Raw genomic sequence first — 72089 nt, 5'->3', positions numbered from 1 at the left:
AGGTGAAGTACTCATGAAGGGAGTATAGAGCAGTGAATTAACCAGAGGTCCCTTGACATGATGCAACGTGTCCTGAACTCAGAAGAAGTCCTAGCTCTCTGTAAGCAACAGCTATTTGTTCTTGGACAAGTTGCTTCTCTCAGGCTCACTGCCTTCTAAAAATAAGGATTTTACTGCCTTAGTTCACTGGGCTCTAAAACAACATTTAATGAGAGAACATTTTTACAAGGCTCAGAAAGATAGGGAATCAATGGAATAATTTGTCCTTGAACTTTATGGCTGAAATGATTTTGGAATCCCAAACAAAACACAATTGTATTTTTCCATAGGTACTAATACTCAAATGATACAGTTTTCAAAAATGTTACTAAGTCCCACCCTTGTTTATTCCTTGTTCTACTGTTTGTGGCTTGTAATTCAGGGAATCTCACCTGTTTCATAATTTTAACAAAATTTATTATAAATGTTACTTCAGTAAATGGGATAACATAATTGTCCACTGTTACTGAGCTACTTAATCACAGCAAGGGCAGAAAATTAATGGATGTCATAACCTAACCTGGACTACTACTGTTCCTCCTCTACCTGCTCAAACTCTGAATCAGCAGATCTTTGCTAGAATGATGCTTAATCTCCATGCCCGTCTCCAACTGACGTAGAAGGCAAAACCCTATTTTTATTTAAGTTGAACAAAGGCAATGCAAGTTGACATTTTCTCATTTCTAAGTACTAACAACATATTTGCACACAACATTCCACACTACTGAGCTCCATTGACATTTCATAGATCATATTACGGGACTATTTCTGTACTGAAAGTCCCAACACAATTTTAATATTGGGTGTCACCTGTTTTTGCCTTGACACACACTGTTACCTTGGAGCTAGTCAGCAAATGGGCAAATGATGTTTCAGGGACTGCATAAAACACGGAACGCTTCACCGATGTTCATGTCTCCCTTGGGCAGGGACCATGCTAATCTTCTCTGCAGGGTTCCAATTTTAGTGTATATGCTGCCGGAGCAAACACAAAGCCCTACTTTTCTTTGTGGATACTGATGACTCATGGATGAAGCTTGGCTCTGTTAAATTCAACTATTCTACTTTAGATTCAGAGAATTCTGTTGAATGGCTTTCTTGCTAGGAAGAATCTGAAAATAATTTTAGAACATGACACACACACGCAAGTGGCTTGGGAGGTTTTCATTGCTAACAGTAAACAGGTCACTTGCCAGGCCAACTGTGAGTTGGTGACCACTACTCTGGGGAAGGACAATATGGGAACTTCTACTACCTAAGAAAAGGTGCTACACGGGATAGAAAGGGCCCTCAGGATACAGATGTGGTAGCAAAGAAGTAAGGAAATTCTCATCTCTTCCTGTAACATTCTTTGAACCTCTCTGACACTTTAGAACAATCCCAACTACTACTTGCTGTAGAAAAGACAGACAAAGGCCTCAAAGGGTAACCGACCATTACCTTTGAGACCTTGTTCAAAGGTCTAGGCTAAGTCTAGGCTAACATGAGTACTCCACAGACAGTTCTGAGTGTGAGGGAAAGGTCAACTTGCTCACTATGTGTGTGGCTAAAGCTATGAGGCCCGACTGCCAGAGCAGAGTACTGGTGTTTTGGGAATGATGGCTGAGCAATTAAGCATTTGAATGTGATCTAAAAAAAAATAACTTTGAAATCTAAGTACGTATCACCATGAAGACTGCGGGATCTGGGTCAGTGAGGGCACCCTGGTAGCAAAGGTCAATCCTTCCCAGACTGCAGGACCAGTCTCAATAGCAACAAGGCAGCACCAGAACCGACAGAATGATTGAAAGGTCCTTTAATTCCCTTCCCTTTTTTAGATTTTACCAAATTTTTTAGAGACATGGTCTCACTCTGTCACCCAAGCTGGGATGCAGTGGCACAATCATAGCTTACTGGTGCTTCAAACGCCTGGGATTAAGTGATCCTCCTGCCTCAGCCCCTTGACTACCTAGGAATACAGGCAGGCACCACCACCCAATGGCTACTTTTTCTTTTTTTAAGAGATGAGGTCTACCTATGCCGCCCAGGCTGTTCTTGAACACCTAGCCTCAAGTAGTCATCCTGCCTAACCCTCCCAAAGTGCTGGGATTATCCGTGTGAGCCTTCACACCTAGTTTTCCCCTCCTTCTAACGTGTAATTAGAACTGTCTTCCTTGTACTTAGGGAACCCCTTCGTTTCTTGAAAAATTCAAGCAGGAGGGTAGAGGACATAATGCCCAAAGGATAGTAGAAGATTTTCCTCTAAAATAGCCATTTCAAGACCCAAATAACAAATTAGCAATATCAAACATGTGCAATCATTTTTCTCCCCAGGAATACAAGTTATACATGGAGTGGAAAGTACGACATTGGGATGCCTAAGGATAAAGGTCTTAAAAGTCATGGGAAAAAGAATGCTGTACCCTTTGGTCCTTCTAACTAGTTAGTCTTTTGTTTGAATTCTGGCTGATGAAGTGGACTAACTCTCTGCCATTCCAAAACTACCTGAACCAGATTATGAAATCTCACTCACCTTATGTATAAGATATAATACTTCTAATTATGTTAAACCTCCATTTAGTGTTAACTAGTCTTTTCATGTAAACACTTACCTATTAAAACCAAGAGCAAAAGTGTCATCTAGATTCTGTCCTAAGGCCATCCTATCAATGTGGTCCTGAAGAAGACTGAGTACACGTGTTGACTGAGACTCTTTCGCCAGCATGAAAGCATTTCTAAAATAACAGAGAGATAACTTCAACCTTCGGAGCTTTAGTAAAGTTACATCAAAGGCTAGGTTGTTAGGCTTTACCCATTTAATACCTTGACTGTTAGTACAGAATTAACCATTTACATGTACTAACAAACTTAAGCATCTTGGGTACTCAAGCGTTCATCTTTGTAAATTAGCACCAAGGCTAAAACGAAGGGACAAAAAGGAAGCCTCTTGTCTGATGCACAGGGATATGACAGTAGAAGTTGCTAATTCTTTGCTGAGATCACTTCTCTAAAGTAGGCATAAAATTAAATGAGGAATTCTCTATGTCTTCCTCAGTCTGATATAATATATTGTATTATGCACAACCACCCTGAAAGGATATATTATTATTACTATTTTCATATCAGAAACCATATATGGTGATAAGTCATGTTCCCAAGATCATAAGCCTAGCGAGTGAGGAAGCCAGGAATTAAACCATCTGTATGACTCTAAAGCCTCTCTCTTTTCTCTTTGTCACCCACATATGGTTTGCCTTCATTAAAAGAAAAGTTTGTCCAATTTAAGCTTTCTTCCCTCTGCCCATAACAATTAAAAAGAAAAGCATCAAAGTACCACTAGAAATGAAAAAGAAAAACACTTGATGAACCCATACTATCTGGTAACAGCAATCAAGTCTTTTAGGGATTAACCTAACATCAATATTCTTCAAAGACAGCAACTTAAAGCAGAGTCATCGAAACGACAAAAATGACTTTCAACTCCAATTTATGTTTCCTATAGAGCATTTTAAAAGAGGTATATAAGAAGCAGGGTTTAAAAAATGCTATAAAAGCATTAAGAAATTCAGTATTAAAGCAGAAAATGAACTAAAAGTTAAACTCCACTCTTCAGAAGACTATAAAAACTAACAGGAACCCCCTTTGGCTAATATAATGTCACATCACTAAAAACATCAGATTATAAATAATAAACATCACTCACTGTTATAAAAGCAAAGGAATCCTACTATATACTGTTCTTTATGTTGCCTGGTCCAAATAATTCCTTTTCTACCTAACGGATCATTTGTATTGATGCTTCTCACTATATCCCAATAATTATAAGTTAATCTTTTCCTTAAGGTAATACTTCTGACATCAGTGACTGTTAAACGCTCTAGAATAATACTCAGGTTTATTGGAAAAAAAAAAAAAAAAGAACTGACCACTGTACCTTTTCAACTTATCAACTGCATTTATGTTTGCTCCAAATGCTAGTAAAAACTTCACCATTTCCTCTTCTTTTCGACTTACAGCAAGTAAAAGTGGTGTGAGGTGACTCTGTAACATACCAAGAACACTTCATCATTCACAAAATTACGTATTTCTCAACTGAATTACAAATCTTATATAAGATCCTATGAACCTAAACATATAGTAGAGAAAGGAAACCCAAGGTATTCCTTTCCTGCTCACCCCTGTGTGCCTTCTGAATGTGCTGCTCCCTCCCTTGGAAACACCCCTCCTCTGCCTCTCCACATTAACTCCCGCCATCTGCACAGTCACTGCAAACATTCATGGGCTGCAAGGATCTTTGCTTCTGTCACAGCATTTATCACAGTACACTGGCATTATCTTATTGTTTCCCATCTACACCAAGAGCTTCTTGAGGGCAGGGGCTGTATCTTTTACCTCCACATCCCCAAACCCTAAGACACAGTAGTAAGTGCTTTAAGTATTTTTATTGAATTAAGGATCTAAATTGTTATCTCCACAACAGTGTTTCTTAAACAACATTCCAAAGAATATCTACTTTACCAGAAGTTAAGGACTATACTCCAACAGAAAGATTCCATGGCCATCCATCTACTTTAGAGAAATATTAACAAAACTGTGCATTATATGACCAGTACCAAAGAAATCTCTTGAACTTTGCCTAATCCCTATTTGGTAATAATTTTCTGTGGAACATTAACATGTGAGGAATTAGACCTTCAGGGATACACTTTTGACAGCTTTCCAATAAAGGTGGAGGTTTCCTCCAGGTGACACAAACTCGCTTGATTCTCCTCCCTCAATGGTGTGAGGAACCCAGGTGCCAACAGCAGGCACTCCTGCTCCAAATGGATCACTAAAGAAATAGGCTCTGAATTAAAAGAGATAGGCTTCAAAGCAGCTTGGATTCCTTACTATTAAATGGTGCATGTGGCTTCTCCTATGACAAGATGATTCCTTTTTAATAATATCTTAGTTCAGTCTGAAATTTTCTTCTCAACCATGATGACAATCTGGGACCGTAATGCATATCTACTTTATTTTAATCTATTTTTATTGTGGTTTCCATTTTAATTGCTACATACAATGATGTTTTATCTTAGGAAAAATGTAAGTCACAAATAAAAATACAATGGCTTACCAATAAAAGTTCTAATGCTGATCTATATGGATTACTTCTATCATAATGCAAGCCCCTAAGTCACTTGCATTGTCAAAGGACAATGCTCAGGAGAAAGATATAACTGGGTCTGCAACATGATAACCTATCCAGCTATGACCACAATTAACCTCAAAAGGCTTAGAGGCATTCTAAAGGGAGGCTGAATATTTATGATATACATAAAGAAAAGAGTTTTTTAAGAAAACTTCTAAATTCTAACATTCAACCCCATTACTAAAGGACTAATATATAATATACACTATGTAGTGTGAACAAGTATAAACTCTCACAAAAACCTTCAAATCTTTATCAAAATGTACTATAAAACAGGAGTTCTACCCTCAAATACTTACAGAGGCAAAGTAGGTGACCTGGAAAACAGAAGTCCCTGGGGGGCACAGGAGCAAACTGGAGAACATACACCTCCTGCAAAGGGGCAACCTCTGTACAGTTACCAAATGGGAATATGGGCTCCAGGGGCACCAGATTTGCTTCGTTAAGAATAGCCTGAAATCCAGGTTTCTGCAAGTCTCCTAACTTTCACATGTTGACTCAATTTATGGAGGCAAACTCAACCTACCTACAGGCTGCATTTAGACTACAGCCCTCGTGTTTTGAACATTTGCTATGGACATTTCCAAATGGTTGTACATAAAGCAAGTACTTATAGGTAAAGGCTTTCCTTTCTTTACCATCATAGGTTTTGCCAAAACATCAGGCCCAACATGTAATAAAAATTGCTACTATGGCTCATAATACTCACTTGAAGAATTTTTCAAACACCTATTCATTTACAATCTATTGATACTTGATTGTCCCAGATTGTTAACCAAATGGTTACTCAGTTCTTAGGACTGCTGAAACCAAATTGTTAAATGAATTCCTATCTGTATTCTTATGAACTTCATAGTTTTCAGTCTTTAAAACTGCCATCCTGATTATACTCAAGCTCTAAGAACACAACAGACATACTGACATAATCCATAATACAATCTAACCATCTGGACACTAGCAAAGAGACACGAACACCGGTAAGAGTCCACCTCTACTTACTGAAAGGCTCCCCATAAGCAAATTTCTAAAGACCCTCTGAATGGCAGTGAATGATTGGCAGTTAGAAGCAAAAGGCTGTTATTCTGGATGTTGATAGATATTACCAATAATATTCCTTTTAATTTTACAACCACAGAGGTAGAGACAGACAGACAAATGTCAGGCTAATATTATTGGAAAGGAGAGATTGGAAGGACATAGCACTTACCAAACTCCAAATTTTCCAGAGATAATTCTTAAGTTTTGAAATATGGAAATTTATACTTTATATTTATCTATCCAGTGTTTCAAACCAAAAGTGTGTCAGAATCTTCAGGTAAAAAAAAAATCTTTTTCTTAGAGAGAGGGTCTCACTATGTTGCCTGTGCTGAACTCGAACTCCTGCACTCATGTGATCCTCCCACCTCAGCCTCCCATGTGGCTGGGAGTACAGACACGTGCCACTGTGCCCAGCTGTGAGGAAATATTTTTAAAAATACATGTCCAGGCCTTATTAGATTTACTAAAGCAAAATCTTCAGGGGAGACCTTATAGATTTTTAAAAAATTTCCAAACATCACAGTGATGTACAGTTCTAGCTGAGAACCAGTGCAGCAGGTAATCACTTTGGTGTTATTTCTCAGTCAAATGGCCAATTCCAATTATCACTGGGGACTTGGCCAAAAACAGGAAAGAGCAGGAGACTGCATTTAATTTTCCTGCATACGGGTAGAGTAGGGACTAAAATACTCAAAATGCAACTGGACTGTGCTAGTTATAAGCTCCTTATCTCCCACCTCCCCATCAAGGCATTCCAGTAGACTCTTGTCTAAGTGGCTGTTTCTGCAAGAATAGGATAATGACTCAGTTAATTATTCATTCTTCCCTCTTCTGAAGGCTTCCCCCCTGCATCAACACCTATTTACTGCCAATCTGGCTTCCCCAGCGACCTCCCAAAACTCATCTCTAGGCAAGTTTACAACTCACTAATTCTCTTTCCCAAAAAGAGAATTTAGTCTCAAAACTGAACATCACTTGCTCTAAACATAGAAACTGGAAACACACACACACACACACACAGACACACACACACACACACACACACACCCCTCTTCTTGGTATTTCCCCTCAATCACCTAATTTCCAGACTAGCCTGTATATGACTGGTCTCCTTTTCCCTTTCCATTTGTCCCTCTTAAATCTTGCCACTGAGAGATAAATCACTTTTACACAAATCGCTTTTTTAAGGAACTTGTCAGTAGCAGCAAGACTTCCGTTTATTGTAAAATGAGTTAGTTTTGTTTGAGTTTTAAGATAAAGCCTATTGCCAGGGCAAATTTCACCTTCCTGCCTTGTTTTACACTAACCAGAAAAAACCCTTGGGTTCAAAAAAACTCTTGAATAAACAAGTTTTACCTTTAACAAATTCAGTGTTGTCACACACACTGACCATAAGTGCATAAAGGAAAGTCATACCAGCTAATGCTTCTTTAAAAGAATCAATATTTCAAGCAAAACCTTAGACAATTAAGTTATTTTAAAATATATTCATTCAGGGAATGCTTGAGGTCTCAAATATGGAAAACTGACAGTTACAAGTGTCAATGTTAAAACAAATGCATTTCAAATATTTTGAAAATAAAGTTGGTTGATCTATACCTTGTTTCGGCGATCAATAAATGCACCACATGAGAGCAGTTGTTTTGCTATTGATACATTCTGCTGAGAAACAGCATAGTGAAGAGCAGTGTTGCCATAGGCATCCTGACGATCTACCTCAGCCAGAGCCTTCAGCAGTATGGTTACACACTCCTCCTCCTGGCACTGGACGGCCTGTCAGTATCAGAACAAGAAATAGACAGAAAATTCTAGTAATTCAACATAAACTCTCAACAGATCACTGATTCATACTTAAGGGAGATGCATTCAGTTTTATTCTATGTATTTAAGTCAAATCCATTACATGCTGAAATAGCCGGCTGCTCTATACCTTCATCAGAGCTGTCCTCTTTTTGTTGTCAGACAAGTTAAGTTTGCACTTTCTCTTGATGAGGAGTCTCACCACTTCTGCCCGGCCCGTGGCACAGGCCAAATGTAGAGCAGTCCTATGAAAGTGAGAGGACGTTTTAGAAAATTGTAGTGTATTATCTCAAAACATACAATGATTCACATAATTGTAAACAATAAATAGCATGTGATTCCTTGGCCTTCAAAACAAATATCTGATGTTCTTGTGAAGAAAGTATAATACTTTTTAGCTCTTACTACTCACTACATTAATCAAAGAGCAGCCTACTGGAATAGAACCGGCTTGGCCTTTGGATTCAGTTCAACTTGGGTTTGAATCCTACTTTAAAGGTTGTCACTTACTAGCTGTCACTTAGGGAAATTGAAGCACAGAAAGGCTATCAATAAAATGGGGACCAAAATAGCAGCTATCTCACAAGACACCAGCGCGATGCTAAAATAAGAAACTATACAAAGTATTTAGAACTGTTCCTAGTGCAAATAGCAACCCAATGATTGTTAGATATTATCATTTTTACTATTACTGCTACTTAACAAAGACAACACTTGAATTAAGTAAAATGATACAATTGTACCAACTTTGTGGTTTATTTTAAGAATCAGAGATAACACTGTAGTTCAAAGATTCTAAGATAGTCATTTTCTCACATTTCAACATTTCTGATGTCGGAATGCTACTTGTCATTCATGATTTATTTAAAACACATTGGGCAGCATTTTCAACCTTCTCTTATTGATAAGAAAAATAATGCGGCATCACACGATCCATGATGTCTCACTTTAAGGGAAATATGGTATATACAGCAGGTCTACGGCAGTTCTAATCATATGATAGGCATTTAAATAAATTTTACTTCTTAACAATACTATGGAAAAAGAAGGCTGAAAGAACAACAAAACTTTTTTAAAACAAAGTAGTTCTTTTTTTTTGTCTTTGATAAGGTCACTTATTTCAACTGCTGAATACTTAAGAGCATATGGAAGTGTTTGACCTTGGAAATTCATATGTGCAGGACTGTTCTTCCTTTGGGCTTCTATTTGCTGCTGACAGTTGTAGCTTAGGTGTGATCACTTATCATCCCTTTTACTTCAGGATATTAGGAGGGTACAAACATTTTGGTTACATTTTATGACTTTGCCTCACCCAAGCGAGGATCAGAGGCATGCCCTTCTCCTCTACAATGCTCACCACTCCATTAGTTGTGAGTTTAATCCCCCAACCCCCTAATCCCTCGAGAAGTAGTTCTTACTTTGATTTTCAAAAACTCTTAACATAAAGAAAAGTCAGGATTCAAACGAATGGGCATGGCTCATTTTTTTCAATATTTAGATTTACAGAATATATGCAAATTAAATATGTCCAGTGTTAACATTAGCATTTAATACTGTTACAAATTTTAAAAGGGCAATTAAATGTCATCTTTTATAATTTTCTACCTTCAAAATTCTTTTGTTTGAAGGGAGGGAGGAAAAGTTTTGATTGAGATTAAGTCCTAATCCTCCAATTTTAAATCTCTCAACTTGCTCAGGATGGGCAGATGAACGGGTAGTTTTTAAGGGTGGCTGGGTCCTTAGAGACAGTAGAATATGCTTGATACATAACAGGTATTCAGGTTATGTTTGATCATAGGTGGTTGAAAGAATGGATACATTAAGTTGAAGAGTTCAACAGTTTGAAATAAAACTCTTAGAAAGTAAAGCACTACTTTAGCAACAAGAATGACCATTTTTATATGCTACTTTTTTCATGTTCTTAAGGGTACAACTAAAATAAAAGGATTCATCTATAATTGCTTGCATATATATAATAAAAACATCTGTATATGATCACATGTATACACAATGAAAATTTACAAGCAGAGATGAAAAGACTCCCTTTACATCTGAAGAGGCTAGAAGTTGGCAGAAGATTCCAATGCACAAAAAATAAAAAATAAATAGAAAGTAAGAAATTATTTCTATCTGCACAAGATTCATATTTCTGTGCTTTTTCATGCCTTTTTGTATTCCATGAGGTAAACTAGGGCCAGAGTTAATATTTTCTGTTAATAACTGAGAAAACTCAAATGTTCACTGACTTGCCTAAGATCACAGAATGATTAAGTGACAGAAACATCATTCAGACCTAGAACTTTATATTTTTAGTCCATTCTCATTCTTATTATACTTTGGATCAAAGAGTTTGTTGCTTGAAGGGACATAGATCAGAGTTTCCAGCCTAGCTTGAGTATTTACATTGGTTAGGTCATTTAACCTCTCATCGTCTATTTCCTTCTCTCTAAAATGAGGATACCTCTGCTTACCTTAGAGTGCTGTGAGAATAAGATAATACATGAAAAGCACTTAGGGTCTCTGACACATAAGCTTTTTAAGGTATAATAGATAGTAGATTATCATATATTGAGAACTGTGAGAATGGTTCATACTTTAAAAGGTGTTTTTCTTTCAATTTCTTATGTCAGCTTTTTTCCTCTCAAGCTGTATGTTTATTCATATCTGATTGGATAGTCTTTCATCCATCGTAAATTTATTATGGATATCATGCCTCTTAGGAAGGCTTTATTGAGCTATTCACACAGGTGGAGAAATCAAGGGCAAAGTGAAGTGATTTGCTCAAGGTCACAGATTTAGTTAGTAAAAGAATCAAATCCCAGTATTTCAGTATCTGGGTTTTTGTTTAATTTTTTAAAAATTAAATTATAATTCGTACACCACAGAAATCATCCTTTTAAAATGTACAAGTCAGTGGTATTTAGTATATTGACCAGGTTGTACAGTTATCACCACTAATTACAGAAGACTTTTTATCATGCCATAAAGAAATTCCTTACCCATTAGCAATCACTATCCCTTACACCTAGCATACAATACTTCTGGGTTTTGAGACACCCACCTTTTTTGAGATCATAAAGGAATTCATGTTTGTTTTTCTAGTACCTGTATTTTTGATTTTTTTCTACATCTGTTTGAAGTTTATCTTGATATGCAAAGTGAGGAACACATCCAATTTTATCTCTATCCACAGGCTATCCAGTGTTGTAACACACCATTTACTAAAAGTCCTTTTCCCATTATGTGAATTTCACTTCAATAAAAGAATAGTCCTTTTTCTCCCTGATTAAAATGACATCTTTGTCATATACTGAATTTCCAAATAGATTTTGGCCTATTTACGGAATTTCTTTTTCCATTGGCCTTTTTATTCGTGTGCTACTCCACACTTGGTAAAGGTAGCTTCTCCATCACTCTTTTTTAGGATTTTCCTGGCTCCTCTTATTTGTTTATTCTCACAAATAAACTTTCTAATTGACTAGTACTGTGAAAAAACCCTGCTAGTATTTTTGAGATTACATTAAGTATATAAATTAATTTAGAAATAAACTTTTTTATGATGTTGAGTGTTCCTTGAAGAAATGTGGTACCTTTTAATTTGTATGAATCCCTTTTGAAGAAAAAATATTTCAGACCACCAGTATTGGCATAAATTATATTTCCTAAGCACCTGTAATACTTTTGTCATTTCCACTCGTCAATTTTTGTACATTACTAGTTGGCATTGCATTTTTTCATAGTCATGTCACAGTTATCTCTGGTAATTTTATGAAAATATTTTTGTGTTTCCCCAATAAAATATTACAGCTCCTGGAGTGCAAGGACCTTTGTTTATATTTCTTTGTGCCTTCTATAGCAGCACAGTTAAATAGATGTTTTTATGAAATTTAATTTAATGGATATGTGGCATACAACATTCACTCAAAATGAGATCTTGAAGTTTTTCCAGTTAAGTCCAGCCTGCACTGATCTTCTATTTCTGTCCTTTTGTGGCACCCATCATTTATACCAGGGATCAGCAAACTTTTTCCATAAAGGGCCACATAGTATTTTAGGCTTTGTGTTCCACTGTAATCTCTGTTGCAGCTACTTAACTCTGCTGTTGTAGGGTGAAAGCAGCCACAGACAATATGTAAATGAATGTGACTGCATTCCAACAACACCTTATTTGTAGACACTGAAATTTGAATTTCATATAATTTTCATGTCATTAAATAGTCTCCCCCCCTTTTTAAAAATGTAAAAATCATTATCAGCTCATGGGCCATTAAAAAAAAAAAAAAAATAGATGATGGGCTGGATTTGCCCACAGACCATAGTTTGCCAACTTAGTATTAGTTCTGTACTTCTACGGTCTTGTAGAAGAAAGAAGATAGATTTGAAAACCAGCAAACTAGGATTCTTTTCCTGGCTTCACTACTTACCACTTAACTGGTATGAGCTTCACTTTTTTCTCTTAAAATGTGGGTAATCCTAGCTTCACAGAGTTTTTGTGAAAATGAGATGGTGTATGTGTGGAATTATTTAAATTGTAAATGGGAACTTACTTACTGTAGTTCATTAACTCTAAGATACTGTTTCATTTTTAAAATGATAGCGTCTTGATGCTGTTACCTGGACAGATAACAAATCCTAATTTGGTCTTCATTGCCTGTACATGAGTAAACACCAAAACCAGAATCAAAATTTGCAAAATGTGTAGGTGTTGGTAACTTGGAAGAAAATCTTGGCGACATAAGTGGACCACTCTTGTAACTGCTAAGAACTGAATGGTCGTGAGGAGGCCTGGGTGTTCAATCAGATGAGTTAAGCAATCTCCCTAAAGTCAGAGTCAAAAGTAAGATAGCGCTACAGAATTGCAAAGCCAGCATATGAGCTGATGTTTGGTTTTAAGAAATGCTCTATCACCAGTGTTCTTGTGAGGCACAGAGAATGATTCAGAAAAGAGTAGGAATCTAAATATGAAGCAATTGCTTAGCAATTCCTTAAGTATTTTATTCTGCTTTCATTTTCCTTTTTATATATACCCATAAGTGATATATAACAAACATCCTGGAAGTATAAAAGAGCTCTTTGATATAAAAATTAAATGAATTCATTTTTATATGAAAATGTATGGTAAATTCTAAGCGAAAAAGTAAAAAAAAAATCCATTATATGGGTTCTTCATAATACACTGCTATTTTTAACAGTGTGGAGAAAAACAAATTGCATGTATACCTAATTATTTCCTAAGAATATTTTTGTACAACAGAATGACACACTTTGTGGGTAGGAAACAGTATCTTGTTCCTCTCTTAAATCCAAAGCCTTCTCTTAGAAAGGACACTAAATATTTTCTCCTATGTGGACAAGTCACTTGTAGGTCTGTAATAAAGTACTGTGCCCAATTTTAAATTAGAGTTCAGGTTTTCTCTTGCTGATTTGAAAGAATTCACTGTAAAATAAACATACATTTTTTTCATCTGATATACACATATGTGTGTGTATGTGTGTGGCAAATATGGTGCAAGTATGTTGTCTTTTAAGTTGTTAACTTTTTTTCTGATATACAGGGGGTTTAAATTTTTTTTCCACTAAATCAACCTTCAGAATGCTTGCTCGTGAGTTCCTTTTCAGGAAAGTCTCCACCAACATGGAAATGTATCAGAATGAATAGGCATTTGTGTTCTCTTCTAATATATTTCTCATTTCCTCTTTTCAAAATTCGTGATCTTTATCCCATCAAGAACTTATTTTTGTGACATAAAAATCTATCTAGGGTTCTCCAAACAGGTAACAGACATTTCATTTATCAATGATTCATCTTTGTCTTCTAATACAAAACGTCACCATCATCAAGTTCTAAATACTTGTATATATTTTTGGGTGTTTCTGGACTTTCTAGTCTGTTCCCTTCATTTATCTATCTCTTCAGCTGTTAGTAAATCATTAACCTATGGAAATTCATGGCATCTTTTCACATCCAGAGGGCCAGGGTTTGCTCACTCCATTCCAAAATTTCCTTCACATTATCACAATAGTAAAAGACAGACACCATGTGTCACTCAAACATTTTAAAACCTTCATATATTTATTTGCTTTATGTAGAATTGATATAAAAAGAGTTCACACTTTCACAAAAAACGAGTTTTCCTCTTCAAGAACACAGAATCATCTCCTCACATCAAAGTTTCCCTCCAAGTTCCCTTGGTAAAGAACACATATACACAGCTGTACCTCCATATGAAATGGATATTGGATTTTCTGTGAAAATTTTTTTGCCCAGAAGTCAATATAGTATGGGAATTATTTCTCTCCTTAAGCACCTTTCAATAACGCATGTAACATGTTCTAAAACGTGTACGTTAAAAATAAAATGCTATATATACTTAATTTCGTTTGTTAAATCACTTTAAAATTGTTAATAAAGACCTCTAGAAGGGGAATGATGAGTGCATTAGAAAGCAGCTAAAGTTCTGTTTTTCTGTTGCTACTCATAAAGACGACCTGGTGGGGGGGACCCCTCCAAGGAGTCCACCTCCCAGGCGGTGTGGGGCCTGTGGGGGGAGGAGAGCCCAGCCCCGTGGGGGACAGGAGGGCCGGGGAGGCCAAGTCCAGGAAAGAGTGTTTCCCCCACACCCTCCCGGCCCCGGCCCCACCCCTGGCCCCGGCCCCGGCACCCATCCCACAGCCCCCTGTCCCAGCTGGTGATTCCCATTACCTGCGGTACCAATCTCTGCTGTCCAACCATGATGGATCTTCCCTCAGGATGTTCTCAACTTTAGATGCCTCCTCAAAGCAAACAGCACAGTGGAACTCGGTTAGCTCTCTCGCATCGATCTCATAACAGGTCTCCGTGTAGGCCTTCTCAGGAATCTCGTCCCTGTGGGCCACCACAGCCTTCCACAGGCTGCCCTTGGAGGGCGACTTGCCACTGCCCTTGGAGGGCGACTTTCCCTCGCCCTCCTTCCTCAAGGAGGTAAAGAACTTCTTCATGGTGCCGGTTGTGGGCTTCCAGACACCTCACCTACTCCTCTCCCCCCCCACCCCCCAGCCCAATCCAACTCAGAGAACACGGTCTGGACACAAGCTCCAAGAAAGCTTGTTTCTGACACAAAGTGAAGTGACAGGCAGAAGAGAGCCGAGCCGAGCCGAGCCGAGCCAAGCCGAGCCGAGCCAACCTGAGCCGTTAGACATAAGTGCGCATGCGCACCTCGGAACACCGTCCCTGCGCATGCGCACCTCGGAACACCGTCCGTGCGCATGCCCACCAATGCTAACGGACAAAACCGTTTTACCCGCGCAAAGCGGGATCCGGTTGCCCAGCTCCGCGGCCCTCGCAGTGTGGGTCTGGATGCTACAGCTCAGACGCCTGCGCAAGCTGGGGAGGCTCGCCATGGGCTGCCTCAGGGTCCCTACAGATGTTCTGCAACTAGGGTATGCCATTAAGGCTCCTTGTACAGGGTATGGAGGGGGGTTCAAACCTGCAAATGGAGATCTACTATAGGTAGATTTCAAACCTCCATCTGGAAGTCTGTAACCCAGATTATAAGTTTTTTTCTGGACACAGCCTGCAATAAAAAAAAAATTTTTTTTTAAGTATTATGTACCAGGCACTGTAGTAGTAACTTGACATCAGTAAGACAATACCTTTTAAAAAAAAAACTCTATCCAAGGTTAACATGGTCTATGACAAATACAATGCAAACTAGCACAAGCAGCAAACGTCATTTGAATAAATGATCATACAAAATAAACAAATGTAAACTCTGTAATGATGTCTATAAAACAGAAAGAAAGAAAAATGTTGAATAAGCCATTTCAGAATGAGAGCTTATAAAATAAACTTAAATAGAAAGAGTTTTGGAGGCAAAACACTACCTGACTTTAAAATATACTACAAAGCTATAGTAACCAAAATAGCATGGTACTGGCATAGAAAGACACACAGACCAATGGAACATAACAGAGACCCCAGAAATAAATCCACATGTTTACAGCCAACTGGTTTTCAACAAAGGTACCTCTAATATTCAGTGGGGAAACGATGGTCTCTTCAACAAATGGTGCTGGGAAAACTGGATATCCATGTGCATAAGAATGAAACCAGCACCCTATCCTATCTCTCACTATATACAAAAATCAACTCAAATTAGGCTAAAGATTTAAATGTGAGACCCTGAACTAAGAAACTACTTAAAAAAAAAAAAAAAAACCACAGAGGAAATGCTTCAAGATATTGGTATGGAGCAGGCTTCTGGGCAGAGGTTTTATGGAGAACACCTCATAAGCACAGGCAATAAAAGCAAAAATATACAAATGGAATTATATCACACTAAAAAGCTTTGCCACAGCAAAGGAAACAGTGAACAGAGTAAAGAGACAACTGGATGGGCCCAGTGGCTCATGCCTGTAGTCCCAGCACTTTCGGACGCTGAGGAAGGAGGATCACTTGGGCCCAGGAGTTCGAGGCTGCAGTGAGCTATGATAGCACCACTGTAATCCAGCCTGGGTGACAGAGTGAGACCCTGTCTTAAAAACAAAAAAAAAGAGAGAGAGAAAGAAGGGGAGAGAGAGAGAGACAACCAGCAGAATGGGAGAAAATACAGCAAACCATTCAATAAGGGATTAATATCTAATATTTAAAATATACATGGAACTCAACAGCAAAAAAGCAAATAATCCAATTAAAAATGGGCACATGAACCAAACAGACATCTCTCAAAAGACAACACAGAAATGACCAATAGGTATATAAAAAAATGCTCAACATTACTAATCAGGGAAATGCAAATCAAAATCATAAGGAACTTTCATCTCACCCCAGTTATGATGGCTATTATCAAAAATACAAGAAATAAATGCTGGTGAGCATTGAGTTCTTTGTAGATTCTAATTATTGGTCCTTTATCAGATGTATAGCATGCAAATATTTTCTCCCATTCTGTAGGTTGTCTATTGGCTGTTGATTGTTTCCCTGGCTGTGCAGAAGCTTTTTAATTTAATCACATCCCATTTATTTATCTTTGTTGTTGCTGTGATTGCCTTTGGGGTCTTCTTTATAAATTCTTCACCTAGGGCGATATCTATATGAGTTTTTCCAACCTCTTCTTCTAGAATTCTTATACTTTCGCGCCTTAGGTGAACTAATATCTTTTGTAACAACCTGGATGGAACTGGAAACCATCCTCCTAAGGGAAGTATTGCAAGAATGGAAAAACAAACACCACAAGTACCCACTATTAAATAGGAACTAAATGATCAACACGCATGTGATATATGCAGTAAAATTCAATGGAAATCAAGCAGGTGAGAGCGGGGAAGAACAGATGGGCTAAGTCACACCTAATGTGTTCAGTGCACATTATTTGGGTGATGGACACACCTATAACTTTGACTCAAACTGTACAAAAGTAATTCATGTAACCAAAATGCTTGTATCCCCATAATATTCTGAAATTTAAAACAAAGTCTACTGACTGAAACATTGATCACATCCATAACACAAAGCATCTAGACTGGCATTTGACCAAACAACAGGGCATCATAGCCTGGCCACACTGACACATAAAACTGACCATCCCATTCCCCCTTTGGAAAACAACTAAGCCCCTGGGACCTGTGCATACCTTTTGTGACTCTGTTGCCACTTGACAGCGTTAACAGCACCATTCTCAAACACCCCTTGTCCTTTGGTTTCTGAGACCTTGTACAAACCCAGAGGTTCCCCTGCTTCTGTCTCCTCCCAAGACTTTGTATTCATTCTTCTACCATTTCTGCCAAGGCACACAGGTGAGCGAGGCTTGAGAAGTATGTGGGCAACAGGCTCTGGCTGCAGACCGGTAAATCAGCCAATACCACACCAGGAACCGCACACCCTCAGAGATGAGCATGGCACCACGCCAGCCTCGAGAGGCAGCTGCCTAAGCATGGCCCAGGGTGGGCAGAGGTGGGAGGAAGACCTTGCACGAGGAGCTGGAGCTGGGCGTGGAGGCACATTTAGGGGCTCGCTTGGGGGAGAACTGGGTGAAAAGTGTTTCCTACAAAAGCAAGAATATCAGGGAGAGGAGAAGTGACAGTGTGTCATGGCACATTCTAGAAAACTCTAATAGTAAAGAGGAGGCTTCGGTACAGGGTAAGTAAGTACAGGGCAGAAGATGAGGCTGAAAGAGTACAGCCTGGAGTGCCTCGCTAAGCGGGAGCTGTCATGGTATCCAGCAGGGTGAGTGGGCTAGATGTTGGTGTGGACCAAGAACCACAAGCAGCCAAATTATTGTTACTGGGAAAAGGAGAAGAGCTAGGAGACGGCAGGGGAAGAGGCACAGTTGTGGCATTTCCCCCCACAGAATTAGGGAAGATGTAGGCTAGATCCTATAGGAGATTTCACTGGGAGATGCCACAAAACATCGGCAGGGAGAGAGTCAAATGTAAAATTCTGAGTTGCAGGAGCAGGCGGTGATGCCACAGCTCTGCAGGAGAGGGTCTGAACTGGGACAGGGCAGGGAAGCAGAGGACAGGAGTCAGTTGTGGACACACTCACCTGAGGTGTGTGTTAGCACCTGCTGGCCTCAGGAAGCCATCTGTGCCAAGAAGAGACAGGAACACAGGAAAGTAAAGAGAAAGCTAGACACCTCCCAGATGACTAACCAGAAACGGGGGCTGGGCAAGCAGCCAAAGAAAGAGGAGAAGCCAAGGAAAAAGAGATCATTTAAACAAAGTCAAATGCTACAAGGAGGTGAGCCTGGGCAACAACTGAAGAAAAAACCAAAAAGGCCCTGGGTTCAGACCTTGGGAGGCAGCTAGCAAATTGCAGGGGCTTTAGGGTGAATGGGAAGTCAAAGAAAAAAACAAAAGGTCAAGCAAGCCACGTGGAAATCCTTGCTAAGACCTGGGGATACAGGGAACAGAAACAGCAGCTGCTGAATGGGAGGAGCCGCTAAGGGCTGTGTTGAACAGCTGCAGGAGCATCCAAGTGAGCTGAAGTTAAGGACCCGCAGGGGAGGAAGACGCAACAGCCAGCCACTCACTACGCTTATGGGGCAGAGACAAAGGGTGCCTCTGGTCCCTTTGTCACCACGGGTAAAACACTCAGAATATACTTTCCTTCTGAGTCACCCTGTAGTTATCTATGGTCTCCAACAAATGCCCCTGAAAGCAGCCTGTGAGAGCCTGAACCTTGGAGAGAAGCGGCCTTGCTCTCTCCTTGTCATGGGAAGCAGCCAGGGGCTGGAGGGATGCACAGAGGGAGGGTGGCTCACACGGTCTGCGCGGCTGTGCAGGTGCAGAAGCCAGAGTTCACCTACCGCCTGAAGACGAAACGGATCCTCAGAGGACAGATGGTCAGGGTGCAGAGGAACACCTGCGAAGACCAATGAGGCACACAGGGCAAAAGAGTCTGCGGGGGTGGGTATGGGGCTCCCCACCAGTGAAAAAGGAAGGGAGCCTTGGGCCAGAGCTGGGGACAGGCCCAGAAGTGTGGCAGTCTCCAGGGTTGGAGCAAGGTGGAACGAGGGAGCAGATCATCTCTTCCTCCCCCAAGGGCTGACTGTCAGCCCCTCCTTCTCTCCACATTGCCCCAAAATTCCTGCTTCCTGCCACTGCCCATGCCAGGGCAGCTCATACGCCGCTGGGCATGGCACTGCTCAGCCCGCTTTCACACTGGTCTGTGTAACCGCCGGACTCACATCAGTCTCCCCGGCTTCAGACTGCCACCCCTTGGGGGCAGGGGCAACATCACCTTGAATCCTCAGCACCAAGCACAGCACCCGGCACACAGTAGGTGCTTGGGAAGGATACGCTGAGTACGACAGTGTTCAATGGAGACTCACTGATATTTTCAAAGAGATGTTTCCCAATATCTCAAACTCATGGTTTTTGAAACTTACATCAACCTATCCTCTATATCAGCTCTTTGAATCTTACACCTGCCACACTCTCTCAGAGCTGTCCTCTTTTTCATTCCTGGTACCACTACTCTCATCGAAGCCTTTATTGTGGCAATAATCTACCCTAGTATATTGAATTCCACCTTCATGCTGCCACCAGATTAATCTCCCCAAACCACTGTGTTCATTTTATTATTCCCAACTAAAGGTCTTCAGTGGCTTGTTCTCACCTACAGAGTAAAATCCTTCTAATCAAGCTAGCGAAGGCATCTTAGTTTGGGCCTAGCCAAATTTAATTCCTGCTAAATACTCCATAATATTATGGCCTCACACAAATTCTGCATTTTTCTGCCCCTGTTCCTATATTCATGTTCGTCCCTTTTCCATAATCCTAGAAAACCCCTCATCCTTCAGACTCTATTTCAAATGGTACCTCTCTTCCAAGAAGCCATCTCTGATCTCCCCAAAAATATGTCTCTTTCCTTCTCACAACTCCTTTACCCATGCTCAGTTTACAGCTCGTTTACAGCACTTGCCACGTAAAGCTTTGGTTTACAGTTACCTGGATGTCTTGTCCTCTCTAGACCAAGTTCCTAACAGCTAAGATCATGTCTTACCCATCCTGGCATCCTCCACACAAGCCAACTCAAAGGTCTGTAGAGGAAAGTGCTCAAATGTATGCTCACTAGTCACTGGAAGTCATATATATTCTTCAGATTTACTTCAGTGAGGACAGTCAATGCAATGGCACTGAGATCCTGAAAACACCAACTCGCCAGAAACTGTGAGCCCTGAACTGGATATACCTAAGTGGAATGAAGTTAGTTAACCTCATTCTTTTTTTTATCTTAAACAAAAAGTGCTCTTACACTTTAATAAAGCCTACAATAAGGTACTAAAACATAGCTCATTAAAAAAATTCTAAAGAAAACAGATGACAAAAGTGGAGTTATAAATATTTGTTTCAGGCAAATTAAACTATAAATTAAACTACATGATGTAACTAAGATCACATAATGAATAAACTGTGAAGTCGACAGTCTTTAATTTCCCTTATCCGATCACGAAGGGATAAGATCATGATGACTTTGTAGATGATCTTAAATTATGTAGGTTTCATTTTTCTAAAATAAATTTAAACACTCAACTGTATATGCAGTTTCATGCACTCAAGCTTCACTAGAGCATTTATTTAGTAATTATCACATGACAAATATTTCTCCTCTGCTAAAGGTGACAATTTTGTTAAAGTGCTGGAGAAACTAGAATGTTTCCAGATCAAATGAGACCTCCCAGTAACTTTATTTTCAAAACATCAACACCATTTCCACCTAAACTATTTTCATCATTTTCAAATTAAATTTCTCCTTCCAAGAGATGAAGACATTTTTCAAAAAATCAATTTTACTTTTAAAATCGTAAGAAAGCGAGACCACTCCAAGTTGCTGAACATCCTGAACTTTTTACTATCGGACCAAATTTTAATACTAAAGGTTAACTTTTATGAACAAATGGATAATAACACAATTACAAACTACCAACATGCTATATTCTATTCCAACTCTGCAGTTCCCAGGGATTCTGTTTGGAGTGGAGCAAATTGAATGAGCACAGAGCCCCAAAGGACAGCTTGTGTGGCTGAGCCAACAGCAAACTTGCTTTTTATCTTCCTCTTTGGGCATTCAGACTGGTGGAAAAGGAGAATGGGAATTAGTCAAGGCTGACCTGCCCATCTCTTGGTCCTTCAGAACCCAGTGAGCCAATAGGAATGTCATTTCTTTTTGTTGGCTATGGCACTAACTCAGAAATTCCATGAAGTCGCATCTTACATTAAAGGCCGCTGAGAGCTCAAGTCAGTGCCCCAGGTGGAAACTGCCTGGCATCAACATTATCCCCCCCAAAACTCTTAAAGACGTGCCACGTTGGAGATATATATGCCATCTCTTGACAGTCTAACACAGCAAGTGGTTTTTCCTCGGGTGTTGGAGAAAAGACAGTTCTTGGTTAGGGCATCAGATAAAGTGGCTGGCCTGGCTTCAGGTGCCACACTGTTGTTGTTAATAACCAGATTGGCATTCAGCCTAATTAGATGCTCATAAACAAGAGGTAGGTAGGAGCTGATATCAACTGAGGGAACAGATGCTCCCATCCTATCCAAACCCCCAGGGCACATGCCCACGGAGAATAGCACACAGAATCTCCATGTGATTTCAGTTATTTCTCCATGTTTTCTGTGTGCAGCACATATAACTTAATTCAGGCATGGCAGACATTACTAGTTACCTACCCAAGACCTATTCTCCCCTGCTTCGGTATTAACAGAACCCCACTTTTAGGGGGTGTGGTGACACACTCAGTCAAATTCTCACCTCCCTACATTCCTTTGCAACTAGGGTGAGCCACGTGACCCAGTTCCGGCCAATAAAATACAGGCAAAAATCTATGGGTTTGGGCTTCCAAGAGAAGTGCTTCCAATTTAAAAAGAGGGAGGTGCTGGCACATGTATTTTTCCTTTTACTTTTACTCAATCCCTTCCTCCTGCCTGGTGTGGAAGAGAGAACTAGAGGTAGAGCAGCCATTCTGCGACTACACAATCCCGTCCCACAAAGGATGGCAAAACAGAAAGCTCAGAGAACTCCAGTCCCTGCTGCCGCACCACCAGCCTGGACACCTCACTCTGAGATGCTTCTCACAGGGGAGAAATAAAACCCCTTATCTGGTTTAGCTGCTGGAGTCCAACTTCTGTTACGTGTGACCAAACGTAACATGTACATTAATTCGCAGTTGATCCAATTCTCCATTAGAACTGGGATTTATTCCAATATTTTTAGTCCAGATTAGTCTTTTCTTCATAACCTCTTTTAGTCTTATTTTGATTTGGAGATTTATTATTCTTGTTTCCTCAAAAGAAAATAGTATCTTTTTCCAATAATGTAAATAACTCAAGATATGTGTGCAATGGTATTCACTACAGGTTTTTCTGTTTTGTTTTTTGTTTTTTTTGAGACAGACTCTTGGTCTGCTGCCCTGGGTAGAGTGCAGTGGCATCATGGTTTACTGAAACCCAAACTTCTGGACTCAAGTGATCCCCTTGCCTCAGCCCCCCGAGTAGCTGGGACTACAGGCCCGTGCCATGACACCAGGCTAATTTTTGTATTTTAAGTAGAGATGGGGTCTCGCTCTTGCTCAGGCTGGTCTTGAACTCCTGACCTCAAGCCATCCTCCTGCCTCGGCCTCCCAGAGTGCTAGGATTACAGGCATAAGCCACCACACCCAGCCAAGGATGGGCTTTTTTACACTACCAATTTTATTTCTTTATTGGTTACTCTTCTTAAGTAACTTCTGGTAATGCATATTCATCTAGAAAGTTATGCATTTCATCTAAGTTTTCAAATTTATTGACATCTTGCTGTCCTTCATATATGCTTATGACTTTTAATATCTCTATGAATATGTTATTTCTACATTTCATTACAAATTCCAGTCGTGCCTTTGATATTATTATTTTTCCTTGCTTTCTATTTTATTTCAGATTTAAAGATTACTACCTTTTTAGTTGTTGTGGACTTGCACCATTGCTTTTTTTTCTACTTTGTCAATCATGTCTTAATTTTTGCCCCATGCTTGCCCTTATACATTAGAATAATCAGCTTATCAAGTTTCAAAAAAAAATCAAACCCTGCCAGGCCTTTGAGAGTGGTGGATTGAATTGCTTTATTAATTTAGGGATAATTGACACCTTTATGTTATTGAGTCTCCTTATCCACTGGTCCTGATTTTACTGATAATGCATTTATGGTTTCTCTATCAAGCAGAACACTAGCTTTTGGGCTGATATTTCTCATATTACAGAATAACTAGTTACTACCTTATTAGGTTTTATAAAAATTCAAAAGCAGATGCAAAATATCTCTCAAATGCTTTTTGAAATTTATAAAGATAATCATAATGATGTTTCCCCCTAGATCTATGATAATTAACATATTAACAGATTACCTAATATCAAACTATCTTTGCATTCCTGGAATAAATCTCACTTGGTTATGACATCCTATTCCTTTCATAAGCTCCTAAATTCTGTTTGCCAATTTTTTTTTTTTTTTTTTTTTTAGAATTTTGGCTTATTTTAAGTGAGATTTTCCTGTACTTCTTTGTGTAACTTTTGTTGGATTTGGGTATTGTAATGCTAGATTCATTAAAAAATAGGGCATTTTTATTCTTCTGTGTGCTGGAATGGTTTCAACAGCACCCAAATTATCCTTCTTTTAAGGACGAGCAGAGCTCCTCTGAGCTGCTGGGCGGTTCAGGAAAGCACAACTTTCGCAACTTTCTCTATCTCTTTTACGAACATTTGTCTGTTAAGGTTTCTCATCTATTCGGGAGTCCGTTTTGTTAAACTGTATTTTCCTGGAAAATCTTCCAGTTACTCCAGGTTCTCATCAAAACGTGGATGTGCACAGACACCTGACAGTTAACCTGTTAAATGAGCTACAGTTTCTGCTTGATCCACGCATTCCTCCCACCCTGAGTCTTCCCTCTCTAACTGGCAACACCATCCATCTCACTGCCAAAGACAGAAACCTAGGAGACATCCTTAAGTCTCCTTCCTTTACTTATTACTTCTATCTATCAGTGATTTATTAATTCTAGCTCTAAAATATATCTGGAATCTCTCCATCTCTCACCTTCTCTACTGCTACTCTCCTGCTTAGAGCCACCATCTTGGACTCCAAAAGCCTTCCAGCTGGGTTCACCTCTTCTATTCTTCACTCCTCAAACCAATTCTCAACACAGAAGCTAGAATAATTTTCTTAAAACATTAATCAGATTGTATTGCCCTCACCCAAAATGCCTTTGCTTAAAACTCATGTACATTTTCCCTCATCCTTAGTGTAAAATTCAAACTCCTCAACATGGTCAATGAGGCCATACCTCATTGAGAGACTACTATGCTCCCAACTTCAAGTAACTGTCCCCCTCACATTCTCTGTTTCTCAAAGATGTCAACTTCTCCCCCAACCAATCCCACTGCTTTAAACTGTCCCCAAGTCTCAGTCCTTCTTCTCCTTGAGACTTCCTCTTAAGTGTCACTTCATCAGAGAGACCTTTGATAACCACCCTATTCTTAAGGTGACACTTCACACCATCGCTCTCTGCCAAAGCACCTCGTTAGGATCCCTCAAGGCACTTACTAACCTGCAATTATTTTATCTTTTTTCTGTCTTCCTTCAAAAAATTTATTTTTTAATGGGGGCAAGAACATGTCTCTGTGTGTTAACCATTATACAGGCTGAGCATCGCTAATCCAAAAATCTGAAATCCAAAATGCTCCCAAATCTGAAACGTTCTGCATGCTGACTCAAAGCAAATGTTCACTAAAGCATTTTGGATTTCAGATTCTCAAATTAGTGATGCTCAATTGGTACTTATTCTGCAACTATTCCAAAATCTAAAACACTTCTAGTCTCAAGCAGTTCAGATAAGGGATACTCAACCTGCTTCTCCTGTTTAGCACAGTGCTTGATGCAGGGCAAGCACTCATTTATATAAATGCCCAGACCCAAAAGGATAGTTTCTAGGATGGGGGAGATTATGAGAGAGGAAGAAGTTCAGCTGCAGAAATGTAATATGGAAAAAGCAGTATGGTATCTTTTAGAACTTGTTTTCCTCCACCCCAATTCACCTTGACTGAACAATGCAAATCTTTATACCTATCTGAGGGATGCAATAATCAAACCAGGCTTCGGCTTTCCTTATGAAAGCTGCATTGGATTAAGCCCGGAAGAAATTGGTCCATCTCTTCTTATTATATTCACATTAGGCCATTTTAAAACAAGAACATACATCTATGTACATACATTTATCACAGAGTTATTTCACAGATCATTTATTACTTGATAATGGAAGAGGAACAATTCAGGATATCAACATCACTGACCCACAACATCTGTAGAGGTATTTCATGGCCACCATTCAGAGCACTGAATCCCTAATTCCTTGTAGCTCTGTGCTAGGGGCCGAAATAATCTAGTGGAGGGATGCTCTTCTCGTTTCTCTTTCAAAACACTTAAGGCCATCATCACTGACATGAAAACACGGTAGAAGGACAGACACTGAATACCTGTTTGACATTGACAGAGCAAATGAACCTCTCATAAGGCCCTCGCACAACAAGCATGCAGCCCAGGGCCAGGCATTCACAGGTATTCAGGGTGAGCTAAGAGAACCACCACCATCCCTCACTGGCAAAGCAAAGGGCAATTTTTTTCGGTGTTTGCCAGGGAAGAGAGCAAAGGCAAAACCCTGAAGGAGGCATATTTAGAAGAGATGTTTTCTTTCAGGTATTCTAAATTCACACAGGGGCCTCTTATCAAAGGGAGATAAATACAAATAATGATTAATACCTTACAATGTTAGAAAAGACAGTTGCCTAAAATTTGATGTTTAGCCAAAATAAATGAATTCTACTGGTTTCAGAAGACTAGGGGATATAATCTTCTCCAATGTTCAATGGCTTTTTATCAACCATTGTCAAAGTGTAGTCTGGGAACCCCCTAAGGAACCAAAGGTTCTGTGAAGTCAAAACTATTTTGGGGGCCAGGCGCAATGGCTCACGCCTGTAATCCTAGCACTCTGGGAGGCCGAGGTGGGCGGATCCTTTGAGCTCAGGAGTTCGAGACCAGCCTGAGCAAGAGCAAGACCCCCGCCTCTACTAAAAATAGAAAGAAATTATATGGACAGCTAAAATACATATAGAAAAATTAGCCGGGCATGGTGGTGTATGCCTGTCCCAGCTACACGGGAGGCTGGGGCAGGTAAATCGCTTGAGCCCAGGAGTTTGAGGTTGCTGTGAGCTAGGCTGACGCCGTGGCACTCTAGCCCTGGCAACAGAGTGAGACTCTGTCTCAAAAAAAAAAAAAAAAAAAAGCTATTTTGGTAACAATGGTAATGGCATTAAGACATTATTTGCTTTTTTCATTTTTACTCTCTCACAAATGTACAGTGGAACGTCCCAGAGGCTACAAGACTCACAACAGATTAAGCTGAGAAGCAGATACGACAATCCAGCTATCTTCTATTAGCCAGACATTAAAGAGATTCACAAAAACAAAAAGCAATGCTTCTCTTCTCACGTTTATTACACAAAGTCGTTATTTTTCATAAAAATGTTATTTCTATCAATCTGTAAATATATTTTTGAAATCTCAGTCTCAATTTTTAATATGGAGAATATTCACAGATATAGCCCACAGAAGCAGAAGCTCTTTGGGGATCCCGCAATAAATGTTAAATATGTAAAGAGTTCCTGACTCCAAATTTGAGAACCATGCACAACCAACCACGGGCCTTCAATGAAGATGTTTTAAAAGGGTATCATCAGGCCAGGCGTGGTGGCTCATGCCTATAATCCTAGCACTCTGGGAGGCCAAGGTGGGAGGATCACTCGAGGTCAGGAGTTCGAGACCAGCCTGAGCAAGAGCGAGACCCCATCTCTACTAAAAATAGAAAAAAATTAACCTGACTACTAAAAATATACAGAAAAAATTAGCCGGGCATGGCGGCGCATGTCTGTCGTTCCAGCTACTCAGGAGGCTGAGACAGAAGGATTGCTTGAGCCCAGGAGTTTGAGGTTGCTGTGAGCTAGGCTGATGCCACGGCACTCTAGCCTAGGCAACAGAGTGAGACTCTGTCTCAAAAAAAAGGGCGTATCATCACCTTTAATCATGTATAATGCCAGAGAGAGAGAGAGAAGGAGAGAGAGAAAGGATTTTGAAAATGGTCCATACAGTCATTATTATTAATTGTGTTAACTGAAATAAATGGTAGGATGGATAAGTCAAATTTGAAGATTTTTTTTTTTTTTGGCTTTAAAATATATGGCATGACCAGAATTATATCCTTCCTAAAACCATCTGACTTAGATTTCTGTAAAAGCAGCTTATTCTTAACTGCAAGATAAAGATTGAGCCATGACAAATTTATAGACGGATTCCTTCTGATTATTCAAGTGGGGCGAGAACACTAGAATCTTCCCTGAGGGCAGAGATAGAGATGTAACAGCCTCCACTCTCTGTTTCCCCAGAAGACAGGGCAATATTCCAGAGGGACAGACACAGCAGCCTCAGGATGTACACTAATTACAACAAAGGGAACTGTGGCGGGTAAAACCATTTGTTGTTTAAAAAAATCTGTGTGTAAATATGTTGAAAATATATACAAATATAAACAAAACATACAGAATATAGGCTGTCAAAAGCACAATTTGATGTATAACTAAAAATCAACTGTTTACTCAGAAACTGAAACATTCTGCTCAAAATCTAATCATTTTAATTTTTTAAAATACTGCTTAAAAATAAACTATTGAAATCAAAAACACAGAAATTTGGATGATCCTGGTGGGCTTTTCAAAATTTCCCATTCTCCACTGGTATCATTGGCCACACTGTGTCCTCAGGGAGGGGACTCAGAAGTGGCCAAGTTTGAAAAGAAGTAGCTACTCAGCTGCTTACATGAGTTGTACCAATACCGACAGCCCATACTCTAGCTAAAGCACTACCTCATGCTTCAACTAAAATGCTCCTACAAAGAACACTTTCAAAAGTACCTCAGCACTTGCAGATCACAGAACAATTTCAGATCAGAGACTGTTTCCCCTCGAACTCCTAAAATTGAACAAAAGATTTGTTTAAGTAGTTAGCAGTTATTTTTCTCTGGAAAAGATCTTCTCAAATCACAGAGAACATTCCAAACAGAGAGAATTTACCAGAGCGTCCTTTTCAAGGTGTTCCAGGGGCTGAATATCCTTCTCAAGATTGCTCAACCCTTGAAGAACAAAATTCTGAAACTTCTCTAGCTTATTGAGTCTGACAAATGTAAAAACCAACAAACTTCATTAGGACTACTTGGATGTGACAAAAGATACTCTTAATTAATCCTCTAATTATAAGATTAATTCAGATTCCTCTCCAGACATTAACTGTCTTGAAAACATGTGGGCATTTCCTGTCTCTTCTTGCCCTTCCCTGTTCACTCATTCCCGGCCTCAGAAACCTAACCACAGTCTTTCAACAGCAGCGCAAAGACAGCTGGTGTTTCAACATTAACTCTTAGCAGAACACAGGACAGACGACTCCATGGAAGAGGAGTGGAGGCCGACCATCCCTTCCTACCTTCCACTCGCTCCCCTTCCTCTTGCCTTACGCTGGCCTGACAGCTGTCGTCAGGTAAGGGCTAATACATTCTTTTCCCACCTCTAGGTTTTCGCTCTAAAACTCTTAACAGTTGCTATTCTGTGTCTGAGCTCCATGTACGTTGCTTATTTGCTTATTGTTTGTGTTCCCCATTAGACTACATGTTCCCTGAAGACAGGAGCTCCTGGTGCTTGTCCTTACTGTGCTCTCGCGTGGAGCACAGGGCGTGGCACCCAGCGTTGCTCGGCGTGCCTTTGTTGAACCAATACATGACGGAGTGTATCCCCACCAAAGATAATGAGAATTCCACAAATCCAAAGCCCTTCTGGGGCTTGTTTCAACTACCAAATGACATTACATGTATATAAGAATTTGAAAAGTCTCACAAATTTCTATTAAAACCATAATGCTATTATTCTACCCCAAGAAACTTTCTCCTTCAGTTGAATAAACTGACTCTTCATTCCTTTCTTCCCTTCTTTATTTACAGACCATTCTTCCCAACAAGGAGCAATTTCTATACTCACCTTCCCTGTACCATTCAAATTTTGGTTTCTAGAACCTGATTCAAGAAGCGCTTCCATTGTAACGGCTCTGGATTAACTCTGATCACTATAGGAACCGTCCCTCTACCCCACATGGTCATAAGGGGTGTGTGTGTGTGTGTGTGTGTGGTGTTCCCTCTATCCCCTTTCACAGCACCTTTGTACTTCTTGCTATATGGTCATAAGGGTGTGTGTGTGTGTGTGTGTGTAGTGTTCCCTCTACCCCCTTTCACAGCACCTTTGTACTTCTTGCTATATGGTCATAAGGGTGTGTGTGTGTGTAGCATTTCCGAACTGGGGTAAAATATACATAAAACTTACCCTTTTAACCACTTTTAAGTGCACAATTCAATGGCATTAGCTATATCACAGTGTTTTCCAACCATCATCAATATCCATTTCCAGAACTTTTCCATCATCCCAAAAAAAAAACTCTGTCCCCATTAAACAATAACTCCCCCATCCCCCAACCTCTGGCAGCCTCTATTGTACTTTCTGTCTCTATGAATTTGACTACTTAGGTACCTCACATAAGTGGAATTATACAATATTTGTCCCTTTGTGTCTGGCTTCTTTCCTGTAACATAATGTTTTTGGGGTTCATCCATGCATTAGAATTTAATTTCTTTTAATAACAGTCCATTGTATGGATATATTAACACTATCGTTTATCCAGCATTTTTTAAATATATATCCGTGCTTGCCCTGTCTTTACAATTGGATTAAAAATTCTTTAAGAATAGCGTTTTAGGATCATACAGTGGTAGACCACGAAGAGACTTAAGGAGGGCATTTAAGTCACCCCCTCTTCATATAGATGAAGAACCACAAACCTAGAAGGGCTAAGTGACGTACATGAGATAAATGCTGTTGGTGGGTGATCACACATCTGTCACCTTGTTTTGAAATCTAATACTTACCTGCACAGGTATATCTGGTTTAAAAGTTTCATTATGCAATTCGGTGCTTTCTTTGCATCTTTTGAATAAAGTGGACTCCTTCTGTACCTAACCTAAACCACCACCACAACAACAAAATGATCACATTTTGGTTAAATATAAATATGTAAGTCGAGTGCATGGTTTGTGTTAAAAAGACGCTGCCAGCATATGGTAATATTCATAGCTAGCATTAGTGTTCAAGAACTATGATAAGGCATCCCCCTACACACCTTTCAGGCATTAGCAATACAGAACAAGCTAAAATGGGAAAATTTATATTCATGCTACCAATACGCATATTGAATACTGTGAACAAATACCCATAATAAATCGGCTTACATTGGTATCACAGAAAGTAAGACAGGACTTTGAAGATCTTCCAAGTTAGTTAAATGAATTTGGTTAGGATAAGATACTTTTCTCGAAAGTGCTAATAAGTCATTAGAGATTTATAAATAACTGGACAGAAAAAGGAGGGGACTAAAATAGCTCTAATGTTCATCCCGTAGACAAGATTTTAGGACAACCTGTACATGCATGTGTCTCAAGACCTGCCACAACTCAGCTGACCAACCAGCCACAGTCTACCTCCTTCTTTGTCCCCAACTCCTCTCCAGTCCTTCGCTTGGTTCCCTCTTTTCTCTTCCTTATCTATTAGCATGACCAAATCATTGTTTTCCGGTAGTTCAGCTGTGTGAAAACACTACCATTGAAACCAAACCATGCTTCTGATTTCCACATAGGTCCCTTTGGTCCTACTGGAGCAAATGGACATGGAACAGATATAAATACAAACTACAATTCACAAAGACATTAAAATCAGTGGTCACATCTATGACAAATACTTCTCCCCAAAGATGCAGGAGCATCTTCGGATAACACCATTGATGAATGACATGAACTTGTGACTTTAAGCTTTTAATGAACTAATTTTTTTCTTCTTTTCAGCTTTCTGGAGGTATAACTGACAAATAAAAGTTGTATATGTTCAAGGTATACATATATGTGCACTCTGTGAAGTGATTACTACAATCAAGCTAATTAACATATCCATCACCTCACCAAACTGTGTGTGTGTAAGAATAATGAGCTCAAATCTCAAGTATACAGTAACATCACCATTAACCAGTTACCACAGTGTACATTAGGTCTCCAGAATTTACTCATCTTGTAACTGAAAGTCTGTACCCTTTGGCCAGCATCTCCCATTTCTTCTACCCCAACCCCTGGCAACAGCCCTTCCACTCTGTTTCTATGAGATCAACTTTTTTAGATTCCACAGGTAAGTGAGCTTGTGCAGTGTTTGTCTGGCTTGTATCACTTACCAGAATGTCCTTCAGATTCATGGCAAGTTCGCTTTCCACTTTTAGTGCTATTAGGACTATTACCTTGTATTTTCTTCTCAGTTCTCTAGTGAAGTTTTCAAAGGTTGTGAGAAGGGCAGACTCATTCAAGCTCTCTGGCACAACTTCTCAGGATGGAGTGAAGATGCCTTATGGACAACAAACATAACACATTACATAAAACTAACCGCTTCTCCATCCTCAAGGCCTGAGGTCCCCCCAATGCCCACACTGTGACCCTGCCCAAGGCCACCTCTCTGGAGGATCTCCTCAGTTCCACACCTTCGACTATCAGCTTCTCACCCTCCCTCTCGCCTGAGCTCTCGCTAGTGGTAAACAAGTTCCCAATGGACTGTCGAGCATCCCCGTCTCAAAACCCACCCAATTCTTTTCTTCCCCATCTAAACCACTCTCTTCCTTTCTATACCCTCAGCTATGACGTCATCTCACTTCTTCTTTCTTCCCATACCCACCCTATTCACTACTGATTTTCCCTCTGAAAATTCTGGAATCCAATTTCACTAAATCACTCAATGAATATTTGGATGTTACTAAGCACAAGGAGTTGTGTAATGGGGCCAACAGGCTGTGGGCAGTAAAGAGGCAAGTGTCCTTTCTTCCCCCTGCTCCTGCTACCCCGGTCTCCCTGTGGATCCCCGGGCACGCCAGGCATATTCTCGCCTCAAGGCCTTTGCACCTGAGGTTCCTTCTGACTATAGCACTTCCCCATATATCTGCACTAAGGACTTCTCTGGCCACCCAATCTAAAATTTCAACACAGCCTCCCAACTTTTTAAACCCCTTTCCCTGCTTAACTTTTTCTTAGCTTTCCTCACATAGAACATACTACATGTTTTACTTTTCTTGTGCATTATCCGTCTCCCCACTGGGAGGTCAACTCCAATGAGGTCAGGCATCTTGCCTGTTTTCTTCCCTACAATACCCCTGCCACCTAGAAAAGTGTCTGGCATGGAGTAGACACTCATTAAACATTTGCTGAATAAATGAAGGAATACCCAGCTCCTACAAATAAGATACTGGACATGCGCAAAGGAGATCTCGATAAAATAGATAAGAATTGATTTCAGTTCTCTTATTCTGATTCTCTTACTGGTGAGGATAGAGGTAGAGAAGCAACACAAACTTTAGAGACCTAAATACCAACTATATAAACAGATAAATAGAAATTAAGAAATTTGGTATTTTAAGATCTGCTAGAACTACTTTTGGGGGAAAGCTCTAAACATACTAATTTTTAGAACTTGCACCACAGCAGGAAATACCAGTTACCAACTTCAAGGTGACAAAACGAATAGGAAAATTGTGTTAAAATTATATCAAAGAATAGTCAATCTTAAAATAGTTCATGCTCTGTGGTATATATATAATAAAGGTGTTTTTTTAAGAAAAATTAATAACCTAGGTTTAAATATCAACTTAGATTATTTTTATTAAAAGGAAAAAGAAAAACAAGAGAGGTAATAAATACTAATTGAGAGAAGGATGATCCAAAAGCCAAAAGGTCTAAACTAGTAATAAGAGATATGCAAATAAATGATCATATAGGAATGATGAACTTCATAGGACACCTTAATTTGTATTCTATAATAGAATTATCATAAACTAGAAATCTCACTAGAGATCACATTCCTACTCTGCAGAACTTGGAAGAGCCAATATCCAGCCTCTTTGAAATAAAAATATAAATTAATAAAATTAAAAACATAAGATATACTCTCAACTGTGAGAAATACTTTATACAAGTTAGTATCTTGTTCTTCTCACTGTACTTATATTTAGGTGTGTTCATTTATTTGAAAGGTTTGGATGGATATTTTCTATAGGGTCACATTGTTTCAAGAGCAAAAGATTTTTAAAAATCAGTGAAGGAACCCAGGTACAGTTCCATCCTCCTCTTCCAGACTCAAGGCAAACAGCACTCATGCCTGAATCTTCTGTGGTGTCTATACCCCAAGTCAGGGCCCAAAAGAACCACTTAGAAGGGATTCCAGATAGCCTCAATTAGGCACTGATGAATGACCATTACATTTCCTTCTTTGCTGACTGTTCTGCCCTTTCTGGGACATTTTTTCTTCTTCTTCTTCCTCCTTTATAGCAAATTTGTAGCAAAAGCCCAAAGCACAGGCTTGAATTTGGACGTATCATATCCATGCACTACCCAGGGTAAAGCAGGGCATCTGCCAGCACAGATACTAGTTATATCCACCAGAAAGAGAAATCCAGGAACACAGCATAAACAACCTGGTCAGCCCTTGAATTAATTATATGGAATTTGTGACCCTACTAACTAGGATCATCCAGACGGATGACTTCATGGACGTGGAAGTAGCCTGACACACAGAACCCTTCTCTGAAGTGGCGATGCTGGTACAGTGCTTTACCAGTACCCAAGGTATGGCTCTCCAGAGGAACCCGTGCTATGTCATGAAAGGCTACAAGTCCTAAGTGATGTCCTTGGCTAGGTTCTATTTCCATGGTAACTGCATACCTCTTTTAACCAGCACTTTTCAGCATTCTCAGAAAAGAGTTAAAGCTACACACAGAGAACATCGCAAAAATGAACACAAACATAGTAACGGTCATCTCCAAAGAAATGCGAAATCCATGTGTTTGTGGGTGGCTGGCAGACGGGGTGTGTCCTTGCTCTCACAAGAACATAGCTTTCTTTATTTCCATGATAACTGAAGACTTTGGCAATCTGAGGAGCTTCTGAACTTGTTTGGGGTGGCCTCCAAGGCACAAGTTTTAGAGAACACAGTTTGGTGTTCACACTGCATTTTTAAACTCATATTTCTGGTAAAAACAATTGTTAACGCTCGACAAGAACCAATCCTATGGTTAACAGCCAGGTCGCCTAAGTTAAGGCATTTTTTTTAAACATTGCTCTGAAGCGACACCCTGTGGCACAGAATGATAAAGGCCAATAGAATAGCATCTTCACCAAAAGTTCTCCTATGTGATATTTACAGCACTTCCTCACTGCCAAGTCCATTGTTTATTCTACCAACGTTCATCAAGTGCCGAGAATATGAAAAATTAAGGACCATCTTTACCATTGAATTACTCAGTCTGATGGGAACTGCTAAAATATCTTTGGTATGCATTAATGCATTTTAAAAATCTATAAACCAATTGACAAATATTTGTGACCACGTATAATTGCTTATTCAAATATGGAATCATGCAGAAGTACATCATTAGATGTTGGGTTTTTTTTATAAGTTTCTTACTCGGTTACCTTGGCAAATACAGAATGCCTCTACATGGGAGGCACTGAACTAGGCATTCACAGCACTGAATGGAATGAAGGAGCTAAGCACCTAACTCCTTTCTGATTCTGGGGGCCTCTCTAAGAAGGCAGATGAGGGCAAAATGCTATACCATAAATAAAATTACCCTGCTTGCTTTCAGTTCTGGAAGCACAGCACATCAAAAGTTCTCGGGTAAACATTAAAACACAAGTAAGGCTGGGTGCAGTGGCTCACACCTGTAATCCCAGGACTTTGGGAGGCTGAGGTCAGAAATTTGAGACTAGCCTGAGCAAGAATTAGACCTGTGTCTCTACAAAAAAATAGAAAAATTAGCTGGGCATGGTGGCACATATGCCTGCAGTCCCAGCTACCCAGGAGGCTGAGGCAGGAGGATCACTTGAGCCTAGCAGTTTGAGGTTGCTGTGACCTATGATGATGCCATTCACTCTAGCCCAGGTGACAGAGTGAGACCCTGTTTCAAATAATAATAATCATGGTGATGATGATGATGACTATAACAAAGACTTCCTATCCCCAAAATTCCCAGGTAATTTGACAGGTGATTTCTACCAAACTTTTAAGAAACAGTTACCTTATTGTAGATGAACTTTCCCAGTAAAGCAGAGAGAGAGGTGCTCAGCCTCCCTCCACAGGCTGCTGTGACACTGATTTCAATGATAGCAGGAGAAAAGCTTAAGTCTGTTCCTCATGAATGTAGATGTAAATCTCATTAATAAATTATGAGCTAAAAACACCCAAGAGTATATATTTTGTTAAACGTACCAGGATCAAGTGAGGTTCATCCCAGGAACACAAGTGTGGTTCGACAACATAATACCTATCAGTGTAACTTGCCACATTAATAAACAAAAAAGACCACCCCTCTACTCTTTGTTTCTATGCGTTTGACTTTTTAAAATTCCACATATAAGTACAGTCATGCAGTGTTGGTCTTTCTGCGTCTGTCTTACTTCACTTAACATAGAAGGGTGGTTACTAGGGCCCAGTGGGTGGAGAAAATGGGAGATATTGGTCAAAGGGTACAAACTTTCAGTTATGAGTAAGTTCTGGAGACTTAATGCACAGCATGATGACTGCAGTGAATAATAATGTATATGGACTTAAAATCTGCTAGGAGAGAAGATCTTAACTATTACGACACACACAGAAAAGATAACTATGTGAGGTGATCAATATGTTCGTTAGTTTGATTATAATCATTTAACAATGCATATGGACATCAAAACATCACCAATACATACCTTAAATATATACAATGTTTATTTGCCACCTATACCTCAATAAATTTGGAAGGAAAAAAATGAACTAAAGGAGAAAATTCATTTGATTATCTCAGTTGATGCAGGAAACACATTTCGTAAAGTTCAATACTATTTATGATTCAAAAAAACTCAGAGCAAACTCTGAATGGAAAGGAACTTCTTTAACTTGGTAAAGATTATATACCAAAAATATACAGCAAGTATATATTTTACTTAACGGAGAGACTTCAGATTCATTTGTTACAAAGTTAAAAATAAGAAAAAAATTGCAGACTTTCACTGCTATGTTTAACATATACTGAAGATACTAGCCAATGCTATGAAGAATGGAAAACAAAAGATCTAAGTATCAGAAGGGGAGAGAGAATCTATTATTTTTTGAAAATAATAGAATCATCAACTTAGAACCAAGAGAATCAACAGAGAAATTATTATAAGAGCCCAGAAGGTTGTCAGATGCAGGATTATAACAGTCAAAAGCATTTCTCTGCTTTAGCAGTAGCAAATTTAAAAACAACAGTAACAAAATCATAATAAAATCACAAATATCTAGGAACTAACATCAACAATACATAAGCCCTTCATGGAGAAAACTTTAAAATTCTATAAAACACACAGACAATACAAATCAATGGAAAGACATTTCGTTCTCTAGCTAAAGAAATCCTGTATTATTGAGAATTAACTTTTAAGTACACTAGATCAATGAAAAAATCAAAATAAAAAATAGAAAATATTTTAAACTAAATAACAAATGTTATATATTAAAGAATATTTCAAACTAAAAAATAACAAATGTTATATATTGTAGAATATATTATATCCTACAATGTCGGATTCACCTAAAGCAGTACTTAGAAATGTACAGCATTTTGTGTTAAAACAGTAAGTAATATATGATAATATGACTTTTTGGTCGAAAAGAATTTCACATGACTAACCACAGAAGAAAGACTGATGAATTAGAATTCACTAAAATTAAAACCTTTTATCAAAACAGCAATTATAAATTCATATACAGAGAGATAAGTGCAAACCACAAAGCAGAAGATGTTTATAACATATATAACCAAGGACTCATGTCCAGAATATACAAAGAATTCCTAGGAATCAATTTTGTATTTGATTCCACTACTTTTTTTCCCCACTTGTGCATTCTGAAAAAATACTGTACGTTCAGAAGAGCTTGTCAGATGTGGGCAGTTTAAAGAAGGATTATAAAGCAAACATCTGCAAAGTGGATGGTGATTTGTAGATATTTATTGTGTTACTATTTGAAAAACAATTTATAACTATTTGAATCTTTCTGATACATAATTTAAAATGTAAAGAAAAAACACGCAGTTAAGAAACACCATAAAGAGTAGAGAGGTGTTATATTAATTCATTATGTTATATTCTACACAACATTATATACCGTATCATAGACAACACTGTGAACTAGACTGGAAACTTTCATAGCACTGTGATTATGAGAAAATGAATTCAGAAGTTTTAATAATTTGTCCAGACAACCTTTTAGAACACTTCTTATAAATTGCAAGACTTGGGGATGGAATAAGCTCTAGACCAAATCCTTAGGTGCCCCCACCATGCCCTCCTCTGAGACAGGAGAGGAGGTGTGAACAGCTGGTGGATTCTGGTCTCAGGCTGTATTTTCCTTGGCACAAGCGGTTCTGGTTCCCGAGTGAACTGAATGAAGCCCCCGTTTCTCCTCTTAAACTGCATGAACACCTACGTGGACCTCTGCTCACCCCATGGCCTGACAATAGTCACTCTATAAAGTGATTTTATCTGCTCCAATGTAACAGCCCAGCCTGCCAAAATCAAATCTCATTGTATTCTATAAGAAAGAGAGTTTATTATTCTCTCACCTCTATCTTCCAAGTTTTGCAGCGTATGTTTGAAGCTAGTACTCTCCAGTAATGACTCTTGGTTCACAATCTTAAAAACAAAACAGACCACAAACATATGTATTTTATGGCAAAATAAGAAACAAGTGGTGCTGTGTTACCCCTTAATATTAATTCTGGAAAACCAGATGAATTACCAACAATTAAGTAGTGCCTTATATACACTTTCTTCATCTTCTGAGTGCTCCAAGGAAGAGAACTTGCTTAGTGGGTGAGGACCTCGAAGCCCTAAGTGTTAGAAAAGTTTCAAGTGAATAAATACACCAAGTAAAACCTGGAAGCAGTAACATTTCACTATCGCTCTAGATATTAAATCTCATCATCAAAAAAAAAAAAAAAAAAGAAACACAGTCCTAAATAAAACAAAAAACTACTGACTGTATCTTTCTGGGCATAGATGCCTATTAGGTTTGTGGCTCTGTAGATAAAATGAATAGCCTGGTACCTCGACTGGATCAGCACCTTCAGTAGCTGCCCATCTGGCCCAACTACATTGGTAAGGATTCTTCAACCTCAATCTTGTGATTCTTTCCCTGCTCTCCCTCAGATACCCCTTCCTTATTTCCTTTTATTCTTTATGAATTGAAATAAATATATATATATATATATATATAGTGTAATGATTATCACCATCAAATTAATTAACACATCACTACTCACGCTGTACATTAGATCCCCAGAACTTGTTCATCTTATAACTCAAGTTTGTATCCTTTAATAACTCCCATTACCCCACCTCCCAGTCCCTGGCAACCGCTGTTCTACCCTCTGCTTCTATCAGTTCGACATTTTTAGAATCTACATATGAGATCACATGGTATTTATCTTTCTGTGTATGGTTTATTTCACTTAGCATAGTACTCTCCAAGTTCATCCATGTTGTCACAAATGACAGACTTTCCTTTTTTTATGGCTGAATAATATTTCTGTGTGCATGTGTGTGTACACCACATTTCTTCATCCATTTATCCATTGATGAACATCTGTGATGATTTCATTTCTTGGCTCTTATAAGTAATGCTGCAATGAACATAGGGGTACAAAATTCTCTTTGAGATACTGATGTTATTTCCTTGAGAAGGGGGATTGATGGACTGCATGATAGTTCTATTTTTAACTTTTTGAGGAAACTCCATAATGTACTCCACAATGAGTATACCAATTTATATTCCCACCAACAGTGTACAAGGGTTCCCTTTTCTCCACACCCTTGGCAATACTTGTTATCTCTTATCTTTTTGATAAGAGCCATCCTGACAAGAATGATATCACATTATGGTTTTGATTTGCATTTCTCCAACAATTAGCAATGTTGATCACCTTTTCATATACCCATTGGTCATTTGTACATCTTCTTTGGAAAAATTTCTACTCAGGCCCTTTGCCCATTTTTAATTGAATTGTTTTCTTGCCATTGAGTTGTGTAAGTTCTTGATATATTCTAAATACTAACCCCTTATCAAATATAGAGCTTGCAAAAATTTTCTTCCATTGTGTAGGTTGCCTTTCCCTTTTATTGTTTTCTTTGCTGTGCACAAGGTTTTGAGTTTGATGTAGTCCCACTGGTTTATTTTGCTTCTGTTCCCTGTGCTTCTGGGGTCATCAAAAAAATCATTGCCAAGAGCAATGTCAAGGAGTTGTTTTTTCCCTCTATTTTCTTCTAGTAATTTTACAGTTTCAGATCTTAAAGCCTTTAATCCATGTTGAGTTAATTTTTGTATACAGTGTAAGACAAAGGTTTCATTCTTTAGCACGTGGATATCCAGTTTTCCCAATACCATTTATTGAAGAGACTTTCTTTTCCCCATTATGTATTCTTGGTGCCCTTATCAAAGAGTAATTGATTGGATGTGTGGGTTATTTCTGGACTCTCTATTCTGTTACCTTGGTCTATGTGTCTGCCTCTATGCCAGGACCATCTTGTGTTAATTACTATAATTGTTAAATATAATTTGAAATCAGGAAGTGTGATGCCTCTGGCTTTGTTCTTGCTCAAGATTGCTTTGGTTATTAGGAATCTTTTGTAGTTCCACATGAATTTGGCGATTGTTTTTTTCTATTTTTGTGGAAAATGCCACTGGACTTTTCATAGAGATTACATCAAATCTGTAGATGGCTCTGAGTAATATGACATTTTAATAATACTAATTCTTCCAATCCATGCACGAGGACTATTTTTCCATTTCATGTCGTACAGGTCTTTCACCTTCTTGGTTAGATACATTCTTAAGTATTTTTCTGAGCTATCGTAAATGGTATTTTCTTGATTTCTTTTTCATATTGTTCACTGTTAGTGTTTAGAAACACAACTGATTTTGTTGTTGTTGATTTTGTATTCTGTAACTTTACTGAATTCATTTATTTTAATTCTAACAGTTTTTTGGTGAAGTCTTTAGGGTTTTCTATTTATAAGATCATGTAATCTGCAAACAGAGACAATTTAACTTCTTCCTCTCAAATCCGGATGCCTTTTATTCCTTTTCTTGCCTAACTGCTCTGGCTAGGACTTCCAGTACTATGTTGAACAGAAGTGGTGAGAGTGGGCACCTTGGTCTTACTCTTGATCTTAGAGGAAAACCTTTCAGCTTTTCATCATTGAGTAGGATGTTAGCTGTGGGCTTGTCATATGTGGCCTTCAAGTTGAGGTACCTTCTGTACCTAATTTGTTGAGTTTTTTAAAATATAACATGATGTTAAAATTTGTCAAATGCTTTTTCTGTATCTATTGAGATGATTCTATGAATTTATCCTTCATTCTGTTAATGTAGTTTATCACATTTATTGATTCGCATATGTTAACCATCCTTGCATCCCACTGATAAATCCCACTCGAACATGATGTATGATCCTACTACTGTGCTGAATATGGTTTGTCAGTATTCTTTGAGGCTTTTACATCTATCTTCACCAGAAATATTGGCCTGTAATTTTCTTTTCTTGTAGCATTGGTATCTGGCCTTGGTAATAGGGTAATGTTGGCCTTGTAAAATGAGTTTGGAAGTGTTCCATCCTCCTCAATCTTTTGGAAGAGTTTGAGAAGGATTGGTACTAATTCTTTAAATGCCTGGTGTAATTCACCAGTGAAGCCATTTGGTCTTAAGACTATTCTTTATTGGGAGGTTTGATTACTGATTCAATCTTCTTACTCATTATTCAGATTTTCAATTTCTTCATATTTAGTCTTGGAAGGTTGACTGTTTCTAGGAATTCACCCATTTCTTCTAGGTTGTCTAATTTGTTGGAGAATAATTTGCCCAGTTCATAGTACTGTCTTATGATCCTTTGTATTCCTGCGGTGTATGTTGTACTATCTCCTTTTCCATTTACAAATTTTATTTGAGTCCTCTCTCTTTAACTCTTGGTTAGTCTAGCTAAATATTTGTCAATTTTGTTTATCTTCTCAAAAAAACCAACTCTTAGTTTCACTGATCATTTCTGTTGTCTTTTTAGTCTCTATTTCTTTTATTTATGCTCTAATATTTATTATTCCCATCCTTCTGCTGACTTTGGGTTTACTTTGTTCTTTTCCAGGTTCCTGAGGTGTGAAGTTAGGTTGCTTTAGATTTTTTTTTCTTACTGTAGGTACTTAATTGCCACAAAATTCCCTATTATTATAATAACACTGCTTTTGCTGTGTCCCATAAGTTTTGGTATATTGTGTTTCTGTTTTCATTTGTCTCAAGATACTTTTTAATTTCTCTTTGATTTTTTCTTTGATCCACTGTTTATTCAGGAGTGTGTTGTTTAATTTCCACATATTTGTGGATTCTCCAGTCTTCCTCCTATTACTATTTCTAGTTGCATACCCTCATGGCCATAAAAGACATTTGAGATTATTTAAAGCTTATCAAATTTGTTAAGATGTGTTTTGTGGCCCAACATATGATCTATCCTGGAGAACGTTCAATGTACACTTGAGAAGAATGTGTGTTCCACTGTTGTTGAATGGAACGTCCAGCATATGTCTGTTAGGTTCATTTGGTCGACAGTATTATTCGAGTCCACTGTTTCCTTATTGATTTTCTGTCTGCATAATCTATCCCTTTTTGAAAATGGCATGTTAAAGAACTTTACTAGGTTTCTATAGCTGTCTATTTCTCTTTTCAGTTCTGTTAATATTTGCATTATATATTTAGGTGCTGTAATGTTGAGTGCATATATATTTACAATTGCTCCATCCTCCTGATGAAGTAAGCCCTTTTATCATCATACAGTAACCTTCTTTGTCTCTTGTGACAGATTTTGACTGAAAGTCTACTTTGTCTGATATAAGCATAGCCAACAACTGTGCTATCTCTTGGTTATCATTTGCAGGGAATATTTTTTTCCATTCCTTCACTTCCAGTTTATGTTTGTCCTTAAGGCTAAAGGGAGTCTCTTATAAACAACATACTGTTGGATCTTGTTTCTTCTATCCATTCAGCCACTCTGTGTCTTTTGATAGGAGAATTTAATCCACCTATATTTACAGTGATTATTGATAAGGACTTACTACTGCCATTTTGTTAACTGTTTATTGACTATTTTGTAGTCCCTTTGTTCCTTTTTTTCTCATCTTGCTGTCTTCCTTCCTTTTCCTCTTTAATGCTATATTTTTCTCTCTCCTTTTTTTTTTTTCTTTTCTCTACTTGTTTTCTTCCAGTGGCAGCTCCACTAAGAAGTTGTCAGTGAAGTGTTTACTAAGTGTCATTGTATGCCTGGCAATGTGCTAAGCTGCAGAATAACAAAGGGGAACAATACGATATCACTACTCTTAATAAACTTAAAAGATACAGACAGTTAAAATAAAATACAATGAGAGTTAAGATAAAGCTTCTAAGTCAAGAGTTGGCAAACTCTGGCCCCCAAGCCAAATATAGTCTGCTACGTGATTTTATAAATAAAATTTTATGGAAACACAGCCACAGTTGTTGGTTTACATCTTGTCTGAGGTCAGTTTTGTGCAATAACTGGAGAGTTGAATTGCTACAATAGAAAGTATATGGATCAAAAAACAAAAACTACTTACTATCCGGTCCTTCACAGACAAAAGTTTACCAACCCCTGCTACAGGTCATCATTTGAGTCGTCTTGCTTCTTTAAAAGAGGAAGAACACCTGCAATTCTTATACATAAGCTGATCTCCAATGTCAAAGCAAAATTAAAACACAACATCTTCCATCCTTTTCTAATAAAGACATTAAAAGGGAAGAACAATCTTACCTTCACACTTTCTTCAATAGATACTAAAAGAAAAATGTTTTGTTTATCTCAAACTACTTTTCCCAAAATACAATTTTTTCTGTGTAAGACGACAGAAAATCATGTACCTGTTTTTTTCGCAGAATCTTCAAGAGTTAAAAAGGCAGAACTACTTGGGAATTTTGTTTCGGAAATTTGCGGAGGCATGGTGTCATTTTGCCTGGACACGTCTTTCCGTAATGGTCTTAGAAGTTTAGCCTAAAATACAGAACCTTTTTAAAGTATTAGTATTCATAATCATTCAAAACAAAAATTCCAAGACATTTTCTTTTATTTATTTTTGTAGAGACAAGGTCTTGCTATGTTACCCAGGCTAGCCTCAAACTCCTGGGCTCAAGTGATCCTCACACCTCCGCCTTTCAAAGTGCTGGGATTACAGGCACGAGCTACTCTGTCCAACCCAAGACGTTTCCAATATCCTTTTAAGAAACTTAAAAATTGGATGTACTCCATTTGAAGATAAATGTGAAGACCACAGATCCCTGAATCAGAAGAACATTAGGTCATATTTCAATTGATAACTTTAAATTAGTGGTTCTCAAACTGTGGCCCAGACCGGAGCATCAGCAATACCCGGGAATGTGGCAGAAATGCAAATTCGCAAACCCCAACTATAACCTGCTCAATCAAAAACACTAGGGATAGGACTAAGGAATCTGTGTTTTAGCAAGCCATTCTGGTCATTCTGATGACCATGAATGTTTGGGAACCACTGCTCTAAATCAGGGGCCAGCAAACTACAGCCGCTGCCTGTTCTTGTAAATAAAGTTTTATTGGAACACAACACATCCATTTCTTTCCATGTTGTCTATAGCTGTCCTCTGGCTACAAAGGCAGAACTGAGTAGTTGCCACTGAGACTGTACGGCTCTCAAAGCCTAAAATATTTTACTATCTGGCCTTTTACAGAAAAAGTTTACCAATCCCTGCTCTAAATTATTCTCATATACAGAGAAAACTGTATTTAGAATACTAATATTTGCACAAGACCAGCAATGTCCTCATTGAAAATCAGCATAGACTTCTTGACAGTTGCACAGTCTACGTTTATGGATTTCTGAAGCTGTGATGTTTCTTTAGTGCTTATTTAAGACAAATGCTGTATTTATTAGAAACTGTTCTTTTGGCCCATTTCTAACTGATAACTCATTGTTTCAGGCTGAACTGGTCAATGAATAGTTAAGAGATTACTCTGGCTCACAGGTTTAGCCTACCTCTGTCCTTCCAGGACATGAGAGCCCTTTAGATTCACATAGGGCAACATGCCCCAGGCTGACTCAAGAAAGCAGACAGAGCTATGGCTGGAGCGCCAGCTGCATGGTATTTCTGCAGGGGCAGGCAGTGTGCTGTTGACACCCTCAGAATCACAGCAGCTGCCCTTTATAAAATCCCTAGGTATGTGGCACTATACTCTGTAGTCCTTATATATCTCATTTGATGAGAAACAAAAACCAACTGCTGAGAGAGGTAATTCAGCTAGTAAGAGGCAAAATTTGGTTTTGAATGAGTGCAGACACTGAAAATCAAATTCTTAACTACTCTGATGTAACAAAAAGGATAAGTGAAGAAAAATTAAGAAAGCTTTGAGGCTTTATTCAATATTTATATAAGCTTAAAGGCATCCCAACCACTGACAAAGGAAATAAATGATTAAATCATTAAAAGCTTTGGAAGTGACATGTCAACAAACAAAACTAAGGGAAGAACTTAATGAGTTTACTTTAAAATGTAAATTCAAAAGAGCATATATTTGTAGGAAATTGGCCCAGATTTTTAGCATCATTCATAGGAAACATCCTTTGGCAACGTTTGGGAACAATGAAAAAAGATCCGAAATCTTTACCCAAGATTCATATGAAATGTTCAGAAGTCCTTGCAGTTTCTATTGGCAGTGATTCACATACCAGCAAACCAATGGTTTGTTATTCTCATATTCCTGAAAATTACTTGAGAAATAAATGCAGTCTAACCCACAGGGCATGTGGCAGCCAAGATAAAATTTACTTACTTGGTCTTTCTTGTGGTCATGGTCACTGCCACTACTGAGAGGGAAAAGTGGCAAGACTGAAATGAAAGAAAACAAATACATGCTGGATACGTTGACTTACAAGACATAAATTCATTTTCCCCCTTCCAACATGCAAATACTAAAAAGCAACTCCCACTTATGTTCAAATGTCTAAAGTTCCCTTTCTAATCATTCAACCTTGTTCCTCACCACCCAGAATGAATTCTCTGCCCCAGACCTGCCCCGAATGTCACTCTCATATCCTTGTTTTGTCCTTGTAGTTTTTCCTAACTAATAACACTTCCCTGTCTCCTCTTCAGATCCTACGCTTTTTCCCAAGCATCAGCTAAGGTCCCACCCGTCTCTTCCTTGCAGATTTTCGTGATGATTCCAGCTCATGCCAGATTCCTTTCATCTGAACTCCTACTCCATATATCCATAGCTCATATTTAATTGCTGGTTAATCCCATATTCTTCTGTTTCATGTTTCATTTCGCCTTTCCAATGTAATTACAGCAGGGAAAGATACCTCATGATCATATATTTCTTTGGTACCTTTTCCTACCACATACTAAAAAATAAATACCTACTGATTTATTTGAAAAGTGACTCAAAGGCATATGCCAAACTTACTTCTTATACTACTCCTGGTTCTTATCTTTTTTCTACTAGAGTATGATTTTAGGGATTTCTTCTTTTGGTTACTGGTCCAAGATAGTTCGCTGGTACTGGTACTTGAATCTTGACTACTCTCAGAGAAGAGATGTTTCCTGTAATTAAACTTTTACAAACACAGATGAGAAATGAGAACTTTTAAAGGGATGTTAGTGCCACTTATGGACAACTAAACATATTACCACAAAGCTAGACACAGAAGTAACTCCTTCTAGAAAACTGGGCTCTCACATAATAAAAAGACAAAGAAGTAAGGAGGTGAAGAAAAAGAAGAAAAGGATTATTCCACTACTAAATTCTCAACCAAGTTGCTATTGTAAAGGATGACAAAATCCTCTTGAACCAAATGTTTGCAACTGAAGAGAGGTTAGAGAACTGTTCAAAAGCTGAGGCACTTTAATATTGTGCCAACATTACAACTTCAAAATACTAAATCAAATGACAAAAGAAAGTATCAAAATATTTTTTGCAAAGACATGCTTCTCTGTACACTTTAGAAGAACTAAAACCAAACAGGGGGGTCATTTCTGTTTAAACCTTAAAGCATTTTGAGATTAAGCCTGGACTATAAAAGGTTAGAGATTTAGGGCAAGTTTAATCTTTCCAGTGGATTATTCAACTATATCTTGATATTTATATGAGTATTTTAAAAATCTTTTTCTGTTTTTCTATTAGTTTTTATAATGCTGAGACAAATAAACGTTTATGTTCAATTTTAATACGGAGTTTGTTTGGATTTTAACAAAAAAGCACACTCTATTTGAGCTCTATCTCTTGGGCCCTGTCTCCAAACTGCCCTGCCTCTCCAGGGACTGCTAACAATTCATTCTCATCTCAGGCAAGGGAGGATTCTTGTGGATGCAAACACACTAAGTTGTGACAGTATCTAACATTACCTTCTCAGACAGGAAACGCATCACCCAGAGACACACCTCCTGCCTGGAATGACGAAACACAGAATCAACTCCCAACACTCACTAGGGTGACATTGTTTATGACAGCATGACCCATGAGATTTAAGGTGGGTGATGGTTAATTATCTAGTTTTCAAATGAATTCATGTTTTGAAGACGAAATTACTTTTCCTTTAAAATATTTAGCCATTCAACATTTTATAGAAAAGGTCATTTTTCTTAATTGATAAAAATTGTATTTATTTATGGTGCACAACATGACATTTTGAAATACATATGCATTGTGCAATGGCTAAATCAAGCTAATTAACAGATGTTAATGTTGTTTTGGTAAGTTCACCTAAAATCTCTCTTATCAATTTTCAAGTATACAATACATTGTTATTAACTACAGTCACAATACACAATAGGTCTTTTAAACTTATTCCTATCTAACTTTTTGTGTCCTTTAACCTCTCCCCAATTCGCCACCCCCACTCTCACCCACCCCCTGGTAACCACTGTTCTACTCTCTGCTTTTCTCAGTTTGACGTCCTTAGATTTCACACAGAGGTGAGATCATGCAGTATTTGTCTTTCTGTGCCTGCCTCCTTAACATGATGTCCTCCAGGTTCATCCATATTGTTGCGAATGACAAGATTCCCTTCCTTGTTAAGACTAAATAGTACTCCATTGCACATATATACACCACATCTGCTTTACCCATTTGTCTATCCATAGACACTTAGGTAGATTGAGAAGGTAATTTCTAAAAGGACCTTTGTGAGCCAGTCCTATTTGCATCTTACACTTTCTTTAAGTTAAAGAAATGGTTGGAGGAACCTGCACATTTGTTCCAGTGTTCTCCAACCCAGTGTATTGTAAAGTAAAAGTATCAATGCATTTAATGCATCCTGCATTGGATGTATTAAAGCCATGCAGCAAGGCTTTCCCAGTTTCTCTGGTTTATATCAAAAGGTGTTGAAAGTTATTTACAGAAACAAAAGTATCTAGAGAGCAGTGGTTCTCAAGTTTGGCTGCACAGCACATTAGAATCACCAGTAGGGGGCTTTAAAAACAAACCCCCATGCCTGGCCATTGTCCTTGTAAATAAAGTCAGATTCTCTGGCAAAGGGACCCAGATCATAGTAGTTGCTCCAGCTCCCCAGGTGATGCCAATCTCAGGCCTGAGTAGCAGCAAGTGAGAACCATTGTTAGGAGGAAGCCAGAATAAGTATTAACTCATTTGTTTGAAGCTCATGATCTCAATTTTAGAAAAACTGTTCATTGAATATTCATTATAGAGATTTAAAAAAAAAAATACACTGACTACAGGCATAGAGCACTGTGCTTCCCAAGGTGAGAGGCCACCAGTGATGACACACTGGACAGGTGTCATATGACACACATAGGCACAAAACCATGTCACTGAACAACACTGACTCAGAGGGAAACATTTCAATTCTTTTAAAAGCCTGCTCTATTGAGGATAAGGCTTGGGTGCTAGGTCTTTAACACTTCTACTCACTAATCTTTTTTTAAAAATAAATCAAGAACAAGATTTGGACTCAAAGCCTAATAAAGGTTGTTTTTTTTTTCTTCTTCTTTTAAAGAGTTTTAAGAAGTGCAGAGACATGACCAAGTCTGCATTTTTGGTAGATGTCTCCGGCTGTGAGTTTCAGTCTGGGGTCCATGGGCAGTGCCCATTCTCACCCATGCTGCCACCTTGGTCACAGTAAGAGGGCGTAACCATCTCTCATCTAAGATCAGGGGCTCTTTACAAAGCTAAATGAGCACTTACTACAGTAGCAAAGGATTGACTGAAGGAGTCTATCTTTCAATATTCCCTTACCTATATGCCATCAAATGAGACTTAACATGAAATGTTATCTCCTGATGAGTTTATTGACTGGGCACATTTCTCTGTCCACCTAACTAGATGATCCCGGGTATGGCAGATTTACCTTTTCATAGTTTATAGTTAATAAGGCCCATTGTATGCAATGAATTAAAAATGTAAATCAAGTGAAAGTATAGTTCAAGAGGCTAACCTTGTTATTTTCAACTGTATTTATTTTGGGGCTTACCTACTATTTGTTACAAATAATTCTGATTTTCCATTTGAAAGTGAAATGATTCCTTTTCAAATAAGTCTAAGATAAATTTAATTAAGAAAAATATAGAAAGTAAAGAGTAGAGCATTGGCATATTTTGAAGAAGGTATGCAAATAACCAAAATTCGGGAAGTATTGCTTTAAATTTATTATATTACCGACACACTTGTTTCTTGCTTTCTGTCATCCCTGGAAGCAGAATCTGCCCTAAAACACAATACATGAAATTAATGGAACTGGTAAAACCAGCACCCTCTTCTGTCCCTCACTTCACATGCCTAACTTGTCTTTCCTTCCTGTGCCCTCTGTCTGATCATGAACTCACTGCATGGGAAGTACCCCACTCTGCATGCAACTTCTTATTGTGCAACCTATTTCCATATATTCTGTGGCAGACAACATCTGTTTATCTAAAAAAAATAAAAAATAAAAAAAACCTTTGTTGAGCCCGTTGCCTGTCAGGCATACAAAGAAAAAAGCGGCAAAGTGGGATCAGCAAATAACCAGCCCACTGGGCCAGTGCTGAAGAGCTGTGTTTCCAAAGCCTAGATCTACCTTAGAATCCCCTGAGGTGCTGTAAACAAAAGCTCTTGCTGTGATGCGTGATGCTCAGCATCTTCCATAGACCTGTCGGCCATTTGTACATCTTCTTTGGAGAAATGTCTGTTCAAGTCTTTTGCCCAGTTTTAATTGCTCTGATTTTTTTTACTATTGATTTACAGGAGTTACTCATATATTTTAATGTTAATTTCTTATCAGATATATGGTCTGCTAGTATAAAACACACAAAAGATAACAAGTGTTGGTGAGGATGTGAAACAATTGGAACCCTGTACACTGTTGGTGGAATGTAAAATAGTGTAGCTGCTATGGAAAACAGTTTGATGGGTCCTCAAAAAAAATTAAAAATAGAGCTACGGTATGATCCAGCAATCCCACTCCTGAGTATACATCCAAAGGAAATGAAATCAGTATGTGGAAGAGACATCTGCACTCCCATGTTCATTGCAGCGTCATTCACAACAACCGGGATATAGAATCAACCTAAGTGTCCACCAACAGATGAATGGATAAATAAACGTGGCATAAGAAAACAATGGATACTATTCAGCCATAAGAAAGAAAGAAATCCAACAATGTGTGACAACACGGATGAACCTGGAGGACATTATGTTAAGTGAGACAAGCCACTCACAAATGGACAAATACTTCATGATCCCACTTATACAGGTATCTAAAACAGTCAAACTGACAGAAATAGTAGATTGGCAGTTGCCAGAGGCTGGGGAGAAGGGGAAATGAGGAGTTGTTCTACAAGTGTAAAGTGTCAGTTATACAAACAAGATGAGTAAGTTCTAGAGATCTGCTGTACAACATTTGCCTATAGTTAACAATACTGTATCATGCACTTAAAAAGGGCTTAAGAGGATAGATGTCATATTAAGTGCTCTTACCACAATAAAAATGGACAAAAGAAAAAAGCTAATACACCATTTCCAGGCAGCCACTGATCTGTCTCTATAGTTTCAGGAATTTTCTAGACTTCCATATTCTATCCATACTGTAGAATTTTATGCAAATGGAATCATACAGTATGTACTCTTTCTGTCTGGCTTCTTTTACTGGGAATAGTTATTTCGAGATTCATTCATGTTACGTGTTTCAACAGTTTATTCCTTTTCATTTCTGTGTAGTATTCCATTGTGTGTATATACTGAAATTTGCTTATCCATTCATCTACTGATGGACATTTGGGTTATTTCCAGTTTGGAGCTATCACAAAGAAAGTGGGTATAAACATTCAGTACATCCCTTTGTGTGGACTAATGTTGTCACTTCTCCTGTGTAAATACCTAGAATTGGAATACTGGGTTAGGATGGGTACACGTTTAACATTTTTTTTTTTTTTTTTTTTTTGAGGCAGAGTCTCACTCTGTTGCCCACGTTAGAGTGCCGTGGCGTCAGCCTAGCTCATAGCAACCTCAAACTCCTGGGCTCAAGCGATCCACCTGCCTCAGCCTCCCAAGTAGCTGGGACTATAGGCATGTGCCACTATGCCCAGCTAATTTTTTCTACATATATTTTTAGCTGTCCATATAATTTCTATTTTTAGTAGAGACGGGGTCTCGCTCTTGCTCAGGCTGGTCTCGAACTCCTGAGCTCAAACAATCTGCCCGCCTCAGCCTCCCAGAGTGCTAGGATTACAGGCGTGAGCCATCACGCCCAGCCCATGTTTAACATTTTAAGAAACTACCAGCAGTATGTAAGAGTTCCAGGTGTTTCACATTTCCACCATTTGTACTGACTTGGTACAGTCTGTCTTCCCAATTTTAGCCTTTCTAATAGATCTGTAGTACAACCATTCTAATTTTAATTTATATTTCCCTGATAACTAATGATGCTGGGCAACTTTTCATGTGCTTATCTGCCGTCTGTGTATCATCCTTGGTAAAGAAGCTGCTTGAATCTTCTGCCAGTATTTTTATTGGGTTGTATTTTTATTATTGAATTTTGTGAGTCTGTAACATAATTCAGAAATGAACCCTTTATCACAGCAATCCCCAACCTTTTTGGCACCAGGGACCAGTTTCATGGAAGACAATTTTTCCAAGGACAGGGTTGGGGAGTGCGGAAGCAGAGCTCAGGTGATGATGCAATGGGGAGCAGCCGTAAATACAGATGAAGCTTGCTCGTTTGCCACTGCTCACCCTTCACTGCTTCTTTGTTGTTAGTGTCATGTCTAAATTTAAAGCATAACTCAGTGGTCCCCAGCCTTTTTGGCACCAGGGAGTGGTTTCATGGAAGACAATTTTTCCATTGATGGGAGGAGGCGGGAGACGGAGCTCTGCAGCTGGGTTCCTAACAGGAGGCCACAGCTTTATCAAATATATGTTTTATAAATTTTTTCTGCAAGGGTGTGGTTTGTTCTGTTCTTCTCCTAAACACTGGTTTTCAAGCAGCGTAAGGTTTTTTTTATTTTAATGAAGTCTAAGATTTATCAATTTATTCTTTTACTGTGTTTTGGGTGTTATATTTCAGAAATCTTTGCCTACACCAAGGTCATAAAGATATTTTTTCTTATGTTTTCTTGCAAATAGGTTTTACATTTAGGTCTATAATCCATTTTTAGTTAATTTCTTACAAGGTGGAAAGTAAAGATCAAAGGTCATTTATTTTTTCTTATATATGGATATTTAATTGTTCTAGCACCATTTATTGAAAAACATATCCTTTCTTCACAGAATTGTCTTTGCATTTTTGTCATAGACTAGCTGTCCGTATATATGTAGGTCCTATTTCTGGATTTCCTAGTCTGTTTTGTTTATTGATCTTTATGCAAATACCACACTCTCTTGATTAATGTAGCTTTATAGTACATCTTAAAAGTAGCATTTAAGCCCTTCCACTTTGTGTTTCCTGTTGAAATTTATCTGGGCTATTGTAGGTCCTTTAAATTTCCACATGACATTTCAAAAAAGCTTGCCAATATCTTTAAAGAAAAAAAAAAAAAAACCTACTGGGATTTGAATCAGGGACTGTACTGAATCCTTAGGTCAATTTGGGAAGAACTGGCATCTTAACATTGAGTCTTCCATCTCATGAGCACATATCTGTCTCCACATATTTAGGTCTTCCTTAATTTCTTTAGTTTTCAGTGTAGGGGGCGTTGGGGAGGTCTTACAAATCATTTGTCCAATTAATCCCTAAGTATGTCGTATCTTAATACTATTTTAAATGCTATTGCTTTTCATTTCAATTTCTGATTAACATATAGAAAGAAAATTAATTTTTGGTTATTGACCTTGTGTCCTTCAATTTCAAATTCAGTGTTTTGCTGCAGGAAAAAAAGTTGCCAAAGAGACCCCTAGAGGTATAACGGCAGAGGCCAGTAGGCTAGGAGAGTTTGCCAACTGTCAAATTATTCTACAGAAGACTTCACGCAATGCTCTCTCCTTGTGTGTGTGTTGGGGGTGGGGCGGGTAGCCAGACATAGGAAAGGGGAAAACCTAGATGGTCAACTTGTGGTACTCACGTTAACAATCATCTACATAGTTTATTAGTTTTGAAAACCACTTACCTAGATTTGCCACTTAATTTAGGAGACTGAATTTTAACTGATGGTTCTTGTAAATCGGAAGAATGCTCATGTTTTGAAGTAACTTCTAGTGACAAAAATTAAAAACAAAGAATGTTAAGCATTTCAAGTAAACATTTAAACATACCACTCAAATCTTATTTATGGTAGGTAATGTATCTGACCTTGTTGTGTATCATCCAGTTTCAGTTTTTTCAGATGGACTCTCAGCTGTATTTCTTTGCTACAGAAAAATAAAAACTTATATTATGGCACCTTTGAAGCTTCTCTTTGGAAGTCTTGGAACTACTTAACACCTCATAAGAATGGACTACCCATTGAACACTAAGATATCATGCCCCTTAGACATTGACAACTGAATTTATTGGCACCAAATGACTGTGAACTAGCTGGATGAGAAGCCTCAAGCTCCTCGATGTTAAGTAATGTGCCCAAGTTCCTACAGTAAGTGTAAACCAGGTCTGACTGCAAATATTAGGCTCCTTTCCCTACATCTCAGTCTCCAGATCCCAAATGAGTCACGCATTCATTCCCTGGGAAAGTGAGTTGCATGAAAGGAGAGAATAAACAAACACAGCAGGCAAAAACAATCCCCAAGAGGAGATGGTCAAAAAATTGACAGATGGGTGGCCAGCAGAAAATGGTCCACAAACCAGGAGAGGTGCTTCCACCTGTCAGCATCCTAGTGGACACTGATCGGAACTCTGAGCCCAGCTCCTTGTACTCACAGGCGGTGCAGACTGCTCATTCAAGGGGAGAGTTATCAGGCAACAGTCATCTCCAGCACTCATGATCTCCTCCAGGTCAGTAGATTCTTCTAGCGGCTCTATACACATTAAGAACAGAACATTTAAAATAATAACCATGCCCACACTGACACACTTACCATCACTATTCACGGAACGCTAACCTCTGGCACCTTGCTGTCCCTTGGAAAGAGCTGGTAATGAGGGCCTGCCTCAAACCTCAAATCAGAAATCTGAAAGCACTTGGGAAAACATCCTTGGGGTGAACTCTAGTGCAGAGCCACTTTGTGGGCCAGCAAGACCCTCCCTTTCCCCATCTCCTGCCTCCCCATCCAGGTTTCCCTTTGTCCCTTCCAGCTGACCCACAAGAGAGACTTTATCAAGCATGGAAACTGATTCAAGGCTACCAGACGCTCTTCCTTCTCCAGAGGCACAATCAGACACTTATTCCTCTTACATGAACACTTAGATGAACACACGTTTCCAGTGCCCTGTTCCAAGTGAGGTTTCAGCACTGCTTAGGAAGGGAATTCACAGTCAGAATTTTGTTATTTCCCAATGTACCTGTCTCTCTTCCATGGCTATTAGGAATCTCAGTGTCTTCTTTCTCAGACTTACTAAAAAGTTCTGAGGAGGTTTTCACCTGGCCAGGGACCATCTGAAATGAAAGCCAAAAGTCACATGACTTTTAAAAGCAGTAATCTTTAAAAAGAAACATTTTTTTAACGAAAACGTAAAGCTTAGAACATAGCACATTGATAAATCAGAAGTTAGTCTTCAGTTTGTCTTCTCTTGAAGGATCATTTTACTGTTTTTGGCTTCTCTCCACACCGCCTTCCTCCAGGACCAGCTCTGGCCAACCACTGCCCAACCTCTGCCTAACAGGGGCCTCACATTCCAGGAACTGCAGCTTCACCACATGCAAACCTCAAGTCTCCTCCCGCAAAAACATTTTATTCATTTTGTGAAACATGGAAAGACATAAGATTTTGATGTTTTCTGAAGGCAAACCTATCATGTCAGGGAAATTCATATGTAAAGTGGTGGAGGAGGTTTTTAAGTGATTGATTCTCCTTTAGTTCTCATCCTCACCCATGAAATGGTCTTTTCCTTAAAAGATATTTCATTAAAATAAGGTGAGTTTTGGGAAACTATATTTGCAGAGCACTTTATGACACTTAAACACCTTCATATAAAACACAGACCAAAAGAAAGCTGGCCCAAGACTTCCTCCCTCAGGAAGAAGAGGTCCTCTGAAGTCTTAACTCCCTAGTGGCCATTACCATAGTATTTTTTGTCTTCTTGTCACAAATTTCATTGCCCTGCCTGCCAGCTGTGATACAGAAAGGTTTCTTATTCTTATGAATAAATAAGAAATATTATAGTCAGAGAGTGGGCAACTGCAGCAATCTAGAGATGGGCAGGCCATTTCTACAAGGTAAGACCCGTAGGTAGAATGTTGGCAAAACTCCCCAAGAAACCCTGTTCTCAATGGCTTCCTCTAGGTTCCGGAGGAGCTGAGAGAGAAGGTAGCTCCAACAGGCCCACAGTAAGTACCCTCAGAACACCAGGAAGAATAGGGTGAGAAGGTGATGTTATCCCAGAAAACCTTTCAGCTGTTCACAATAAATGAAATAAAGCGTGACAAGGCACAAAGAGGCTTTGTGCCCTACATTGTTAAGGCAATAACACATGAAAGGGAAGAACTGGGACTGGAATCCAGAACCCTCCACTCTTTTTACATGCCACTCAAAAGACTAGGTCTTCTGCTTGATCAAATATTCCCATTTAAACCCAACAAGGAAATTGAAGAGATGTGAAACATATTAAAACATTTTCAGGTAATCAAAAAGAATAAAACCTGCCATCTGTTTGTCTTCTCCTAAAGCTTGCGTGGAAGGTTGTGATATGTTGAATTGCAAATCAAAATGGATTTCTCTTTTCATCGCTGCTTTTTTGCTAATAATAACAGGCTTCTTCAGGTAAATGATAAAAATCTTCATCTTCTCAGTTTCTAATGAAATATATCAATGCACATCAACATACTGAAAAGTTCTATTTTAAAGTTTTATAACTTTAAGTAACTGAACTGAGATATTTGTCAACTGTCCAGATTTTTCTGTGATAAGTTGAAATCATATTAAGTGAAATTACTTTGAAATTCTATTTATTAAATGCACGTGTGTTTATACATACTAACAAGATATGATTAAATATTTGACCTTGCAAAAAATAGGAAGTACCTTACCTTAGCAAAGAAATGGAGATAACTTTGTCTTCTGCAATTCAGTTGGCTTTTCTAAGAACACTTTGTTTACAAAAAGCTATCAACTGCAACAGGTATTTTATTTCCAAACATACTAAGCACAATAGTCATTCTTTTTCTCTCTCTCAAATCCTTATTTCTAAAATTCAAAATAAATTCACTGTTCCCAATATGCAAAATGGAGTAATCCATTGCCATTTCAATAATCTCTGCTTGAAGAGAAGAAATGGAAGCACCTTACAGAAGGCCGTGTCTCAGACAACAGCCTCCTTGAGTGCTCCTGCCAGGTCACCAGCCCTTTCCTGACAAATAGTAATTAGGTTTAGAAGAGGAAATAGCTTAAACCAAATTAATAAAGAGCAATAAAGAATCAGCTACAGTCAAGTACAAGGTAAACTGGAAGCAGCAGAAGAGCAAAGGCAATAAAGTCCATGAAACGACAGGCAAAGCTAATGGCCACAAATTGATAGAACAGAAAGAGGAAAAAAAAGAGCGAAGCATACACAGGTGCGATCCATGCCGTCTAGTACAGCAGAGAACTTGAACATGGCTAGTACCAATTGGGATGCCCTGTGAGCATAACACAGGTTTCATGTCGTCAGATTGCGAAGACTCAGTACAAAAACAAAAATGTAAAATACCTCATTAAAAATTTTTATATTGGCCACATGTTAAAATAATACTTTTGATCTACTGGGTTAAATAAAATGTTATTAAAATTATTTTTTATTTAATATGATTACTGGAAAATTTTAAATTAAGTTGGTGGCTCATATTTTATTTCTATAGGACAGCATGAGTCTAGAGTAAAGCTCAGCGATCTCCCCAAAATGCTGACTTTACTCAATATTTACTCATCACTGCAGGGAGGGGGCCAAGTCTATCAAACCTTGCAACAAAAGTAATTTTGTTAATAAAAATACCTGAAAAAGTAACTAGCTAGTTGGGCTGTAAGGATCAGTGCAAACTTGTAAGGGTCAGAAGAAACACCTTGAGGGCTACAGCAAACTTCCCGCATACTACATTGCCAACTCTAAAGCCGCGAGGGCTACGATGCAAAAGTCTTGTTTGTAGAATTTACTAGACATAGAAGCCGTACCACTTACTTCCTCCAGCTACTGCGAGACATTTTTTCAATTATAAGGTCTCCCAGAAGTGTGATGTATTAATGAAATATAGAATATGAACTTTAGCAAGTTGGTTTCTGAAAACCACCATAGTAGCAAAGTTTACAGTTAAGAGACTTAAAATAGGAAGAGTAATAGTTAGAAGTACCCTAGTCAGAAAACTCATGCAAGTACTTATAAAATATTTATATTTACTCTAAATAACTACCATAGACATTTTATATATCCTGAATTACATAATAGTAACAAATAATGACTACATATATTAAGAAACTATAAAGGTCATAAAGCAAACCCTACTTGATCTGAACCAAATGATAGATAACGATACTGTAATAGCTGGAGACTTTAACATCCCACTGACAGTACAGGACAGATCCTCCAAACAGAAAATAAACAAAGAAATAATGGACTTAAATAGAATGCTAGAACAAATGGGCCTGACTGACATCTACAGGACATTCTACCCAAAATCCACTGAATATATATTCTTCTCATCAGCTCATGGGACATTCTCTAAGATTGACCATATCCTAGGACATAAAGCATGTCTTAAAAAATTTAAAAAAATAGAAATTATAGCATGCATCTTCTCAGATCACAGCACAATAAAGATAGAAATTAACCCTTACAGAAATTCTCATTCCTACCCAAAGTCATGCAAGTTAAACAACCTTCTCCTGAACGATTATTTTATAAATGAAGAAATCAAGACAGAAATCAAAAGATTCTTTGAATTAAATGAAAAAGGAGACACAACTTATCAAAATCTGTGGGACACACAGCTAAAGCAGTTCTGAGAGGAAAATTCATTTCCATAAATGCTTATATCAAAAAGACATAAAACTTACAAATAGACAACCTAATGAATAGACTCAAAGAGCTGGAGAAAGAACAGACTGATCTCAAAACCAGCAGAAGGCGAGAAATTATGAAGATCAAATAAGAACTAAACGAAAAGGCCAACAAAAAAACCATAAGGGAAATTAATAAAACAAAAAGTTGGTTCTTTGAAAAGATAAACAAAATAGACACACCTCTGGCTAGACTGACCAAGAGCAGAAAAGAAAAATCTCTAATAACCTCCATCAGGAATATGAAAGGAGAAATCACAACTGATGCCACAGAGATACATGATATCATCTATGAATTCTACAAAAATCTTTATGAACGCAAACTGGAAAATGTGGAGGAAATGGGCAAGTTTTTAGAAACACATAGCCTTCCCAGGCTCAACCAGGAAGAAATAGAATTCCTGAATAGACCAATAGCAAGCACTGAAATCGGGAAATCCATACCATGCTCGTGGATTGGAAAAATCAACATTGTTGAAATGTCTATACTACCCAAAGTGATCTATAGATTCAATGAAATTCCTATCAAATTACCAACATCACTTTTCACAGATTTAGAAAAAATAATTATACACTTTGTATGGAATCAGAGAAGACCCCGTATAGCAAAACCAATTTTAAGCAATAAAAACAAAATGGGAGGTATTGGTTTGCCAGACTTCAAACTATACTACAAAGCTGTGGTTCTTAAAACTGCCTGGTATTGGCACAAGGGCAGGGACACAGACCAGTGGAACAGAACAGAAAACCCAAATATAAAACCATCCTCATATCGCCATCTAATCTTTGACAAAATAGACAAAAACATACTCTGGGGACAAGAATCCCTATTCAATAAATGGTGCTGGGAAAACTGGATAGCCACATGTAGAAGACTGAAACAGGACCCACAGATTTCACCTCTCACAAAAATCAACTCACGGTGGATAACAGATTTAAACCTTAAATGGGAAATGATTAGAATTCTAGAAGAAAATGTAGGAAAGACTCTCACAGACATTGGTCTAGGCAAAGAATTTATGAAGAAAACCCCTAAGGCAATCACAGCAACAACAAAAATAAATGAATGGGACCTGATTAAATTAAAAAGCTTCTGCACAGCCAAAGAAACAGTCACGAAAATAAACAGACAGCCTACAGAATGGGAAAAAATTTTCACATACTACACATCAGATAAAAGACTGATAACAAGAATCTATTTAGAACTCAGGAAAATCAGCAAGAAAAAAATCAAACAATCCTATCAACAACTGGGCAAATGACATGAATAGAAATTTTTCAAAAGAAGATATAAGAATGGCTAAAAAACGTATGAAAAATGCTCAACATCCCTAATCATCAGGGAAATGCAAATCAAAACCACAATGAGATACCACTTAACTCCGGTGAGAATGGCCTTTATCAAAAAATCTCAAAACAACACATGTTGGCGTGGATGCGGACAGACAGGAACACTCATACACTGCTGGTGGGAATGCAAACTAGTGCAACCCCTGTGGAAAGCATTATGGAGATACCTTAAACAGATTCAAGCAGACCTACCATTCGATCCAGCAATCCCATTATTGGGCACATACCCAGAAGAACAAAAGTCATTCTATAACAAAGAACCCAAATGTTTATAGCAGCACAATTCACAATCGCAAAGATGTGGAAACAACCCAAGTGCCCATCAATCCACAAATGGATTAGTAAACTGTGGTATATGTATACCATGGAGTACTACTCAGCTATAAGGAATAACGGTGATACAATATCTCTTTGGTTCTCCTGGAGAGAGTTGGAACCCATTGTATTAAGTGAAGTATCCAAAGAATGGAAAAACAAGCATCACATGTACTCACCAGAAAACTGGTTTCCCTGATCATCACCTAAATGCACATTGGGGAAGGATACCAATTGGATATCAGACTGAGACCGGGAGTGGGGGGCGGAGATGTATGCCTACATGATGAGTGCGTTGCGCACCGTCTGGGGAATGGGGAATGGTCATGCTTGAAGGTGCTGACTCGGGGAGGTGGGGGGGGAGGGGATAGAGGTATGACTACATGGTGAATGCCAGGAGCACTGTCTGGAGAATGGACACGCCTGAGGCTCTGACTCAGGGGGATGGGCAGGACATGGACAATGTATATAACCTGAGCTTTTGTAGCCCCATGAAGAGCTGAAATAAAAAAAAAAAAAGAAAAAAAAAATTGAAACAGCAATAAAAAACCTTCCCAAAAAGAAAAGCCCTGGTCCAGATGGGTTCACACCCGAATTTTACCACACCTATAAAGAACTGGTGCCCATCCCACATAAACTATTCTCCAATATCGAGAACGATGGAATTCTCCCCAACACATTTTACCAAGCCAACATAACATTGACACCAAAACCAGGAAACGATGCAAAAAAAAAAAAAAACTACAGACCAATATCTTTTATGAATATAGATGCAAAAATTCTCAATAAAATCCTACCAAATCAAATCCAAGTGCTTATCAAAAAAATAATCCATCACGACCAAGTGGGCTTTATCCCAGAGATGCAGGGATGGTTTAACATATGCATATCTATAAATGTAATCCACCACATAAATGGAAGCAAAAATAAAGACCATATGATCCTCTCAATAGATGCAGAAAAAGCATTTGACAAAATTCAACACCCTTTTATGATAAGAATGCTTAACAAAATAGGCATAGATGGGACCTACCTAAAAATGATACAAGCCATATATGACAAACCCACAGCCAACATCATACTGAATGGGGAAAAACTGAAAGCATTCCCACTCAGAACTGGAACGAGACCAGGCTGCCCACTATCCCCATTATTTTTCAACATAGTATTGGAAGTCCTTGCGAGAGCTATCAGGCAAGAGAGCAGAATCAAGGAAGTCCAAATAGGGAAAGAAGAGCTCAAACTCTCACTCTTTGCTGATGATACGATGTTATATCTGGAAAACCCCAAGGATTCAACCAACAGACTCCTGGAATTGATCAACGAATTCAGTAAAGTCTCACGTTACAAAATCAATACACACAAATCAGAGGCATTCACATATGCCAATAACAGTTAATCAGAGAACCAAATTAAGGACTCAATACCCTTCAAAATAACAACAAAGAAAACAAAATACCTAGGAATATATTTAACTAAAGAGGTAAAGGACCTCTACAGGGAGAACTATGAAACACTGAGGAAGGAAACTGCAGAGCATGTAAATAGGTGGAAAACCATACCATGCTCGTGGATCGGAAGAATCAACATTGTTAAAATGTCTATACTACCCAAAGTGATCTACAGATTCAATGCAATCCCTATTAAATTACCAACATCATTTTTCACAGATACAGAAAAAATAATTTTATGCTTTGTATGGAACCAGAGAAGACCCCGTTTAGCAAAAGCAATTTTAAGCAATAAAAACAATATGGGAGGTATTAATTTGCCAGACTTCAAACTATACTACAAGGCTGTGGTTCTTAAAACTGCTTGGTATTGGCACAAGTGTAGGGACACAGACCAGTGGAACAGAACAGAAAATCCAAATATAAAACCATCCTCATACAGCCATCTAATCTTTGACAAAGAAGACAAACACATACTCTGGGGACAAGAATCCTTATTCAATAAATGCTGCTGGGAAAATTGGACAGCCACATGTAGAAGACTGAAACCGGACCCACAGCTTTCACCTCTCACAAAAATCAAATCACGGAGCATAATAACAGACTTAACTCTTAGGTGTGAAACGATTAGAATTTTAGAAGAGAATGTAGGAAAGACTCTTACAGACATTGGCCTAGGCAAAGAATTTATGAGGAAGACCCCCTAAGGCAATCACAGCAACAAAAATAAATGGGACCTGATCAAATTAAAAAGCTTCTGCACAGCCAAAGAAACAGTCACAAGAATAAACAATCTACAGAAAGGGAAAAAATTTTCACATACTACACATCAGATAAAGGACTGATAACAAGAATCTATTTAGAACTCAGGAAAATCAGTAAGAAAAAATCAAACAACCCTATCAAAAACTGGGCAAACGACATGAATAGAAATTTTTCAAAAGAAGATATGAGAATGGCTAACAAACATATGAAAAAATGCTCAACATCTCTAATCATCAGGGAAATGCAAATCAAAACCACAATGAGATATCACTTAATTCCAGTGAGAATGGCCTTTATCAAAAAGTCCCAAAACAACACATGTTGGCGTGAATGTGGATGCAGAGACACAGCTCATACACTGCCGGTGGGACTGCAAACTAGTGCAACCCTAGTGGAAAGCAATATGGAGATACCTTAAACAGATTCAAGTAGACCTACCATTCGATCCAGCAATCCCATTATTGGGCATCTACCCAAAAGAACAAAAGTCATTCTATAGAAAAGACACCTGCACCCGAATGTTTATAGCAGCACAATTCACAACTGCCAAGATGTGGAAAGAACCCAAATGCCCATCAATTCATGAATGGATTAGTAAAATGTGGTATACGTACACCATGGAGTATTACTCAGCTATCAGAAATAATGGTGATACAGAATCTCTTTTGTTCTCCTGGAGAGAGTTGGAACCCATTCTATTAAGTGAAGTATCCCAAGAATGGAAAAATAAGCACCACATGTACTCACCAGCAAATCGGTTTCCCTGATCATCACCTAAGTGCACATTTGGGAATAACACCAATTGGGTATCCGACAGAGGTGGGGGGTGGGGGGAGGGGATGGGTGTATACCTACATGATGAGTGTGATGTGCACTGTCTGGGGAATGGACACGCTTGAAGCTCAGACTCTGGGGAATGGGGGGGCATGGGCAATATATGTTAACCTGAACTTTTGTACCCTCATAATAAGCTGGAAAAAAAATAAATAATAAATTTAAAAAAAATAAAAAAGAAGCCTTGAACGATACCAGGATCTTACATTAAAGCCACCGATAATCTGAAAAGATAAAATCTGATAAAAAAAAAAAATCTAAAGCACCTGTGTGTATATACTGCAGTTCTGCTACACACTGCCATTGATTGATTGATTGAGACGGGTTTCAGCATGTTGCCCTGGCTGGATTCGATCCCCCCACCTCAGCCTCTACAGTAGCTAGGACTACAGGCACCTGCCACTGACTTCACTTACACACTGCTTTTTGGCTACAGATGTATAAGTGATTGTCTTTTTCAAATTAGTGAAATGCTTTAAAACTGGATTGTTCACCAACAAGAAGGGTATTCTTATGTAGACTCTAAGGAAGTTTTTGACCCGTAACCAAAAGAGAATCACAAATACTAAGAAAGATTCTGCCAATTAGCTCTACTATGTCAACATGATCAGCCACTTATAAATTTGGGGCAGCAATTGGGTCTCCCTATATTACTAAATCAACATCAAAGGCCCATTCCATGTCACAATACCATGAAAGAGTGTTAAGAGGAAAGAGGCAGAAGTAGAGCAGTGTCAGTAAGAATACAAAGCAGAGTCAGACAGACCTATGTCAAGTCCTGACTCACAATGGGTTTACATTCATCTTTAAGGCTTAAGTTTCCTCATTTATAAAATGCTGATATCTACCTGACAAGTGTGGTGTGAGGATTAAATGAGACAACACATACAAAGCACAGTGCCCATAACATTATTAGCATTCAACACTATTTTTTTTCTGCAGCTTCAAATCTCTAAATCTTTCAGTTTCTGTAGTTTCCATAAAACTAGAAACCAAAACACAATTCTTTAGTCCCAAACAAATATTAGTTTTCATTTTCAGTAATTTTACATTAAAGTAAATGAGGGGAACTACTGGTCTAAAACATGGCAGTTAGCTTCATCAGCCACTGCTTTAGGATGCTGTGATGTTTACTTACTATACACAATCCTACAAAAGAAAAATTTTTGTCTCCAAAAAGCTGAGTGCAAATAAAATATTTTATTTCATTTTAGCAAGTCATTTCTTCATTTGTTTGGTCCTAATACATCTGTCTCCTCATAATCAAAATTTGCCTCATAAAACTATATACCACCACCAGAGAATCACCAGTAAAACCCTTTTTGGATATAAGGAGACACTAATTTCTGTTTTGTTACATCGCCACATGTTTGTAGCAAATAATTGTGAAAGAAAATGACTATGTCTAATGATTCCTCCCCTGTTACTATTTTACATTTAAAACTGCATCAGCTATTTAACTGAACTTTGGGTTATGGAGAACAGCATCATACAATACAAACCTAGCATACAGAGTATGAAAGAAAACCTTATCCTTCTAGTAACTGAAGGCTAAAAGTTGTAATATGATTTCACATCAGGTAATCTGCACCTTTAATGAGAAAGAATTTTCTTTACTGTTTTTGAAACACATAAAATTTCAAACAAAAAAATTTTATGGGATCAAATAAAAACTCAATCGTTTCGGCCAATACAAAAAAGTTTAAAACATGCACATGTAATATACATCAGAAATTGCTTTCCTAAGTTTTGGACTTAAGGAATCACAAAGCTGGTGACTAACACAGATGACTACCTTCTGTCGACCTTGTCTCCACTTCAAACTATACCCTCTTTCCTTCTCTTCTAGTTCAAACTTTTCCAATTTTTCTTCAGCCTTCTTAAATGACTGTCTTGACAGCAACTACAAAAAAAAAAACAAAAAACACCATCACCACCTTCAAAACCTTTTGGTCAATGGCCAAGTGAGTTCGCACAGCCTATAAAACTGCTTTGCAGTGGTAAATTATAGTGTACTGTGAAAAATACAAAGTGCCATCATTACACATCACCTTATTTTTCACGTATTCAATTCACTCTCTTCCTCTCAAAGTTAAATTCCCAGACTCAAGTAGGCAAGAAGATTCCAGGACTAGCAGTAAGGGCACAGCCACCTGGAAAACGGGGACTCTAATTCAAGCAGATCATTTAAACAAGGTCAATTTAACACACCACCACAAATCCAAAAAGGTCAAGGAAGGCCACCATTCACAATGTTGTCATGTGCAGTAACAATTAAAGAAAATAAAGTCACAGGTGTTGGTTAGCAGACTCTTTGCGGAAAGTGAAGGAGGAAAAGAGTTAAGAGAAAAATAAGTTTCCCAAGAAAATAAAGTTGGTGTTGAAAAATAAAAAGGAGAGAGAAGATTCGGGTTACCGGAGAAAATTGCTTCAAGAAATTAGTACTACCCCTGAGCCCTCAGCAAAACTGTCATTAAATCTCTCTGTCTGGTGCCGAGTGCTGCATTAACCATGCGATCCCCTCCCGCACTCCCGCCCAAGTTCGGCGTCAAAATGAATTTCAGGTGAGTCCGGGGGCCGAGTGGACAGTTTCCCGCTTGGCGGTAACTGCAACCGCGGCGTGCGAAACTCCGCCGGCCACAGCGCGCCAGCCCACAGAGGCGCTCCTGGGCAGGTGCCACCCACGGCGGCCCCCCGTCCCGGACAGGGACACGTCCCCTCCACGTGAGCAGGGCAGGTCCACTAGCCCAGGCGCGAGGCCGCCCGCTCTGAGCGCCGCCGCCGCCTTCAATCAGCGTCTGGGACTCGGGGCGGGACGGCCGGGGGAGGGGCGGGGTCGCGACCCTCCCGCGTCCCGGGCCCCACAGTCGCCAGCGCCGTCGCACAGCGACCGCCACCCGCGAGGCCAAGGCTGCCTGTGACCGAGCCCGGCGCGCCGCCAGCCCCGCGGGCACGACCGACCGGAGGTCCGTGCGCAGCAGCAGCAGCGCCAGGCCGGGCTCCGGGCCCTCTCGCTCACCTCACGGTGCGCCGCCTCCTGCCGGTGCGCGCCGGGGAGCGTCCAGGGCGGTCCTGCCCGCTGCCGCAGCGCCGCCGCCCTGTGCTCCCCTCCGAGTGCTGCCGCTCCAGCCGCCCGAGGGGCCGCCACGTCTTCATCTCTGCAGCCCGCCAAGGCCGCCACGGCCGCCGCCGACGCCTACTCTTCCCTGTCGGCGCAGCAGCGTCCGCGCCGTGGAGCCTCCACGCTAGTCCTGCCCGCCACCGCAGCGCCTCAGCCGCCCCCTAAGTCACCTGACCCAGCGGCCTCCACGCCCCCAACCCCGCGCCCTCCTTTGTGCGCCTGCGCGCCGCCTGACACCGCCTGCGCGCCCCCGTGATACCGCCTGCGCGCCGCCTGACGTCGCCTGCGCGCCCCCGTGACGCCGCCTGCTCCCCCCCCCGCCCCCCCCCCGTAACGCCGCCTGTGCGCCCCGCCTCACACCGCCTGAGTGCCCCCTGGCGCCGCCTGCGCCCCCGTGAGGCCGCCTGCGCGCCCCGCCTCACGCCGCCTGCGCGCCCCGTGACGCCGCCTGCGCACCCCCTGACGCCGCCTGCTCCCCCGCGACGCCGCCTGCGCCCCCCGTGACGCTGCCTGCGCGCCCCGCCTCACACCGCCTGCACGCCGCCTGCGCGCCCCCTGACGCCGCCTGCGCGCCCCCTGACGCCGCCTGCGGCCCCCGTGACGCCGCCTGCGCGCCCCGCCTGACGCCGCCTGGGTGCCCCCTGACGCCTCCTGCGCCCCCGTGACGCCGCCTGCGCGCCCCGTCTCACGCCGCCTGCGCGCCCCGCCTCACGCCGCCTGCGCCCCCTGACGCCGCCTGCTCCCCCGTGTAGCCGCCTGCGCCCCCCTGACGCCGCCTGCGACCCCGTGACGCCGCCTGCGTGCCCCGTGACGCCGCCTGCGCGCCCCGCCTCACACCGCCTGCGCGCTCCCTGACGCCGTCTGCGCGCCCGTGACGCCCCCTGCGCCCCCTGACGCTGCCTGCTCCCCCGTGACACCTCCTGCGCGCCCCGCCTCACACCGCCTGCCCGCCCGTGACGCCCCCTGCGACGCCGCCTGCGCGCCCCCTGACGCCCCCTGTTCCCCCGTGACGCCGCCTGCGCCCGCCTGACGCCGCCTGCGTGCCCCCTGACGCCGCCTGCGCCCCCGTGACGCCGCCTGCGCGCCCCCTGACGCCGCCTGCTCCCCCGTGACGCCGCCTGCGCCCCCCTGACGCCTCCTGCGCGCCCCGTCTCACGCCGCCTGCGCGCCCCCGACGCCGCCTGCGCACCCCGCCTCACGCCGCCTGCGCGCCCCCTGACGCCGCCTGCGCACCCCCGCCTCACGCCGCCTGCGCCCCCCGTGACGCCGCCTGCGCGCCGCCTGCGCCCCCCTGACGCCGCCTGTGCGCCCCGCCTCACACCGCCTGCGCGCCCCCTGACGCCGCCTGCGCCCCCGGGACGCCGCCTGCGCGCCCGTGACGCCCCCTGCGGCCCCCGTGACGCCGCCTGCGTGCCCCCTGACGCAGCCTGCGCCCCTGTGACGCCGCCTGCGCGCCCCGTCTCACGCCGCCTGCGTGCCCCCTGACGCCGCCTGCGCCCCCAGTGATGCCGCCTGCGCGCCGCCTGATGCCGCCTGCGCCCCCGTGACGCCGCCTGCGCCCCGCCTCACACCGCCTGCGTGCCCCCTGACGCCGCCTGCGCGCCCCGTGACGCCACCTGCGCGCCGCCTGCGCCCCCCGTGACGCCGCCTGCTGTTCACTGTAGCAGAACCCAGCCAAGACCAAGTCCAATATCCACTAGTGACAAATATTCATGACAAATGATTCTAATCTGTTGATAAGTCCTTGACTTACCATTCCAGTCCTAGCTTTTTGTCCTTGCAGTACTCATTGTTTGCATTCCAGGAGGCCACTCACCGTTCCTCAGACACACAATGCATTTTTTATGCCACCATGCTCTAATGGGCACAAGAGTTAGATGTGAGGAATCCCCCAAGCACCAGTAAAAGAGGGAAATAAAATTGTCCTGGGAGATTAAACTGTAAAATCAACATGTATGGAAGAAAATTCAATGTATAGAGACTGGGGGCCTCCAGGGCCAGCAGCATTTAACTAAAGTATTAAATATACTAACATACCTAAAGAAAGAATGTGGGAATCAGACAAACTATGAGAGAGAAGCTGAGTAGGCCTAGAATTGGGGAGGGGATGTAGATGAGCTCTGAAAGTATCAGAAAAGAACATAATTATACAGAGAATCTATCAAACAAAATTACCTACTATACAAACCACATATGTGTAAGTATGTACTTATACACACACTCACACTGAGACACACATATCTATCATGGTCTCTATCACATTCATCCATCCGTCCTTGCACATACATACACATAATGTAGCTACATGTCCCTTCTAAAATTAAGCCACCAGAATTCTATGATGGGTGGAATAGAAGACAAAAATTATGGTTAAATGGTAAAATTCTTATTTAACATTCTACTTTTAATCATACTTTAAAGATATATATTATTATATATGTATATAAACATTTGTATCCCAAAGGTTTTTTTTTTAATTTCAGAATTTCTTCATTCATTCATTAAAATATATTTATTGTATGAGGTTTCCTTTAAATATTAGAATATAAAAGAAAAACTAGCATTTGTTCTGCTACTATATATATTCTATTTCACTACCGAATCCATGCATTATTCAAAACACTAAAATGTCCTCATTTTATTGCTTTCATGACAAAAGTCTATATATAATTCTGAAATAATTTAATAAATGTAAAATTAAATAAGCTGCACAATATTTTACAGAATTTATATTATTTGCTTTCAGACTATTGTGCAATGGTGTTTATACATTTACATATATATATAAACATCAAGATGTTAAGTGATAAAATAGAATTTTATGTCTTCAGTTCTGTAGTTGTTTTGGTTCTGTTTGTTTTCAGTAATTGTATTCATTATCCTGAACTGTAATATCAAAAAATATCTGCATCTGTTAGAATTTGACTAAGTCAATTTCCCAGAGTTTTTTGACGAAATATGTTGAATTTATATAAACCCATTACTCTGAGAAAGCAGCAAAGGTTAATTCTCCTACTCTTTTGTGTTTTTAGGTTAATAACACAGGATCATCCTGCCGTTGTATGAGATAAAACTCACCTCCACCCTTCCTCAATGACTCCTTAGTTTTATAAAATCTCAAGTTTTCTCTGTCTTTTTTGGAAGCTCCTTATTAATGAACTTTCTCCTTCCTTCAATAGCTTGAATAAAGTCACAGGACATGGAGCTAGAGAAATTCATTTTATTGAATTAGAGATTGATAAATTCATCAAGAAATTTGCATGAGTATTCTTCCTGTATCTGTCATCTTCAATACCTTCAGAAGTGTTAATCCCTTTGTGGAATCTCTTTCCCACACAACCTTGTTTTCATAACTTGCATAAATTTCATAACTTTTGGCAAAAGTGTCACTTTTTAATAAAGAATTTCCTGAACCATTAAGTCCCATTTGTTTCCTTAGAACTTCATATATTTATCATAAATCCTATCATAGTTCGTAACATTTGTTATGTGTGTGTCTCACTAGAACGTGGTTGGTATTTCTGCTGTGAAGTGCACTGACAAACACATTTTAGGTAATTGGTAATGTTTGTTGATACCCAGTGTTGGTGAATAAATGCATGGATAGTGAATGAATGAATGCGTTAGGAACAGTTCTCACTACTTGCAGTGGCCTTTCTTTTATCTATGTAAATCCTACTGAGACCTTTCAATCCATATACAGTGATAGCAACATTATAGAATCAGCTCAAAGTTATTCTTTTTACCATATTTTTTGTTTCATATTAATATACTTTTTGATGACATGCATACCTGCTCTATTTCTCTTGCCTCCCTCCTATTAGGAGGATAGGGAAGGGATCAATGATTTTTGGCATTTAATTGAGAACTTCTTTGATGAATAGAATAACTTCCTCTGCCTGCTAGTGTATATAATATACCACCTGACTATAACAAAGTTAAGGCTTGTCATTTTCCAGAGTGGTTGTGTATCTTGAAGTAAATTATTTAACTTTGTGTATAACAAATCACTAAAATATTTTATCAATGTCACAAAGAGACTAACATCCCAGACAGTAATTTATCTATAGGGAAAATTTGGATAAATATTTCCAATTTAAGACAGTCACATTTTATGATAATGAGATCATAGTGTACATAGACATTATAAAAATTGTAAATGTAAGACTGAGAAAGATCCCTGATATGGTTTGGCAAGATTATATCCTATAGTTATAGAGGAATGTGTAGTATGGAGCTATTGTGGTCTTCGTGGAATTCATGTTTTCAGCTAGTTTAGATCATGTAAGTTTCAAGCTGTTTTTATACCTAGTTAAAATATTATTTTTGGAATTTTTAAATGCCCAATTTAAAAGCTCAACAGAAATTTGGTTTAAAATAATCCTGTTGTTATAACCCTGTGATAAGAGTAAATGAATGAAAAATAATGCATTAATCTTATATTAGAATACGTATGGGTTTAAAACATTAGGAGGGTGAATAATCTCAATAGGTAATCAAGGATTTGCTGTTTCTAAACATTTAAAAAATGATTGATGTTTGCTAGTAAAAACTTTTGCCAGACACACTCATCTCTGTTCATTAAAGCATTCTGGGAGTGTAGGCTACAAAGTTCCTGTTGAGCTTCTCCAGTTAATAGGCCCCTGGGACACTCTAGAGCTCTTACCACAGCCAGCTCATAGCTCTATTGAAAAATAGAAGAATTTTCATTTTAGTAAACCCATTATTCACACCAAACACCCAGCCCACAGTGCTCACTTTTTAATTCCTTATCCCATGCTTGAATTTCTAGGTCCCTGACACATGTTATTACTATTCAGATTTCCTCTTTAAATTTGTGTGGGTTCCTATCATAAAAGCTAATAACATATGATCAATTGAATGTTAATTAAGTGGAAAAATGTATCTCTTCTTATTTTCAGGTAATATAATTATTTTTCATACAGAGATTTTCTACCGCGAGAGAGCTGAATTAGTATACACTAGCAATTTTAATGATGGGCATTTCAACTTTTGTGATAGGCAGGAAGGGGAATGATACAGGACCTTTTACCAAAGGGTTGCTCTTTGTTCTTTCTGGGGATGTATTCTGGCCATGTTTTTCATGCAAAAGCTTCAAAATAATTTTTTGAGGTTAACTTTGCATTTCTCCCATGCATTAATCAATATTATTATCACAAATATGTCAAAAATATACTAAAACAAAAATAACTGTTGAATTGTGTAATTTTAATATTTAATATGCATACAAACTTGGTTGTATAATGTTTAATTAATATCTCTTAAGTTGAAGTTAAGCATTTGTTTTAAAAATCTGATAATTTTTACAGTCTATTCTCTTTCTCTTGGAGACTTACCCTTCCCAAGTGACCTCATTCTGAGGACATTCTTTCAGTCAGCTAGACTTTGCCCACTTTGGGGCTGGTTCTATGACTCAGGGTAGCTAAATTAGTCCAGGATTGGTTAAAGCTGAGCCATTCAGGGTTCTTTTGGTGTTTCTGAAAGAGTTTTTTAAAGCTCTGCTCTCCCCAGTTCTGCTGTCTATAAGGAGGAAGATGCTACCAGAGAATATAACTGGCAATACTTAGAAGAAAGGTAAATAGTTCTACCATATGAAAAATAGATAATATAATGCCTGTTGTATCTTAGTAATACAGGAAAGTGGAGCCCAAACCTGGTGTCCAACCTTAGCGCCAAGTGGGTTCTTGGCTTCGCGCAGGAAAGAATTCAAGAGTGAGCCAATGGAGTAAAGCAAAAGCAAGTTTATTGAAGTGACAAAGAAAGAGAAGGAGGCTGACTCCATAGACAGAGCAGGGGCTATCTCTGAAA

General features: G+C 39.4%; 1 protein-coding gene, 1 long non-coding RNA gene and 1 other non-coding gene across 10 annotated transcripts; all 3 read right to left on the bottom strand.

Annotated features, from left to right (window-relative positions):
- Positions 1 to 923: 923 nt before the first annotated feature.
- On the bottom strand, positions 924 to 1030 carry LOC123639001. The gene has a single exon (XR_006735571.1). It is a non-coding gene; the product is annotated as a U6 spliceosomal RNA (small nuclear RNA).
- A 29715-nt stretch (positions 1031 to 30745) lies between these two features.
- On the bottom strand, positions 30746 to 54253 carry LOC123638216 (synaptonemal complex protein 2-like). Of its 8 annotated transcripts, none has more exons than XR_006735243.1 (10): positions 54160 to 54253; positions 53596 to 53654; positions 53414 to 53498; positions 49494 to 49542; positions 46287 to 46434; positions 45654 to 45709; positions 43715 to 43844; positions 38367 to 38436; positions 31983 to 32086; positions 30746 to 31349 (listed from the first exon to the last, which is right to left on the bottom strand). XR_006735243.1 is itself a non-coding variant. In XM_045551667.1 (10 exons), exons 1-9 carry the CDS (start codon positions 54177 to 54179, stop codon positions 43452 to 43454), a joined length of 600 nt encoding a protein of 199 aa, XP_045407623.1. In that variant the 5' UTR covers positions 54180 to 54253; the 3' UTR covers positions 38367 to 38436; positions 43414 to 43451. The 8 variants fall into 8 exon arrangements, 4 of the variants coding, with proteins under 4 accessions (XP_045407623.1, XP_045407626.1, XP_045407624.1 ...); XR_006735240.1 differs by lacking the exon at positions 30746 to 31349 and adding an exon at positions 38543 to 38633 and having other exon boundaries at positions 32064 to 32086; XM_045551667.1 differs by lacking the exons at positions 30746 to 31349; positions 31983 to 32086 and adding exons at positions 43414 to 43481; positions 43608 to 43630.
- A 494-nt stretch (positions 54254 to 54747) lies between these two features.
- On the bottom strand, positions 54748 to 66482 carry LOC123638217. Its single transcript, XR_006735244.1, has 3 exons — positions 66159 to 66482; positions 64935 to 65042; positions 54748 to 54835 (listed from the first exon to the last, which is right to left on the bottom strand). It is a non-coding gene; the product is annotated as an uncharacterized LOC123638217 (long non-coding RNA).
- Between the last annotated feature and the right edge of the window lie 5607 nt (positions 66483 to 72089).

The sequence above is a fragment of the Lemur catta genome, chromosome 5 (assembly GCF_020740605.2).
Source record: "Lemur catta isolate mLemCat1 chromosome 5, mLemCat1.pri, whole genome shotgun sequence".
NCBI lineage: Eukaryota > Metazoa > Chordata > Mammalia > Primates > Lemuridae > Lemur > Lemur catta.
The sequence above is the reverse complement of the archived record's forward strand: the minus strand, read 5'-3'. Positions and strand labels throughout refer to the sequence as shown.

What these genes read in the sequence shown, in the direction of transcription:
- LOC123638216 (XM_045551667.1), bottom strand. Translation starts at nt 54,179, where the DNA reads ATGAGCAGTCTGCACCGCCT. An exon ending in ATGAGCAGTCTGCACCGCCT is followed by an intron (nt 53,655 to 54,159) that starts GTGAGTACAAGG and finishes ATTTTTCTGTAG; the next exon opens with CAAAGAAATACAGCTGAGAG. An exon ending in CTATTGAAGAAAGTGTGAAG is followed by an intron (nt 43,482 to 43,607) that starts GTAAGATTGTTC and finishes CCTCTTTTAAAG; the next exon opens with AAGCAAGACGACTCAAATGA.